This window comes from Gopherus flavomarginatus, chromosome 1, assembly GCF_025201925.1.
Source record: "Gopherus flavomarginatus isolate rGopFla2 chromosome 1, rGopFla2.mat.asm, whole genome shotgun sequence".
Lineage (NCBI taxonomy): Eukaryota > Metazoa > Chordata > Testudines > Testudinidae > Gopherus > Gopherus flavomarginatus.
The window spans coordinates 288221277-288293365 of NC_066617.1; the positions used below are offsets into that span (position 1 = coordinate 288221277).

The following is a 72089-nucleotide window of genomic DNA, read 5'->3' on the forward strand; positions in this document are numbered from 1 at the left end:
TAATCTGATGTCCCGCTCCTTTTTGGTCCTTGGTTTAAAGGACTTGCAGATTGAGCACTTAGCAGTTAAGTGCGACTCCCCTAGGCATTTTAAGCAGGAGTCATGAGGGTCTCCCACAGGCATAGGTTTGTGACAAGCCGAACAGGGCTTGAAACCGGATGAGCCGGGCATGGGCTCCGGCTCCCCGTGTGGGGGAGGGGGGGGTACCCCGATCCCCTCGCTGCCACTAAAAACTATACTAACAACACTAAATTACTGACTATTGATAACTATAAACTATCTATATACAATAACTAACTATGTACAACGAAAGCTAAATGAGTTGCTAGGGAGTGTGGAGGTCAGCGAAGCCGCGCTCCACAGTTCCAACGACCGACACGGGCGGTAAGAAGGAACTGAAGGGTGGCCGGGTCGGCTGGGATATATATTGGGCGCCATGGCGGCGCCACTCCAGGGGGCGCCCAGCCGACCCGACTGGGTTGCTAGGGTAAAAGTTTCTCCGACGAACGTGCACGCGGCGCGCGCACACCTAACTGGAATGCATATGAGCAATCACTCGAAGAACCCTAAGTCCAGACTGCAGGGAAGTGCCTACCTCTGCTAGCGACTCTCAGTCTGAACCCTTTCCTGGAGTTGGGCACCTGCTCTGTTTTAGCAAAAAGTTGAGAAGGAACTCCCTTATCACTTTTAGCCCCAGGGTTAGGGTAGTTGCCTGGGATGTGGGGGGCTCCACTGTTCAAGTCCCCTCTCCACTTAAAAGAACAGAGGGGTTTGAACAGGAATTTATCACCTCCAAGGTGAGTGCTTTATCCACTGGACTATGGGATAGCCTGAAAGGGGTGCTCTCAATCTCTCCTGTTGAAGCTGTTGCACTCTGGATAAACAGTTATAGCATCATTGGGCTAGAGCAAGAAAGAAAGAGGAGGTGAACACATATGACAATCAGTCTGTAGCCTGGTGGTTCGTACACTCTCCTAGGATGTGGGAAACTCTGACTTCAGTCCTCTTGCTCCAATCTGTAGTGTTGGGCCCAGTCCAGACAACTCATCCTATACCAGTTGTGGAGTTCTATAAGTTCTCTTAGCTACATAGTGCAGCAAAATTAGATTTACATATGTGAGAAAGAGTGTTTCTTTAAAGCATAGCAAGTCACTTTGTTTTAGAATAGTACCCCAGTGGTACACAGGAATAGGAAGAGAGGTTATTATTTTTGTCTTTGATAAGGACAGGTACGTACCTTTAAAGCGCTGGATCACATGGTATTAAGCATCAGTTTTGAAAGGGAAGGTGAAGTTAAGTGACAACTCTTAAGCCAGTATGAGTTATAAAAGAGCGGTGGAACAAATCCTTTGAAGGACTTTGGGATCTGTGGAAAGTTAGGGTGTAGTGAGGTAAGCTGAAAGTTTGAACTGTTGTTTTGTTTTTCTGGTTGTAAAAATGTGGGAGCGGGGTATTTATTTCCTATGATGATGCTGAATGGCCAAAAGGCAAATCTGGCTACATGAATGCAGCTGCCTGAGTTAAACATAGAATTTCAGTCTCTGGAGAATTTCTTAAATGCTGACACATGAGGAGCCCTTCACAATCCAACTAACCTAGCAGCAGGAAACAGATGCATAAGGGTGCAGAAAGACTGTAGTATGTCTGATTCCACAACAGTTACTTGCCTTCTACACTTTGGGCCTTATTTTCATTTAAACCCTTGACATTACTCCAGCAAGGTAACTACAAGGCCCAGAAAGTTGTTGTAAATGTAATTTACACATTTTCACACTGCCGGAGTGATGTAAGGCATAGGCTGTGGTGCTGGGGAGACAACCAGGCTATGGCCCAACCATGTTTAAGCAAGTGTATGGAAAACAGGGTTGCTATCTGGGTGGTTTTTGACCACCCTGGCCAGTTTTTCTACTCTCTTGACAATTGCCAGTCAAGAGACATAATTGTCCAGGCTTTTTGCTGCATGCATGTGTGTCTGCACACACAGTGATCCTGTAACTAGCAGTCACACACATCGTGGCTAGGAGTGCACTGCAGCCAGCTGCTGGGTCCTGCTCTGCATGCTGCATGCCAGGACCTCACCTGCCAGCTGTCAAAACTGCTGGGGCTCCTTTTGGTGTCAGGGACTGGCTAGGAAGCAGGACAAACTCATCACACAAGGATGAGGCTCGCCAGCCGGGAGAGAGAAATGGAAGGAGCAGGGCAGGGAAAGCAGGGGCTTCTGGGAAGTGACAGTAAGGGGGATCCCTTGAGGACTGAGGCTTCCCATATAAAGGAAGAGTAATAAGACTGGGACTTTTCCGCTTTAAAAAGAGATGACTAACGGGGGATATAATAGAAGTCTATAAAATCATGACTGGTGTGGAGAAAGTAAATAAGGAAGTGTTATTTACTCTCTCATAACACAAGAACTAGGGCTCACTAAAAGAAATCAATAGGCAGCAGCTTTAAAACAAACAAAAGAAAGTATATTTTTACCCAATGCACAGTCAACCTGTGGAACTCCTTGCCAGATGATGTTGTGAAGGCCTAGACTATAACAAGGTTCAAAAAAGAACTAGATAAATTAATGGAGAATAAGTCTGTTGGTGGCTATTAGCCAGGATGGGCAGGGATGGTGTCCCCAGCTTCTGTTTCCCAGAAGCTGGGAATGGGCAACAGGGGATGGATCACTTGATGATTGTCTGTTCTGTTCATTCCCTGTGGGGCACCTGGCATTGGCCACTATCAGAAAGCAAGATACTGGGCTTGATGGACCTTTGGTCTGACCCGATGTGGCCATTCTCATGTTCTGGGAGGGGGTAGATGTAGTGGGTCATGGACCAGGGTGTCAGATTCTGGAAGAAGCAGTGATGCCTGAGAGGGGAAGAGGATGGTCAGCTGGAGGGAGGGGAGGGCTGGGAGGGGGAGCCCTAAATAGGGCTCTACAGACCCTGATGTAAGGGGCATTAGTATAAATGGGATTTTGGCTCTTTATCTTTGGAGGTCAACCTGACAGTTTCACAGTTCCTACTGCACTGGGTGCTCCAGGGCCTCCCTCTGTGGCACTAACATAATATATACCACATATATCCATGATGTGAAAAAGTGTTACGGCTGCAAAGCCAAACCCTCAAAAGTTTGGGTTAAAAAAACAAACAAACAAAGAAGCTAAAATGAAGGTTGTCCATGAAATGTATAAAGCATTCACAAGAGTAGTCCTAGGCAATTACATTTAAATAGCCCTGACCTTGAAGAAATAATTAGCATGAGATACAAGCTTTTTTTTTTAAAGCTGATTATTTGTTCCAGACCCTGTGCCTGTCATCAGATTCAGTACAGTTCTGTGAGGGGATAGGGGCCTGCCCAAGCAGAATCAGCTGCAATGTTGGGGACTTGGAGTCTGAACTGTCAGTTTATAACATACAAAGGGAATTATTGTTAACTTGCCTACGCTGACAAGCAATACAAAAACTGTACACATTATATTTGTGTTTTTTGTCTTGCTGTAACTTACAAAGGGGAGTTGCAATTTCTTTGAAAGAAATTGCAAAACCTTGAAATAGCAGTGCTGTTCCTAACGAAGCATACAGAAGGCAGTTAATCATTAATTTGTCATGGTTCATAGCTGCTGTCTGGTTTGCTGTAGATAGTTTGATATAGTGCCTTCCAGTAGACTTAACGCTGTCATTAAGAGTCACAAGCTGGATCTTTATCTAAACTATTATCACAGTCCAGACGTAGCATTACAGCCTCTTTTTTTATAAGCCCAAGTTATGGAGTTCAGAAAGGCTTAAAACTTCATAAATACCGTGGTTTTTATGGTAATGGAACAGCTGCAGTGGCAGACTCAGTCATATACACGCCCTAACTGAGACGGCCTCAATGCAGTAAACAGGTGCACCTAAAGGCTGAAGCTGTTTTTTTTTTTTTTTTATAAATCCAGGACACTAATTTCATTGTCAACGTCTAGCTTTACAATTAAGTATGTGTTAGGATAACGTAAAGGAATTCAGACACATCTGGTGAGCTGACATTCCAGGCTCATTTTTTGTTAGGCTGAATTTTTGAACTGAAATTGCAGTTATCATTGTGGAGTTCATATAGCAGACGACTTGTGGAAAAAATACCTTTGTTATTTCTGGTGATAATATTCCATAGGATCTGGGGAGACTGCCATCAGAATAATAAATTACTAAAGAATGGTGTGAACTGGGGTGCCTGGCAATAAAATAAGTGATAAACCTATGTTTTTAAATCTGAAACATGGCCCGGGCCAGATTTATATCTGCCTTTGGAGGGGCTAGAGTTTTGCTACATTACAGTACAAGTGCGGTGGGGAAGGCACATTTGAAAACTTTGGCCTCAGTGTCTCGTCCAATATCATACAGCAAATCAATGTAAGAACCAATATTAGAAGAAAGGTCTCTCAGTCCTTGGGTCTATGCCTAATCCACTAATACATAGTAGATGCATTTCCCTCCTCTGCCTGCCACCACTATCCACTTGCCTACTTATCTCTTGGAACTTATATTTAAGTTAAATATCAACAGTAACTAACTGCATTGCATATTCCTATCAGCTTCCCTCCTTGTGAAGTTGATGCAATGGATTTAGTTTACATTCAATGAGTCACACAAACGCTTTCATCTCTCCTGTCTCTTTATACCACCTCAAAGTCATGCTAGGTGAATTTATCAACAGGGCCAGTTTTAAATGTGCTTTTCCATTGTCACATAGCCAAGTAGTGACAGGACATATAGCCACAATGCATATGCTAATAACTTCATAGGCTACACCTACAATACATGCTACTGGCTGCGGCATGTAGTGTACGTATAGCCTCACCCCACAGGCCCATCCTGAAAAGCAGGCTTCATCCGCGCTGCACTGTGTAGCTACATGTATCAGTGAAAGGGTCTGGCACAGGGGAAAGACTTCAGCAGCTCTACACTGCCGGTGTCTTTCATAGCAGCAAGACTCTGGCAGGGGAGCAGGAAATGGGGAAATGTTTCCTAGCTTCCAGAGTCTTCCCTTGCTGTGGGGAAAGGCTTCAGTAACAAAGACTTGCCCAAGCCTTTCCATGCTGCCTCCACCACCCACAGCCACCAGAGCCTCTGCCCACTGCTGGAGCCTTTCCCTGTGGTGGGGAAAGGCTCCAGCAGTGGGGAAGCAGTGGGACACTACACAGCTAAAAATAACAGTGTGGACGGGAAGGCACTGCTTGAGTGAGTAGAGAGAGTGTAGGATAGGTATTCATCTACCTACCAACACCTTTCAGATGTGTCTTTACTTGCCTAAGCCATGCCTCAGCAGCTATCCACTATTCATTCCTCCAGCAGGGTATGGGGGTATGTACTCTACATGCCACCAGAGAAACATGCACTGTAGCCATATCCATAGCGTGCTGCACCGGCCATAGAGCCCAGACTCTTCCCTATAGAACAGTTGCACTGAGAGGTGTTACATTGCCTCAGTAACCCTGGAGAGCATCAGTCTGGCCACTTTCTGCCCTCAGCCCTGTCTGTTCTAGTTTTCACAGCAATCGGACAAGTGTTGTAATGCCGTTTGATGGGAATGGGGCCACTGCTCAGTATGGATTACACACTGCACATTTTCTGATGTTAAAGATGGCAGAGTAGTTTTTTGTGCATCTCTCACAAAATTAGATCTGTTCAAATTCACATGCATTTTATGGTTCTTCACACTTTGAAATAAAATAAGAAAATGTATTTATTGTATGTTCTGTACTTGCTGTTGCAACTCTGTCCATGCTAATGCATTGTATTATACTGCCCACTCGCATCTCCCTTGCACGCATACTGTCTGCTCTCACACGCTTGGAAAGGAACATACAGAGTTGCTATCTCTTAGTCGTGTTACTGAACACTTCTGCTTCATATTTTTTTCCATTTAACCTTTCACAACATTAAACTTCTAACTAAACTTTTCAGCTTAGACCTCTCTTTCTTGACATCATCATAGATCTGTATGTATTAAGACAAAGTTCATTTTCTTCAGTGAGACTTTCTATTACTTAATAGTAACTCCGAGGAACCTTGTCAAAGCGCATGACTCCATTGTGCAAACAGGTAAAAGACAACAAAGGAACCATAGAATGCACTGAACTTTTAAATGTACCTAGTGCTTTTGAAGAAACTGAGGGCCAGATTCTCAGCTGGTGTAAATGTGTATAACTTCATTGATGTAAACAGAGCTACACCCATTTGCATCAGCTGAGAATCTGCCCTGAGCCTTTCACTTCTCTCTTTCCTTCATAATTAATTATAGCAATGGGATAATCACAATGAGGTGAAGCATGATCTTCAAATTGGGAGTCTCCAGTTATCTGTCTTCCTTCATATCTATCAGTAGGGCCTTCCTTGCCCTTATGGAAAAGTCCTGTAGTATGTAATAGGGATGAAACCAACAGCATTGTACAATAGGGATCTATAGAATTTAACAAATAATGAGCTCCTTTCTATAAATCTGTAAACCAACCAATAGTATTTAATACAGAATTGCATCCCTGCTTTAGAATTCTATAGGTTGATATATAAATTCTATAGAAGGGTTAATATTCTCTCAACGCCTGTAGGACTTTCCCGTAAGAGTTGGATTCCTTTGTAGGAAGTAGAGTTCAAAAGAATCATGTTGTTTTGGACTTTGTGAATATTTCAACAAGTAAATGAGCCCTTACTTTCCAAAGAGGACTTTGTCACCCTTCCCGTCCCTTATAATGTATTTCTTGGCTTTAACATTGGTAATTGTGACCTGATTGCTTATGGAGATGTCACAGTCCATCTTGCTCTGCTTGATTTCTGGAAAAGTTATCTTTACGTGCCTCTGAAAGATTAAATACTCTAGACATTTTCCCATAGCAGGATAAGGCATGGCCCTGTAATGTCTCAGAACTGATTTAGAGATTTTTTTAATAGAATTCCATTTATGATCTTCAGTGTAAGTTGTTTTGCATAAAGCACAGAGCCATTACATTGGACGGTGGCCAATAGGGTGTGATCTTCCATGTGTTTAAATCCCTAAAGTTCCACATATTTCAAAAACTAGACCATTGAACAGTGGTCTACTGTCAGTTTTGATAAAAGTTGCAATACCACATGTGCACAATAAATGATTCCAAACAGGAAGCACAGCATCCGATGGAGCAGATGAAAAAATGCCAACAACGGATATCTGGAATATGCATCCATCACAATGAAAAAATATTTTGCCATTGTGCAGTGGTTCATAAAAATCTACTGCACTTGTCTCCTTTCAGACTGATGCTCTGTAATTCAGATCTTTGAATTGCTTTAAGAGTTATTTTCCCTGAAAATCAATGAAAAAAATTGACAGTGATTAACCTGTTCTTCTGCCAGTATATTAATGAATGAAAACCATATTTCCCTCTTAAAACGTATTTGATTTTCATGAGAGATTCCTGAACTTAAAAAGGGTTGGAATTTAGGTTCACTTCAGACAAGTATCCAGAACACTCAAGCTTATCTCATCTTTAAGTTTCCTGTCCCTAACCATACAGCCCTCTCTCCTCATACACAGCTCCCCTGCTCAACAAGCTCAGGTGCTCCTTCAACCTAGGCTGACAACTGGAATGGGCAAGGCCCAATATCCTTCTACCCTTCTTTCATCCAAACTGCATTTCCCTAGTTTGCTTATGAGAATGTCATGTGGGAATGCATCAAAAGCCCTACTAAAACCAAGTGATATCACATCTACCGCTTCCCCTTACCCGCTTCCCCTTACCTGTTCAAAAAAGAAATAAGGTTGGTTTGGCATTGTTTGTTCTTGACAATTCCAAGCTTATTCTCTCTCTCTTTCTCTTTCTTTCTCCTTTCCTCCCTGCATTCCAGTTACTGTCTTCCTTACTCCCACCTGTATTCCACTTCCTGCTCAAGCTTCCCTCATCTAGTATTCTCTTTCTCCATCCATTCATCCATAATACCATTACATTCTTTACAAATTATTTGAACTAATGGCCATAGCAGTCAGGTAAGATAGGTAAAAAAGTCCCAAAAATAAGAGGGGAAAGGAAAGAGATGCCCAGCTTCAGGATTTGTAGCCTAGAAAGGCCAGTTCTGATGGCTTTCTGAAGACAGTGTTCATCCACTCCTGGGCTGGCCAGAAAGCATAGCTTTGTAGTGCTAATGGAGCCCTGTGTCCTGAGAAGAAGTGGTTAGGGCCAGAACTGTGGCCAAGCTCAGTTCCTTCCTTTATGCTATCTACTCCAGTGCATTGATGTTCCTCCACTTTACTCATCTTTTAGCCCAATATTGCATTTCCATTGGTATGGACCAGTTGCTGACTTTCTCTGTCACTTCTGTTGATCGTTGTAATTCTTTCATTTTGTCACTGTGTTTCTTTATAATTTTTTCCTGGAACTTGTATATGCAAGCAGACTAGTTATATAGACACAGATGGCACCACCATCATAAGAACATGTTCATTACATAACTATATTTCCCACCAGTAACACAAATTTGACTGTTCAGTTACATGGACAATACAGTTCTGATGGTGCCACCTTAAGTAGAGCGTTACTAACTTTTCTGTTGATGAAGCCAGCATAAACCAGATCTAAATTAGAACCACTAGCCACGCTAATGAAATTGCCAGAACTCTCCTCCCATGCTAATGAGGAGGGCGAGTGCACATGACCCATCTCCCTTAAAGATCAAGGCATGAGTCACAAGTGCTGGAGTCGCTGAAATGGCAGCATCATGGTGTGACCAAGAAAAAATATGAGGAAGAAAAAAGCAAAATCCTCACCCAAAAGAAGCAGATTAATTTTAGACAGTCATTTTAAAAAACTCCTCCAGCTTTTGTGGGAAGACTGTCTGGCTGCAAGATGAAGAGAAAAATAAGAAAGTTGAAAGTAATTAACAAGAACTATCAAAATTTATGCAAAAGTTCCCGTCAATCCATGATCTCTTTTTTTCATCCTAATTTATGAAGTCAAGTAGACATTGCTCAGAGATTAAGCTCTAAATGAATACACCAGAAACAGAGAGCATTTGAAACAAACTGAACAGCTGTCTGTATCATCTAGACTACAAAAAAAAGATTGCATTTCATTAAAGAAACACAACGAATGAAGTAGTTTCTAATGAATGAAGTAGTTTCTAGGGCTATGACAGGAGGCTATTGGGAGCATTTCCTTTTGCAGTCTGTTGGATTCCCCAGAGCTTTCAATACACCTGCTCCAAGAAGTTTCTGGGACTGATGGGTTAAAGGTGGATTCCCTTTTAAAAAGCAAGCAACGGGGTCAATGATGGGCTGAGGGTGAGGCCCAAAGTTAATATATGCAAACGGCCAAGAGGAGGAGGAAAATTTTTGTTTTTAAATATAAGAGAAATTTCAGCCAAATATTACAGACATGTGACCTGCCAGCACTGGTCTTGCAAATTTTCTGTACTTTCTGCTCATCATGTAATTTCATTTTTTGTGACTAACCTCTGCTTTACTCTTATAGAGGAGGAATGGTAACTAACTCAAAAAGATTTCCCCTCTAACATTCAGATACACAGTGTCTGTATGTTCTGATTCCCATAGTGCATTAAGTCACATGGGTCATGTCATAATGATGCTTAGGCTAATGAAAACACCTGTTCACTGTGACATAAAATAATGCCATAGAGCATTTAGTTTTGCTACATAATACAGATGAATTATGACATAATTTTAATTAAAATGCAGCCTCACGTACTTAATGTAGCAGGTCAAAATGTATGTTTCACCTATGCTCTAGGTATAGCTTTCTATCTTCTTCTGAGGGCAATTCACAGTATTGGTTTCAATCTATACAGCCGTATATAATTTGGAACAAGGCTATTTGGGAGATCACCATTCTCTTTGTGCTCCATCACAGCACCTGAGATCAGGAGAGTTATTTTACTGACAATCCCTGGACTTTCATGACTGGGGACTAGAAGGGGGTCTTTCTTAATTGAGGGATACTAACTGGTGACCATTTTCCTGTTGTAGTATGACTAGGGTGACCAGATAGCAACTGTGAAAAATGGGATGGAGTGGTGGGTAATAGGCACCTATATAAGAAAAAGGCCCAAAAACCGGGACTGTCTCTTTAAAAACAGGACATCTGGTCACCCTAAGTTTGACTAGCCCCTAATTTCTCTGTTGTTCAGTTTTGCCATCTGGAAAATAGGCATAAAATACTTTCTTAAATGATTTCAGACTCTCCCTCCAGTGGAAATTGTTGTAAAAGTGGTCTAGTGATGGAAGAAAAAATTATAATGAATTTACAGTAAAAATGCCAAAAGCCATCAGGCAAAGGGGAAGGGACACATCATTTTAATTAAAATAACTTGTTTTGTTTTTTTCAATAAAAACTCTTTCAACTAATTTAATACCATTTCATTAAGCGTTTAAAATAGCTACAGTGCTAACAGACTGCCTGCTGCCAGATGCGCCCCACAGCTGCACTAGTGAAGGAAGGAGGACAGCACAATTATTTATGGGTTTCTGTTCTCTTAGCCTTCCAAACAACCCTAGTTTTATCTGGCCCATCTCAAGGATCTCTATAAAACTGGTTCATCTGTTGCCATCACATCCACCTAACTACTGCACACAAAAATTCCTGAGATGTGGGTTGAAATCTGAGACGCCCTTACAGTGACCGATCAGGGTTTAGGCCCTGATCCTGTAAGCTCTTCCAGGTGGGCAGGCCACAGCAGCTGTAGATCCACCAATTGCTGCCCCAGTTTCAAACTCTAGCTGATTTCTTAACTCCATAGAGAACAGGATCAGAACCTCAGCCATATGTTCCCAATGACATTAATGAGGAAACTTCATCTATCATTGATGAGAGTAGGATTAGGACACAAGTTTGGTCTTTCTCCCTTTGACTCACTTTCTTCATCTCTCCATCACCTGCCCTCATAAATTTACTCCCAAAGCAATGAAGATCTGGATAGGTAATTAAAAGGTGTTTCTCAAAGCAACTTAGTATGCTCTACAATATATTAGATCAGCTGATCAGTAGACTTAACTGCTAACTGACAGACTGAACCTATAAAATAGATCTCTTCTCTCCTAAGAACTTGTTCCAAGACTGCAGGACCCAGAGTAGAAAAGAACATCTGCAACAGTTAGTGGAAACCCTAAGAATTCTTGTGAATAAACAGATTGGAAACTAAGTTGGAAATTTTAAAAAATGAAATCCAGTTGAGCTACCCAGTTTCCCTGGGAGAATTCAAGTCCAGCCAACTCAAGTATAAATACATGTGGTAGTGATCAATGTATGCTGTTTCCAGTTTACCATCAAAAACAATCATAGCTAAATTACTGTCAATGAAATTCAGCTTTTAATGAAGAAATGTTACAATTTTCAACGTGAGTTTGACTACATCTTCTTTACAATTAAAACATTAGAAAGAGGGAACAAACCTTTTTTTTTAAAGAACTTTGTATACATATTTTGTCTACCTTTACCAAATGTAACCAGAATCCTAGATAAACATTAATAAATTAAAGATGCCATTAATAGTTGTTGATGAACAATACAGACATCCTTTAAGTTTTGTGTGAGCCAAGTATTGCACCAGTTTGCTTTTATACAGGTTAGTAGAGGAAACCAATAGCTAATCAGACTCAATTAAAAAAATATTTTCAAAAGCTGAGGTCTCTTATTCTATTGATTTTCACTTCTATTCACACTGTTTTCTTGAATGTGCCTTCTTCATTTTAGTGGTATAATTGCTCTCTCAGCTTAAGTTAGCATAGCCCTCTGGAGACTGTCTTCAGTTTTCTCTGATGGTTCCTACTGAATGACAAAACAAACATATTGGGTTATATGGCTTGTAAGTTAACAGTTACAAGTTTGCAGCTTCGTGGGAAATACTTCACTCATATAAAAAGGCCAATATTATTTGGCTTGATTTAGCATAGCTTTGGTACATACTATAAATCAATTACAGCTGACTTACCCCTGCACATACTCCATGGGGGAGGAACACATGCAAGTTATCAATTCATTATTTGTGCTGCAGTTACTTACCACTCATGTGCTGTACAGCGACATCACTGTCTACCCTTGATCTGGGAGTATAACGTTAATGCCAATAGATATCAAGCTGTTGGGAAGAATGCAAGTGCTAGACTGTGGTTGGATTACATTTGATTGTCTAAACAGAACAGCTTTGAAAGCATGGGAAAATTTGCCTACTGAGTAAGCTAGATTTAAAAAAAAATACTAATAACAAAATAAAAACAAAAAAAAATTAAGCCTTCCAAGCTCCCAAACTCAAGAGAGAGGGGGAAAAAGCTAGTGAAGAACTTTAATTAAAGTAAATGGAGAAATCTCCCCCCCCCCCCATCTTTCCAAAAGGGACTTAAATATGCTGTTTTAGCTCTCAGCAAATAGTGGTGGTTTTTTTTTTTCAGAATAATAAAAAAACAAAAATGAAATCTTCAGAAGTGTTTTCAATCCATACTTCCTTTCCTTCCCTACTAAGCTCAAGGGAGGGGAAAGCACTTTAAAGCAGAGACTGGCCCAAAACGTTTAGCAAGATCTGGTGTTTTTCATAGCTACACAGATGCACCAGGTGTTTATACAGTTTAATCGATCTTTGAAGAAATGTAATGATTGTGTGTCTGAGTACCCCTTGCTCCTTGCTGGCTGGAATCAGATCTATTCAAGTGACTGTGCTAATGCTGCCCTCTATTGGTTGGTGAGAAAAGAGGATACAAGTCTAAATATTGGAGCTCCAGAGGATCTCTCTTTGCTAGCTCAGGTGACGGAGGCCTGCTTTCTTTTGCAGCAGAAAGTTGTGAGGTTTCTTTTTCATTCTACATTTTGTAGGAATTTCTGCTAGTGGTGATGTCAATGTGTAATCATTTGTGGCTATGGATTATTCAAGTACCAACATCTTAAATATTGCTACTCCTAAAGTAGCACAGCATAGGAAACTTCTGACAGATGTTACCATGGTAGCTACTTTTGGTTTCAATTATGTAAAGTATTAGGGACTTACTTGTAGGCACCAAGGCATATGAGCTACATTATGCTGCATTCATCTCTACTCTGAAGAGTCCTTTTGGGGCACAACACAAACTCTTGCTCTTCCTTTCTACATCACTCTGTCCCTCTGAAGCAGTGGTGGGCAACCTGCGGCCCGCGGACCACACGCAGCCCATCAGGGTAATCTGCTGGTGGGCTGCGAGACAGTTTGTTTACATTGTTCATCCACAGGCACAGCCGCCCGCAACTCCCATTAGCCAGGAACGGCTAACTGCAGCCACTGGGAGCTGCGGGTGGCCATGCCTGAGGATGGTCAGTGTAAACAAACAGTCTCGCAGCCTACCAGTAGATTGCCCTTATGGACTGTGTATGGCCCGCAGGCTGCAGGTTGTCCCCCCACCGGCTCTGAAGCCTTGGCTTCCACCGAGACAACAAAATATGAACCAAGTTAAAATTCAATGTGCTCGTGAAGCATTGATCTTGTTCTCAACATTAGTTTATGTTTACAGTACCTTCAGCAGGCTGAAATATTCCATTGCAGCCTCATAAGATCTAGTTTAAATTTTCATCCTTAATCACTGTAAAAATCATTCTTCTCCCTCTCTGTCATTTTCTCAAAAGTCTCTCCTTAGTCTTCTGTTCCTTAAACTGTACATTTTACATTCCCTCAATCTTTCTTTAGATCCCATGACATCTAATCCACTTAGTAGATGAATATAATATATTGATTTTTTATATATATTTGGAGGTGTCAAGAACTGTGTACAGTATCCCAAGACCTCCCAGAGATGTACAAAAAGAAAAAGACTGGATTCTTTTAGCCATTAGTGTCAGTTGGGACTGCAGCTGTGCCCAAATGTCCTTGCATGCTGCTACCCAAGGACAGAAAGGGCTCAACCATCCCTCAGTTCCTTCATGAATACAGAATCCCAGATGATTAGGACACAGTAGTAGAAGAGAACAAGGGCTGGTCACGGAATCCATGTGGACAATAGATTTAGAAGAGCCTCAGTTACTTAGGATAAGTAACCATTATTTCTTCTTCAAAAGACTGTCCATATAGATTCAACTTTTGGTGACTAAAAAGTAGTTTTCTCACTTTTGGAGGTGGGATCTTGGATTCCTGCTTAAGTAATGACTGCAGACAGCCCTACCAAAATGGGCATTTGATCTGGAAACCTCTGCTAAAGAACAATGTCTTGGAAACGTGTGACCAGAGCTCCACACTGCTGCCCTACAAATTTCAAGTATAGGGATATTTTTCGAACTGGCAGCAGAGGCTGCCTGAGCACTAGTGGAATATGGCTAGGTGGATTAAACCTGGCTAGCTCAGCCCATGTTCTTATGCACATGAAGACCCATTTTGATAATCTATATGAGACTATTGCCTGACCTTAACTCTATCAGCAAAGGCCATAAACAGTCTAGGTGTGTCCCTGAATAATTTTGTCCTGTCCAAGTAATGAGACAGTACTCTCACTATATCAAGTGTGTGAAGTTTAGCTTCTCCACAGGTTGAGTGAGGTGTGGGCAAGAAAACTGGGAGATTAATAAATTGGTTCATACAGAACTCAAGCAACTTAGGCCAGGAACTTGGGGTGAGGCCTGAGGGAAATCCTGTCCTATGAAACACTGCATAAGGGGGACCTGAATTTCCCCTATCCTTCAGGCTGATGTAATGGCTATTAAAAAGACAATCTACACTGATACATGATATAGAGAACAGGTTACTAAGTGCTCAAATGGGGGACCCATCAATCCTGTTAATGTATGAGGTCCCAAAAAGGGAGAGGACTCCCAAATTGGGGCGTAAAAATGAGTTAGGCCCTTAAGGAACTTGCCACTGTAGGCTGGGAAAGTACAGTGTGGTCCTGGTTAAGAGGGTGATGTACACATACTGCTACTAGATGAACTTTTATGTAACTTATCAAAAGTCAAGATTGTTTCAGAGCCAGTAATAGTCCAATATGGCTGAAACAGGTGATGTCAAGGGAGATAGCTGATGCTGAGATGGCCAAAATAGAAAATGTTTCCACTCAGCTTTATAAGTCAGTCTAGCTGAGACTTTCCTGTTTAAGAGTAGAACGTTCTGAACTTTAGCTGAACAGCTTCTTTTGGTGGACATTATCCAGTCAGCAGCCAAGTTTTTAGATGTAAGGATGCTTGATTTGTGTGTAGGATCTGGCCATTGTTCTGTGAGACTCTGTCAGGCAGATCGAACAAAGTGATCAGGGGCTGAATTGAGAGGTTCACTGGATCCAAATACCTGAACTCCCTGGTTCATGCTGGGGCTGTCATAATCATCAATGTAGCATCTTGCCTCTGTTTATTCAGGGCCCTGAGTATCTTGGGGAACAGAGAGAATAGCATACCTCAGTCCTGGTGTCTAAGGCATGAGAAAGGCATCTGACAGGGAGCCTTCACAAAGCACTCTCTGGAGTAAAACACTGAGCATTTCTTGTTCTCAACTCTAAAGGCACCACCTCCTCCACTGCTCCAGGTTGTGCAAGTGGTCATGAGTCACCATCCTGATCTTGAGATGATGGATGAATTTACTGAGATATCAAAGGTCCAGAAAGGGAAGCCTATGCCCTTTTTTCTATGCGATGAAAAAATAGTGGGAATAAAAACTCACTGTCACTGAACTTTAAGGGCACTTCCTCTATTCCTCCAAATTGTAAAAGGGAGTTAACTTCTTGTTTCAACAATATCTCACTAGAGGGGTCTCTGAAAAAGCAATGGGGAAGGTGAGAAGGGACTGCAATAGGGTAGAATATCCTTTTTCGACATTTCCCAGAACCCATTAATCTGAGGTGATTCAAGTTCAGGCTTCCCAGAAGTAAAAGAGGTTGTTGCCAGAGAGTTTGTGGTAGAAAGAAAGGATGTCACAAGAAATTCTGTCAGGCTCATGACACTGTCATCAAACCTCCTGACTGGTGGAAGACAGAAATCATACAATAGCAGAAGATGTGGAGGGTCACCATTGCTTCTCTTTTGACAGCTCCAAGATTATCTGAGGCTCATAATAGTACTGGCCAGCTGCCTGAAGGGATATTGTGGTCTCATTTGCATACTTCTTGTGGCTGAGAAAGAGATCCAAAGAATGCAGAGTTGCCCTGGAGTCCTTTAACAAATGGAGGGCCTCATTTAAAAGTTAATTGCCTTCAAAGGAAAGGACCTCATTTGTAGTTAAGACCTCCCTGAAATCCCTGAGAACTGGAGCCAGGAAGATCTTCCTGTCACCACAGATGTGACTGTAGTGCTTGCCACTGTATCGGACGCATCCTGCTCAGCTTGTAGGAAAGTGAGAGCTATCAGTTATCTCTTGGTCATGTTTGCTTCCACAGATCCACACCTCAGGGTAGCCTGTTAAGTGGATATCACCTGAGTCCAGGACCCCAGGGCTTCCGGGGTCCACAGCTCTGGGGCAGTCAACCAGAAGCAATATTTGAGCCAGGATTCCATTCTCTTTCAGACAGAATTTTGAAATTTGGATGTGGGGGCATTACAATCCAAACCAGAGCACAACCATATTTCAAAATATCAAAATCCTCCTTGAAAAGGACAGCTCTACAAATAAGAACCTCAGTAAGAAGACACCTTTGTGCCCTCTCATCCTTCTTGAAAATAAGGAAATCAAAAGATGCACAAATATTAGTAAGTAACTAGGCAATAGCTTTATTTTTTCCTCTGGCAGATCAACTATTGTAAAGTATATACATTTTTCTCAACACATAAGAGTATATTTATGATCTTTCAGATTATACAGAATGTTTTATAAATGTATTATAAGCCCCAATCCCACAAAGAGTTAAACACAGGCATAACTCAGTGGGACTCATCATGTGCATAGAGTTAAGCATATCTGTACCTTTAATATCCATAGTTCTGATTAATTACTAATATTTTTCTTTGTCTCTCCAAAAGTACTGAAAAAGCCCTCATTTTCAAATAACCTTTTCAAAACTCACCTGTTTTATCAAAAATTCGTTCATTGACTTATTTTACATTCATATGTATTTTGGAGATGGAGTTTTTCTATTTTAAAGCATCTTCACTTCAGTGCATTCTCCCAAGATGTTATTCTGTGGACGGACACCATGAGATAACTTCTTGAATTGCCATAATAGCTGAGAGTGCTTCAGAACTGTTGTTTCTCTTTTTCTGGCAGATAACAGTTTTTATAACATTGCACCACAAAAATCTGTGTTATCATTTATTTTTTTGTGTGCTGTGAAAGTATCCTGCCTAAACCGAACTTGTAATTCCAGAGAATTCCTTGGTTGCTAACCACAGCATGTGTTACATTTTATCTATTGATTGAGAACATTCATCCTGCAAATTACAAATCACAACTCCTCCTCCCTTTTTCTGAGTTAGCACAAAAACATGTCAGCAAAACAACTTCAGTTAAATACAATGTGATATTTAAGTGAATTGGACAACAAGGTTTTTCTCTGGAAAATGGAAATATGGTCTTCTGGCTAAGGCAGTAGAATGGCAGGAGACCTGGGCTCTATTCCTGGCTCTCATACAGACTCCCTGTGTGACAATGGACAACTCATAAAATGACAGATTTTGTTCCTCCCCTATACTCTTCCCCTTGTCCAGGCCCCTACACACCACTGGTAATGTGCCATGGGAAGACCACGGGAGAACTCCTTTGGCACAGGGTAGGACCATTTATGGTGGTGTGGAGGGAATGCTGGGCTGTGGCTGAGGGCTAGGAATAGGAGAGCCAGTGGAGCATGATCTAAGAGGTTTCTAGGCAGCAGTGTAGCCCATATACAGCTTGATGTATGTGTCAGATATTACAGCAGCCCTTATCTGCTCCATCTTAACATGGTGGCCATTTTGACCTCACAGAGGAGCAATCTGAAGGATGCAATGGTAGCTACCTTCACCTCCCCTATGCCTGAGCTGTACCATCTGTGCTGCCCTCACTGGAGGTACTGTACAGGATCGGACCCAGACTCTCTCTGTGTCTGTGGATAACACTTAAATGTACCCCAGAAAGGCAATGGGAGGGTAAATCTTTTTGAGATGCTCAGACAACAGGTTGGTGCCAGCCATGGAAACATCTCTAAATAAATAAAACAAATCTTTTCAAAGGTAACATTTTATAAAGGGGAAAAAACATATTATTTTATCTCTGAAAGGGGTATAAAGAGTTGTAGCAGGTCTAGTTCTCTAAGAACTAACTTCCATCCTCCACTGTGTCTTCACCTCCCTGCATTCAGCATCCCTCCCTTCTCATGCCCTCTGTTATACTGCCACAAGCACCCTTGTGCTGATGAGAATGGTCAGTCAGTGCTTTCATATGGCACACCATCTGGTTTTGCAACCCAATACCTCAACTGCTGCCCCTTTTTCATTGGTGCATACACCTGATAGTGCTGTGTCCAGAAGTCACTTCTAAATGAGATACTATGGCTGAGATTTCAAGTGCAGAATCAAGAACACCTCTTTGTGGGAACTCTGAGGTGAATCTATAGTTCGATTGTCCCCATTTGTCCCCCAAGACCATGATTATCTCCTTTAAACAACATTTAGGGACTGTTCCTGCACAGTGGAGGTATGGAGTGTTGGATGTAGACAAGTCAGATAGGGCCAGGTAGGAAGGGCAAAGGAATCCTATCCTGATGTGGTGGTGAATGAATAATGACTGTGAGGAGGCATATTAGAGATTGGAAGGTAATACTGTGGAGGGTAATTTAGAAATGAGAACAGGAGGAAGACGGAAACTGGGAAGATGCAGAAGACAAACCTGATGGAAGAGGTTAGGATGCAAAGAGGAAGCGGCAAAGACTGAAGAGAAGAAGGGATTCTCACGAAAGACCCTGGGGAAGAGTGAGAACACAAATGAGGGAAGAACGAAAAACTAAGGTAGAAAGAAAGGAAAAGAGAAAAGGAAATGAAAAATTAATTTAAAATGGTGTTTGGTAAAGTGAAATGTTAGTTGAAGGTGTGCCAACAAATGAAAGCCCCCAGAAATGTTTGCTTTTATGTACAGATTCACCATCCTATCTTTGAATATTCACAGAATTAGATGAAATCACCAGGTAAGTGAGTAAGCCTCCCCCCAACATACATTTTAAAGAACAATATGCATAATAGTAAATGTGTGGTATTTTGAGCAGCTCACAACACTTAACTAACTCCTCTCAGTTTAATCATTGGCTGTGTATAATATGTACACAGATGGCTCTGAGATGTGGGCAAGTGTTCAGCTTGAATCATAGATTATTAGGGTTGGAAGGGACCTCAAGAGATCATCTAGTCCAACCCTCTGCTTGAGTCAAACTGTGGGGGTAGAAAGGATGCCTGTGGCAGGGCAGGGGTATAAACCCCTTGAATGCCCTGCTAAAGGGGTGGCTTCCCCCCCGTTTCTCAGCAGGGCAGCCAGGTGCAGAAGCCCAGAGACTCTGCAAGGAGTTCAGCTGCAGACCCTAACAAGGGCAGGCTCAGGGGAATCAACTGAGACAAGTGGAGCCTGCTGGGCTGGTGACTGGGAGGAGATATAAGCCCAGAGAAAGGCTCAGTGGAAGGCTAGCCAGGAGAGAAGACAGAGGGACTGCAGCGCTCTCTCTACCGACTACAGGAAGTCTCAGGGGCTGAGAGACCCAGGGATTGATGTTGGGGAAATTGGGGCTGCACTGAGCACTGTAAATAAAAAGACACAGGTGAAACAACTGAGAGAGGCTTTGAGACCCCTTGTTTGAGCAGCCTGAGCACAGGGATGAGAGGGAGAGAACCTGTGCAGACCCTGTGTCAATGCCCCATGTAGATCCATCCATTATTTCCCCCCCACCCTCTTTTCCAGTTCACTTGTTCACTGACCTTTATTCTTATGTCTACCCCTCTTTGCCCCTGAGTTTTCACCAGCACCTGCAACAAATACAAATGGCAATCTTAGCAATTCCAAGGAACCTGTTAACTCCATTCCCTTTGGGTAGTTTGACGATGATGGGGGCTGGTTTACACTGGTCTTTCATGGTATGGAGATTTGTAGCTCTGAGCCTAGGCTTTGCACGTTAATTTATTCCTCCTAGATGTGGGGGAAGAATTCTTAAAAAGGAGAAAAAAGACTTTTATTTAACTTGATATCATAAGGGAGCAGAAGAAACATTACAATTCCCTATTTCTCTAAAACACTGATCAGAAGAAAAAGTCATGACTTGTTGAAGCTTTTCAAAACACAGCTGCCTAAGTCCACCTCTAACAATTAACCTTTTTTTTACCTGCCAGAGAACTTGCTAGCAATCATTCTTGGAGATGACACTTGTCATTTGAAACATCTTACTTTTTGTTACTCAGTCTCTCAAAAGATGCCTGTCTCATCTATAACAGAAAAATGAAATAAGCCTAAGAATAAGTTACATTTTAGTTCCTATTTTCTCTTAAAAGTTTTTTCATGACTGTCAAAGAGACTTTTGTCAGATTCATGTCCTGAATGCCACCGCAACATTCAGAGACTTGGTTTCAGCCCTGAATGTTGTAATCTGTGTGACATCTGCTGTTCGCATCTGCTTATCACTTAACACAGCAGAAAAAAATATAATGCACAATCTTGTGTGTTAACAAATGGATTCTTCCAAGGCACCCCATTGGGTTAATCCACCTGTTGTGGTTTGGCGTAAATTAAAAGATTTATTCTAACAGCTCAGTAGTGGCTTGGAATAGTTCCTCCCTGTCTGCGTCGGAGGGAGGCCACTACACCTCACTATGCCACCTAATGGTTGAGAGCCGATCAACAGGGGATTGGCATTGTAACTCAGTAAAGAGTCTGTAGCCAGCCCTCTGGCTCTGGTGGGCCGCAAACACAATCAGGCTCAGCCGCTGGGTGGGGTCAGCAGTCAGGCTCAAGCCCTCTGGCTGGGACAGAGCAAAGGCAGTCTTTTGCCCGGCTCCCTGGCTGGATCCAACAGCAAACAGTCTATGGCCCAGCTCCCTAGCTAGGAATGAGCAAAGCAGTTGGTGGCCCAGCTCCCTGGTGTGAGCAGACAGCAAACAAATGCAGCAAAGAATCCTGTGGCACCTTATAGACTAACAGACGTTTTGGAGCATGAGCTTTCGTGGGTGAATACCCACTTCCTCAGATGCAAGATGCATCTGAGGAAGTGGGTATTCACCCACGAAAGCTCATGCTCCAAAACGTCTGTTAGTCTATAAGGTGCCACAGGATTCTTTGCTGCTTTTACAGATCCAGACTAACACGGCTATCCTCTGATACCAAACAAATGCAGGCTGTCTGGCCTAAGGTAGGTAGGCTGCAATCCCAGGGGTGGGGTTGGCAGCAGGGGGTAAGGGGACCCGAGCCCACTCTACTCCACTATGTCCCACCCCAGGGCCCTAACAGTGGTGGGGAATCCTCCAACTGGGTCAGCAGGGATCCTGCTGAAACACGCTGACCATGACTTCAGCAAACACAACTGGACTAATGTCCAGTTTCCCTGGCTACTTCCTACCCCTACCTGGTAGTAGGGCTTTGTTGCTAATGAGCCTTCAGGCTCTTCAGGGTACTCTGCAGCCAACAGTTCCAGCAGCTCCTCAGGGTATTCACAGGGTAGCAGCTCCTCCAGATATTCGCCAGGTGGCAACTCCTGTATATTCCTCCAGAGGCAGGGGTTGATACAGCTCAGTCCCTGTTTCAGGGGCCATAAGAATGGCCATACTGGGTCAGACCAAAGGTCCATCTAGCCCAGTATCCTGTCTTCTGACAGTGGCCAATGCCAGGTGCTTCAGAGAATATGAACAGAACAGATAATCATCAAGTGATCCATCCCCTGTCACCCATTCCCAGCTTCTGGTTCTAGCCCCTGCTCTTGGTTGCTAAATCCTGTTGGCTCTTCCTCTGTACGATCTCCATATTTCATACTTCCTATCCCTACCACCAAATTTTGGTCCATCCCCTTGGTCATTTCTCACCTTGATTACTACAAACTTCCCTTCTCTGGTCACACCGATTCCTGCACTGTACCTCACAAGTCTATCTTCCCCATCAACTTCTTCTACCATGTCACCTCCTTCCCCACAATATGAACCTCTGCATTGGATTCCAGACTCTCCTCTTGTTATTATAATAGTGAGTTATGCTTCATTGCTGGGGTAACTATTTCAGTGTTAGCTCAAAGAAAAGAGTTATATAGAACCTGATTATCTTGCAAGTGTAAATGAGAGCAGAATCAGGCCTGCAGTTTTTAAAATCTTTGTGATGGTAGGTACTATAAGGCTGTAATGTACACCACTATGTGCGGCTTCTTTAAACAACCTTTTTATAAATGCAGGGGAGAATTGACTCCTTTGTCCAATATTTTCATCTGAATTTGTAAATACTGAAGCATAGGACTTCTAGTGGTCAGGAATTACTTGGCTGAATAGGTATATTTGCCCAGATTTTGTCTTTTTAACTCTAGATGTAAAAAGTGTTTAGTGAAAGTAGTCAAAAAATCCATTCTAGGGTTAATTCTTGAGAAAGTAGCACAAATACATTAAAAGCAAGTGAGACAAACAGAAATCTACGTTTACATAACCCTACAATGCATCATAATGAAGTTTTTATTTCCATACCTTAGAGTCTACTTTAGCAAATATCTATTAAGGAAACAGGGCTATCCAAAGAACAAGTGTTCTGTACAACAAATCTGCCAAATCATACATAGAGTAACAACATAATGTAGCTATCTTAAAAGATTACCTATTAAAGGAATAAAGTCCTCAACCACTGCACACCTCTTTCCCTGCTAAGGAAATTGCAATAATAATTAGCTGAGTTGATAAGAGAAAGGAGTTTGTAGTGAGGTCCCTCTGATGCAGACAGGGAGGAACCATTCCCCGCCCCAGGTGGGCAAAGCCAGGGCAGGCCTGCCCCTTGTGACGGAAGCAGAGAGGCAGAACAGGAAATATAAGAGATGGAGTCTCCAGCTTAATTGAGGAAGAACCTGGGAAGAGGTCAGACACTGCTGCCTTGCTGCTGGCTATATGCTATAGCTAAGGTCTCCGTGGCAGTTGGAGGTAAATATCTACATGTCAGTGGAATTCTCCCTGGCTGATCATTTCAAAGGATGGTTGACATCATTCTACCATGTTTGTGTGGGCTCTGTTGCACAGAAAATTTTTTGATTATTGGCAATTTTACTTACAATCTATATGCAACTGGGGTAGATATAAGATAAAAATACCAATTTTTTATCTATATTGCCCTCAACACTGCATTAACTGAGCCTCACTCTTCTCTGCAAAAGTCCGACATGTATATCATGAAGTAAGCAAGCCCACTTGCTCAGACACTGAGGGAGGCCAAGGCCTGGCCCTGCAATTGAATCCACATGGACAGATCTTTGTACTTGCATGAAGCCCAATTGGCTCTGCATGGGCTGAGGGGTCCACCCACATGTATCCAGTCATAACAGCCAGGCCTTAGAGAGCTTTTCTAGTCAATAAAAACATGCTTTACGATAAATAGAAAATAGAGCAGTTGTTTCCATCAATTGTCAAATTATTCAAATAATTTCCCTCCCATTGTTCATCCTGCAACATCACTGAGCAAACAATATTAATCAAATCATTCCCAAATGTTTCTCTGTAAATCTGCAAACAGTTAATTCATGAATGAGTCTTTCCATTATTTTAGTACTTAATGTGAGCTGAACTATTCCTTCTTTAGTTGGATCTTCAATACAGTCCTACCTGAAACCTATGCACTAGCCCAGGGTATAGTAGACATGGGTGGACTAGAACTTTCACCGCTCTTTCTCTATATTTATTATGTCACATTGTTTACATGCATATCTGAACATCAAGTGGAAGGGGTGTGTGGTATAAGTAGGCTGGTTCAGTTCTCACCACTTCTGCAAAACACAGCAGTTGTTTTGACTATCTCCACAGCCTATCAGTAGAGGAGAAAGAAAGCATTGATTCAAGAAATTATAAATGGGTATTTCATCTCTGTCAAACATGACAAACGCTACACCTGAACTCAGTTGATACAGAGCTGGCATAATTTGCCAGTGAAATGGGGCGGGAGATGGAGGAGGGTGAAGCTCATTCTAGTTCCTGACATCTGGTGACACCTCATTGAAGACTAAAGATAAGGAACAAGAGACATTATGTGAGCTTTCTTTATCCCGTATAGTCAGAAGGATGTTTACTTCCACTTACCTGGTGGCTACATATCAGGAGTTCCTCAATATCTGACCTGAAGCAAACAGACCTTTTTATGATGTTTTTGTCACCTCATTTCAGCTTTACATGCAGTCTCCATGGAGTCTGAGAAGCAGGCGGATGTGAATGGTTTTGACCAACAGGTGATCTAAAATGCCCAGGGCAGGAAGATAGCATTCCTCCTTGTATAAACATACTTTTACTGAGTAATGTAGTGGCAGAGGGAGAGGAAATGAAGACTATGATGGAGAGTAACAACTGGTTAAAGCTAAAGTGGCTTTAACAAAGGGCATGGGAGAGACTGAGAATGAGAAGAATGCATAAAGAACTATATCATAGAGATTAAACAGCCAAGATTACTCTTGTTTTATATGACTGGGCAGACAAACAAGGCCTCTTTAAGCCAAAGGAACGTTAAGCAGCAATTTAAAATTTAATAAAAAAGGTAGAACAAACAGTAACAGCATTTATTTTAGCAGAGCTCCTTCAACCTCACTATAGTCTAGTTCAAAAATTTCTGACCTTCTACTGAACCACTGACAGCAGGGTGTGCTGCCTCTGTAGAACCATCTGCGATAGGCCAAAATAAACAGAATGTGCTTGGTGTGGAGATGTTGCCTTCCCATTGTTAATTCTGGTCTCTTCTTCTTCTATGCTCAGCAGCAAAATCCTGGAATATATATTTCACTTTTTTCTCGCAGCTTAGAAGCTGGAGATATTCTCCTTTAGCCCCAGATAGTCTGAAGGCCAACATTTTCAAAACTGGATGCCTGAACTGAGGCACCTAAATCCATATTTAGGCATTTAAGTATGTGGCCTGATATTCCTCTCCCCTCCCCCCCATGAGCTAATCACTAGCTGCTCTTCAACACCTTAAGCACAGCACCTCTGAACAGCAGTTCACTTACTCAAATGCCTAATTGTGGCTTTAGATGCCCATCTTTGGGCACCTAAGTTTGAAAATTTGGGCCTAAAGCAATTAACTGTAATTTAGTCTGGCATTGCCCATTGTGGTTAGGAGAGTTTTATTGTTTTTTTTCACATAATCATTAACCAATGATCATTTCAAAGTCAGACATTTTACACCATGATGTAATTCCTTGTTAATATCTCAAAACTAGACAGCTTCATTCAGCTTATTTGACACATTTTAGTGCTGCTGCAATACTTGATAAGGAGAGGGTGGGGAGGAAGAGGTGTGAGGGAATGAGCTGTGAGTGTTTGCACAACCCTTTTTTTTCCCAGCTCAAGTATGTAAAGTGAGATAAATGGTCAAACTGCAGACATACTGTACTCAGCAGGAGCCAAAAGCTGCTCTCTGGATTGGCAGTTCCAAAAGCCATCAGCACCGGATCCTTTCAGTAATTTCCAGCTCGGAAATGTCCTTCCTTTGCTTGTGACAGACATAAACCAGCTGTGCTTCGAGAAAGGGAGAATAGAGAGAAGAAGAGACAGACCGGCTGGACATGAACAGTAACAAACACTGGAACCAGCTGCAGCCTGCAGGTCACACTTCCACGTCAACATAAAATGTTATTTAATATTTGCCAAACACTGAAGTAATTCATCACAAGATATAAGTGGATCTATAGTATCTGAAATTGCCTGTTGAAGATTAACTGAACGTATCATTTCCAAATTGATGACTTAAATGAGAATTAAAATAGTATGAGCTTTGTAGGAAAGGCACTTATTCAATCTGCAGTAGCAAAATTCTCATGCTGGTCAGTCTCAACAGCGCAATTTAGAAAATTCAAATGCTAGAATATTTGTATTCATAAAGAAGAGGGGGCTGTAAAATACAATGGCAGCCTGATGGAATTCAGCTGAGTCTGATCAAATATATGCAGCTGCTACTGACCAATCTAAAGAATGTATAAGACAAAACTACTGTAGAACCACAGGGTGAAAGAGGAAGATGATTATTTTAAACATGGTGATGAACTGGTTTTGAACCACTCATTGCTGGCCTCTAAAAATATCTGGTTTGCCCAGGGACATTCCTCAAATGAACATCATGGTCCAGTTCAGGGCCAATCAGAGTGGCGGGCCAGGAGGGCTTTTTATCTTGGGCCTCAAGCTCAAAGGGGGCCTCAAATTTAGACACTTGTTAATTTTTTGGCATTTGATAAGTTTCGCAACTTGTTTTTATGTGTATCCCTATTGGCCCAAAATGTGACACACTCTCAGCTTAGAGCTGCAAATTTAAGCAAATCAGTGATGTGATTTGGTAAAAGACATATTTTTGTTGGTAATTGATAGAGATTTTGTCATATTAAAGAGTAAAAAATGTTCATAAATATTAATAAAATATATTGATTCTGATGGCTCAAGATTAGACCATGTGTCGTCTTTTTTTTTTTTAATTATGCCCTTAAAAGCTGGAAGTGGTCCAGGCCTCTCTGGACCTTTGAGAGGGTCTGGTCCAGTCTTTGCAAGATGGCTCTTCTAAGGATAATATTGGAGCACATTACTGTAATGCCCTGGTGTTGTTTCATCATCACTCAGCACTACTGCAACAGCATGGAAGAAATTAAAAAACAACACGAGACCATAAGAAAGAGAAGGGAACATACAAGAGATTTAATAAGAGAGAAAAAAAAATAAAGCATGATATCTCTTAGCTGAGCTGAAAAGGAGGAGAGAGATGGGCTTGAGACTCTTTGTTAATTATAAGTATTTATTATTTCTGCCTCCCAAGAGAGAAAAAGCATTAACTCTGTCCCGAGGAGTTCATAAATTAAGGGTCAGATTCTGCCTCCTTTTTAGTAGTATCTTACTTTATATATAATCAATGGGACTAATGGCAGAATGAGGTACTATACCACCCAAATAAAAGATAGAAGAATCTGACCCTAAATTAGACATGATATAACAAGGGGGAAACAAGACAGTAAGGAGAAGATGATGGAAGAAAGATTGAGGAGAGGGGACAATTTCAACAAAACGCAATTTTTTGCAAAAATCACCTGCTTGCACAGAAAATTTTGATTTTTCATTGAATATCCAAACACCTGAAAACCAAATAGTTTTCTGTTTTTGGCTGGAAACTGAAAAAATTCAGTTCAGAAATGCTGCCACAGTGCATCATAGGAGCTGTAATTTGGGTGCTTCATATCCCTATTATCCTCTGTGGACTGGGTCCCCCAGCTTTATTACATCTCCATCATCCATTACAGCCATGGACTCCTATAATGCATGCAGTGGCTCTTGCAAGAGGGGAGCTTATGCTGCATCATGGGATATATAGTCTGGCACAGGAGCCCACTCTACAGAGGAAGACGTGAAATTCCCAAACTATAATTCCCACGAGGCATCACAGTATTTCCAAATCAAATTTTTCTCTTTTAAACCAACAGTTTTCAACCAACCTTTCTTAATTTTTCATTGAAACATTGAATGTTTCTATGACGGGAAAAACATTTTCTGACTTTCTCCACTGTTGCCTAGTTTTATGCAGATGTTGTAGCAAAAGTGAAATTTTCTGAGGAACTTAAATGCAGAGAGGGAAGGAACCTTGCAAAACTGTTCAGGAAGGGTGCTCCAGCCATAAGGGGCATGTGATTGGGCAGTTTGTCACTGAAGACAAGGAAAAGGTCTTGGGAGAAGAAGCCTGCATTTGTTAACAAACTTGTTTTTTGTTCCTGTTATTTGTTTGTTAGATCCCCAGCAGCTACTTTGAGAGAGAAGGTTTCCAGTTTTAGACAGAGAGACCTGAGAGCAGGGTTCCAATATAAATTTACCCTCATACCTGTAAGTAGGATCTTAGGGCTTGCGGAGCAGAGTAGGCTGGCTCTTCAGGACAATGGATGAGAAGTTTAGCCATGTAGGGTATACTTGAGTTACTCCAATAGCGGGGAAGGGGAAAAGGCCTGGCTGTCTTTCAGATTACTGTAAACTACTGAGCAATCTGACTTCAACAAGAGATAAAGTTGTTCGGCATCATACATAGTCACAGGAAGCTAGCAAGTATCCACAATAGTCATTATACTATAACTAACCCATATAATGGTTCTCTAATACAGTATTTCACAGGATTTCCTCAATAATTGCATAAGGGCCAACATAGGAGTGTTGTGTAAAAACCTTAACTATTCCTCTAGAGAACTGGATGATTAAAAAAGGTTTTAAACAGCGCAATTAAGGATTTAAAATAATGAAACATGTCAAGGTCACACGATGAAGAAAATTTACAGCATGCAGTGTTTTTTCATATGCCTCTCTATTTTTACTGGAATCGAATTGTATTCATTATGTAGGCTTCACAAAGGAATGTTCTACACACCCTAATGAAGGAAAGAAAAGTTCAACCTTCTCTTTCTGGGAAAGTTCTTAAAGCATATGCCCATTGCTGTAGTTCCTATGCCTGACTCAGGCTAAGGGCTCACCTCCGGCCTTCGTATAGTGCATTTAGTAAAACATTGCAAGGTCTGTTTCTCATCCGAGGTAAAGTATTCCTTTACCTCCTCTACCACTTTATATATACCTTCCTTCCCCTGCTGCTCTCTGCCCCATCCTCCTATATGCCCCTTCCATTAAAAAAAACTATGTATATAGGATGTTACTCTGTCTCTCCTCTCCAAAAAGAGGGGGCAAAGGTTGCTTATATCCCAGTTTTGCTTTCCACTTCTGCAGCTCATAGCCCATTTCACAAGCCCATTTTGCATAAAAGTGACTTTTTAACTTGAACAATAGCCACTGCCCTTAAATATCACAAAACATGCAGAATGCCAGGAGGCATGAAAATCCTGTTTAGGAAGAGACATTTTTCACTAAAAGTACCCATCCTGTCACACAGTTCCAATTAAAGTATAACAAACACAAACCATCCCATTTTACAAACAGAGCTAGTATAATGTAAAAGGGTCCCATCCTCCACCCCTCACTCAATCTTTCCTCTGGCAATTCTCCTGTTCTCCAAGACCAATAGCACTTTTACTTGAAGAAGTGAGTAATGACCTCAAGCCTGTCCTATCTGAAAATTTGGATGATACCTATAATTCCTTTAACTTTGTACTGGCCGGCTTTCCTTCTTTCTGCTAGTAAGAGATCTGATATGACAAAATACTTAAGTGTAAAAGTAAGTGCCCCTTTATGACATTAAGATCATGCATTGCTATTGATCTGTGCACAGAACCTTGTTGGTGGACATAGCACGCACAAAACAAGACTAGAACAAGACCCTTAGTTTCTCCCTGGACCACCAGATCTGATTCACTGCAGGAAGAGTTGATAGCCACTAAAAATGGTTTTCATAGATAGATGCAACAGAGAGTACATAACTAATGGCTCAAAGAGAGGTTTCATAAGACCATTAAGGACCAAGTTCAGATCCTGTTTAGGGAAATGAAAGGCTGTAATAGCCACCAAGTGAATTCTGACCGAACTCATAGAAAGACCTGACTTCTTTAATTCCAGTTGGTAATCAAAAACAGGTGAGGGGGTAAATGAACAGGTGAAAACTGATGCTGAAAACAGCAATGGTGAAATCCCTTCCATTTCTGAAGGTGAATATTTTAATAGAGATCTTTCTGCTGTTTAATAAGGTTTGTTTTACTTCTGATGAACAGGAATCCTCTATTCCCAAGAACCATCAAAAAGCCATGCTCAGAGTCAGAGGATGGCCATGGTAGGGTGGAGAGACAAACTGGAATCCTGGGACAGCAGATGGGCAATGGGCAGGAGCTGCTTTGCTGGACAAGCAGTGAGGTGAATCAGGTAAGGGTACCAGACCTGCCTCAGCCAAGTTGGCACCACTAGAATGACCTTGGCTCCTAATTATTTGATCTTGTTCAAAACAAAATCAGTGATGTCAGAGGATATGCATACAGATGCTTCCGGTCCAAGGGATGAGAAAGGCATCTCCCAAGGATTGAGGACCCAGACCTCCTCTCAAACAGAACCCTTTGCTTTTCCTGTTGATGGCAGTAATGGAAAGGTCCATTTATGGAAACCCCCACATCAGGAATATCTGCCTGAGGATTTAAAGGTTCAGTTCCACTTGTCCAGAGAGCTGTCCAGATAATGTCTGCTCAGATCATAGGTCATGATATTCTGTATGCCTGGAAGTGAAGAGGCTGAAATGAGAATGTGATTTACTACACACCAGTTCCACAGCTTTACTACTTTGGCACACAGGAAAGGGAATTTTGGCCCTCTCTGATGATTTATTTAAAACTTGCAGACCCTTGTTGTCTGTCATGATTTTGATGGATTGTCCCTGATTAATGGAATGAAATGAATGCAGGCATTTAGGAGTGTTCACAACTATAGGAGACTGATATGAAAGAGTGATTCTTGAGGCAGACATTTGCCTTGAACAGCATGTAATCCCAGATGAGCTCCCTACCCCACTAATGATATGTCTAAAGACAAGTTATAGTAATCGTAGGTGCAGGCTGGGTGAAAAGGACTCCGGCACAGACTTTGGATGGATCCTAACTCCACTGAAAGAATCTAACATCTGACAAGGGACAAATATGAGCTTGTCTAATCCATGTTTATTTGGGATCTAAACTGTTCTGAGTCAATCCAGAAGTCAGTGTAGATGTAGTCAGGAAGGTTGTGTTATGAAAGTACTAGCTGTCAGGTGACCCAGCAGCTGGAGACAATTGTTTGCTGTAGTTTGGGGACTTATTTGAATCCTGGTAATAAGATTTGTTAGTGTTGTAAATCTGTCCACAGAAAGGTAAGCTCTGGGTGTTGTGTAGTCCAAAGAAGTCCCAATAAAGTCTATCTGTTGAACTAGAGTTAGAACAAACTTTTCAATATTGAGTTGAAGTCCTAAATTGTGAAAATATTCAAAATAGTTAAGTCCAAAGCTGACTTTGAAGAGTTTCAGGGGGATCTCACAAGATTGAGTAACTGGGCAACAAAATGGTAGATGAAATTCAACACTCATAAGTGTGCAAAGTAATGCATATTGACAAAAATAATGCCAACTATGCATACACAATGATGGGTTCTAAGTTAGCTGTTATCACTCAAGAAATATCTTGGAATCACCATGTATCATCCTCTGAAAACTTCATCTCAATGCGCAGCAGTGGTCAAAAAAGGTTAACAGAATTTTTAGGAACGGGATAGAAAATAAAATAGAAAATATCATAATACCATTTTCTAAATTCATGGTGCACCCAGACCTTAAATACAGTGTCCAGTTTTGGTCACCCCATCTCAGAAAGAACATAGTGGAACTGGAAAAAGTTTAGATAAGGGCAACTAAGATGATTAAGGGTATGGAAGAGCTTCCATACAAGGAGAGTCTAAAAAGATTAGGGCTGTCCAGTTTGGAAAAGAGATGACTAATGGGAGAGATGATAGAGGTCTATGAAATCAGGACTGGTGTGGAAAAAATGAATGAGGAAGTGTTATTTATACTTTTACACAGTACAAAAACCAGGAGTCAGCCAATTAAATTAATAGATGACAGGTTTAATACAACAAGAGGAAGTACTTCTTCACACAGTGCATAACTAACCTGAGGAACCCTTTGCCGGGGAAGTTCTGATGGTCAAAAATATAACTGGGTTCAAAAAAGAACTAGATAAGTTCATGGCGATAGCTCCATAAATAGCTAGTATCCAAGATGATCAGCAATGCAACCCCATGTTCATGGCAACCATAAATCTCTAACCGTCAGAAGTTAGGAAGGGCAGACAGCGTGTATCATTCTAATTCCCCTGTTCTGTACACAACCCCTGAAGTTTTGGTACTGGCCCCTGTCAGAGACAAGATATTGGTCTGGTGAGCCTTTGTTCTGACCCTGTATGGCCATTCTTATTTTCTTTCCAGGAACACGATCATCCGTATTGCACCAAAGACTTCTATGTACAATCTGCTCTTGGACAGTCAGTCATCAAGATATGGTAAGACAATTGATACACATGAGCAGCTACTGTGGCAAAGACTTAGGATAATATCCTTGGTGAAAGATGTGAGGTCGAAGGAAAGCACTCGATACCGGAATTGACCCTGACCAACTACAAAATGAAGAAACCCCTTTTAGGAGTGTTGAAAGGAAATATGCTACCTCAAGACTGTGTGCCGTGAACAAGTCCCCAGAATCCAGTGATGGAATTATAGCTGCAAGGGTTACCAACTTGAATTTTTGTGACTTCGTGAAGGAGTTTGGGAGTCTTAGATTTAATATTATTCTCCATCCCCTGTTCCTTTTGGAACCAGAAAATATTTGGAATAAAATCCTTTCCCTCTCTACTGGACTGGAACTGGTTCTAGGGCCCCTATGCATAGAAAGGATATGGTTTCCTGTCTCAGCAAATGCTTGAGAAAGGGGTCCTTTAAAGGGGAATGGAGAATATGGGTGGGAAAGGTGGAGGGAGACAAAATGGGTGGAGTAACCTGATGTTATGACCTCCAAAACTCATTTGTCTGATGTAATTTGATCTCATAGAGGTTGAAAATGGGAGAAGTGGTCTCCAAAGACAGAGAGGTAATTAGCACCTGAAATTTCCAATGGGAATGTTCTTAACCATTGACCAGACAATCAAAATTGACTCTTTGATAATGAGGAGAGCTGGTGGGTAGTGGTCATAGCAAGAGACATCTTCTTCTGATACCTCAGCCTTTTTTTAAGTGGATCAGCTGGTCTATGAGAACTGAAGAATTGAATTGATGGGATCTCTACCATATGAGACTGACTTTCTCTTACTTGCAAGTGTTTAAAGACCTGAGAGTGGCCCTTGATTCCTTTAACATGCGTAAGGATTCATCAGCAGATTCATTAAAAAGTTTCAGAGTATCAAAACATAGGTCCTCTACAGTATTTTGGACTTCTCCTGGAAAACCCAACAGCTGCAACCAAGATGTTCAGCACACAATGACCAGAGTAGAGATAGACTGAGTTGGCTGCATCTAGGGGGGCCTGCAATGTTGTCCTAACCAAGAGTTGACCCTTCAGTTATGATGGCTTGAAATTGCTCTCAATATTCCAGGGAAGAGGTTCAATGAAAGTGTTTAACTTGTTGTACTTTGTGTGATTATATTTCTCCTTTAAAGTATGATAATTCGCTATTCTGAACTGGAAGGTTGCAGAAGAGTAGCTTTTGTGTCCAAAATGGTTGAGGAGCTTTTGGTCTTTATCACCAAGGGTAGACATGATGTGGTATTGTCTACAGCTATGAAACTGAACAGCTCCAGACTCTCCAAAAATACAATCAAGTTAAATGACGATAAATGAAAACACTAAATTTCAAAACCAGAACTTGAAGCTATAGCTACTAAGCAGAAGGCAGACACTGCCAAAAGTTCTGTCTCAGGTTGTAGAGGAGTTGAGAAGGAACTGAGGGGTGTTCATCTGCACAGCCCTATACATCCTTGCTATGGCTTATGAGGAGTAGGGCGCATGCATGGGCCAAAAGGACACTGCTACCAAGAATCTCCAATCAGTGGCACATGGGGGACATGCGCACTTGACGTGGAGCACCCATGTGGACACTAGTCAAAGAAGAAGAAACAGTTCCTGCCCCCAAAGAGTTTATAACCTAAAGGAAAACAGCAACACAGAGCAATGACATGACATGCTCATGGCCAATGGCAGAGTGAGGAAAAGAATCAGATTCTCTTGATACCTAGCAATCCAGCCACTAGACCATGCTGACATTAATCCCAGAAATCCACTAGGCCAGTGGTCCCCAAACTGTGGGGTGTGCCCCCAAAGCAGGGCATGGAGGAACATTGGGGGGGGGATACGGTGGGGCCCAGGCCACACACAGCCAAAGCCACAGCACTGCCCCCCAGCCCCGCTCCTGGCCCCAGACCTGCCCACAGCTGCAGCCCTGGCCTCAGCCCTAGCTCCCAGCCCGGCCGCAGCTCTGGCCCCAGCCTCAGCCCCTGGCCCTGGCCCTGGCCCCAGACACACTCCCAACTGCAGCCCCAGCCCCAACCATGGCCCTGACTCCCAACCACAGCTCCAGATGTGGGAGTGTAGAGAGCAGTAATAGGGGGTGCATGGTAAAAAATTTGGGGACCACTTCAGTAGGTCATTCTGCTTCTCTATGCATTATATGGCATAGTCCGGTAGCTAAAGCAGCAACTGACACAGAGGACAGTTTATGTCTGATTCTGGTCACTTCCTTACTAAACATACAGATTTGATCAGCATAGAAAGGTTAATTTGCATTAGAGGCTAAAACGTTAAAGCTTAACATATGATAAAAATAGAGGGAAATGTGAAGTTATCAGAATTCACTTTTATTCACAATTAAAAAAAAAACCTCAAAAATATTTTACTATATCCATGTTTAATAGAGGGGAGGGGGGCGGAAAGACAAAGTCTTCAGGCCTGTGGGAGGCCTTTCTTTCCCTGCTGTGCAGGTTCAGCTAAGGGCAAGTAGGCTTCCTTGTCCCACTATATTTGTCATCTCTCGATTGCTTTTTTAAAAATCCACAATTAAAACCACTGTTTTCTCTCTTTAATCTAGATCACTCTTCCAATGAGCATGGAGCCTAACCCCAAGTGAAAGCAGCTGGGTTCAAAATTAGCTTAGTCATTGAATTCAATGTTTAACCCTAAATGTAGCTGTTTCCTAATTTTAAAATCCTTTACTAGCGCAACAAATATTGGTTCATCAGAATGGTCTCTAGAGGGAATAATTCACACAGATTTAATCAACAGCTGAATTGACTTTATTTAGGTCCTAATAGTCTGTTTCAAGATTGCATACATAGTAGGCATCATTAAATAACAGTACTTCTGTAGCAACGCCTACTCAGCAGCCCATATGATTACAGTTGTTATTGACCTATTTCCGATTATTTTCCTAACAATGACACAAAACCCTTCTAGAGTCCGCCAGAAACAGTAAAAGCTTTGCTACAGCAATACTCCATAGCTTAGTCCATCGAGAGTCCCACTACATTGGTGTAATTTCAGCTGTTGGGGTTAGTGTGTGGGTTGCTTGTGGGGTGTTGGTGGCATGTGATATGCAAGTCAGACAGGATGATCTTATGGCCTTAAATTCTGTTCATTTATAAGAACAGTCATTAATGACATGCAAGGTGAGTCCCAAGAGCCCTTTCTCAGAGTTCAGTTTGTGTATTAGCTCATTTGGGGCTCACCTGTTGGTGAGTTTACCACAGTAGTGACAGGTTCCCTAGATTTATAAATCAACCATATTTAAAATAAAAACTTAACGTCTTCTAACTTTAATGTCTGGAATAGAGAGGAAGGATGGTCCAAGGGTTAGGTTAGTGGCCAAGGCCTGGGTTTCTGATCTGACACAAACTTCCCGTGTGAATTTGGGCAAGTCACTTTGCCCCTCTGTATCTCAGCTCCCCAGCTGTAAAAAGAGGAGAATAGTATGTCCTTATCTCACAAGAGGGGTGTGAGGTTAGATACATTAAAGATGTGAGACTCTCAGAGAACATGGCACTGCCCTCTAAGCACCTAAGATGGAACTTTGCTACTGGGCAGCAATTAGGAAATGAGTACTATTTTTCAATTTGTCTGAGTATTGTGTTTTCAAAAAGTCAGCCTCTGCTTCACATATCATTTGAAAGAGCAATGCCAAATCTTTTCTTAAAACAACCTCTCCACCCGCCCCCCCTTTTGTTCCATGTTCTATGTTGCAGAGGGACATCTTTGACTGTATTGTCCTTTAAAGGGACAGATCTTCCATTATTTCAAGGTTTTGAACATTTCCCCAAAACACAAGCTGTTCTCTATCCTATAACCTGCACACTTATATCCAAAATGTCCTGCATGCGCCTAAAGAAAGTTCTGTGTTACAATTACCATAGCAACTGCTGTCCAAGAGCTGCCTTGGTATTTGGTCTCCCACGGCTTTTAAAATCCTTTTTCTTTTTTGCCAAAGAAAGCTTCTCTCGGTGACCCTATTTTTTAGAATATATTTTTCACTCCCTTAAAAAATAAAGAATCAAAAGTAGGGATGACGGTGGTAATCAGAAATGTATTTGTTAGCTGGTTTTATGGTTCGCTTCAGCTTTATGCATTTTAAAGCTTTTCTGGGGCACTAGGTTGTTTGGCAGTCATGTCCTTTTCGTAGACTGAGGGATATACTCTGCTGCATGCAGCTGCCATAATGTGCTAAGGGTCAAATTCAGCCACCAGGCACAGTGGCAGTCCTTCCACCTCCACATGGGATGCGACAGCAGCAGCCACTGGGAGGTGCCTTCAGTGACTCCTGGAATCTTCATTCACTCAGCTCTGGCTGCATTGCTCTCATTTACTTCATTGCCCTAGGCTGCTGTTTGCCTTCCACAGCAATGGCTCTGCCTCACTCTCTCTGCTGTCCTTTCTACCTCCCTTCCCTTCAGCTTCCCTCCCTCTTTGCCCACTATCTTATTTCAGCCATGACTTTACTGAGCAGGCCAGAGGGTAGAGTGATGAATTTGCTAAGTAGTGAATCTGTGGCTCTTCTCTCTCCTGCACTATCTAGGTGGGCTGCAAACTCTCCAGGGCAGTCTGAAGAAACTTGCCTTTAAGGAGCCCATCAGACTGTTGGTACTGTACAAATAACAAACAATGATAAAAGCCACTTTCCAGATGGACAGCTGGTTTTGAAGCACTGAACTACTGAGACACCCTTATGATTTGTAATTAGAGTCAATGCCTCTTAAACAAGACACACTTATGTAGGTGTTAGTTTAAATGAAAGACATGGCCAAGAATTCACATCCTGAAATTTATTTAATAAGGATTAATCTCCACTTTATTGGGATATTTCCAATATCTCAAACTGGATAACAGAAATGGCTGGAGAAGGATTAGCAGTTTATCACCACATAGTGCAATCTGGGGTTTAGAGCAGAGCTCAGATTCAGCTAATCAGCATTGATACAATTTCTATCCGGAACATTTCTGCTGGTGCCTCCAAGCAGAATGAACTTTCATTCCTTAAAAAGCAACCAAGAGTCCTGTGGTACCTTATAGACTAACAGACTTATTGGAGCATAAGCTTTCGTGGGTGAATACCCACTTCGTCGGATCTATTCACTCACGAAAGCTTATGCTCCAATAAGTCTATTAGTCTATAAGGTGCTACAGGACTCTCTGCTGCTTTTTACAGATCCAGACTAACATGGCTACCACTCTGATACTTGCATTTCTTAGTTTACTCATAACATATGTGAAAAATGTTTAGGAGCTTGAAAAGTCAAGCGGATTGAATCAGCCCTAACAATGACAAAATCATAGCATCATCTGCATCTGACTCTAACCCGCCAGCCAAAGTAACTGTGTGAGAGGAGCAAGCACTAGGCGAAAGATGCCCTCCCCATCTGTCACCTGCATGAAGGATCAGACTGTTTGGACTTACGCTTAGACGCATCATCAATGAACTTGGTAAGCAGTTACAAGAGGGCACAAGTAGTTTCAAATTGACAGGTAGCTGGTTATCATGTGCATAGGCAATCAAGGCTGGAACTGGAATCAATGGGGTATCACAAGTGTAACAGGAGAACTGGGCTAAATGTGTTTTCACATGACATGTACAAAGTCTAGCCTGATAGCCATGAAAATCAGTAAGTCCATAACTGTGATATGATCAACGGCATCAAACCCACAACCAAAATCACAGAATACACCAGGCCTTAGGGAAAAAAATGCTTGTCATCTGCTGGCTGTTTACTGGCTTCTGTGAAATAAATTGAGAATTTATGTACAGATCCTACTGAATAGGGCATTACTTATTACTTGGGTCACATTACAATCTCATATTTAAACACTGTACCTGCCCCAAAGAGCTTGCTATTTAAATTGAACTGGAACAAAATGAAAGTTTGAAAAAAAGTGCATGGAAATGGGAGCAGGTCAGTGGAAGGCTTGATGCCACAGGGACCTGATTCTGATCTGATTTACACCAGCCTAAATCAGGAGTGGAGCTGCTGGGATCACTGGAGTTACAACGGTGAAAAACCGATGTGAGAGCAGAATCAGCTCACAGGTGTTCCCATCAGTAAACTACTACTGTCACATTGGATACTGATTGGCATCTTTGCTAGTATTTTCAGCAGAGGACCCGAGGACTGAACGGATATGGAGACTGACATACTTCCTTTCCCCCCACAGGTTGTCGTTTCTGAAGAAGGTTGATATGCAATAGCAATAGCAGAGCAGAATGATGAAGTGTTTATTGACCTTGCCAATGCTGTACCTGTTCTGTAAATAAATAGTGGAATTCGGTCATCATGGCCATCAAGCTAATTTCTTTCCAGAGCATTACATTCACTAATTAGGCCTAAATTTTATGACGTGACTAATGATTTTGGGCACTGCCATTTTGGGGTATCTAGCTGTGACACTTTATAGGGGGCTGATTTTCAGACATCAGGTGTTCAGCACTTTCTACAAATCAGGAAATTGTAAGGTGTCTCAAGTTTGGTACCCAAAAATTGAGGCACCCAAAATCATTAAACTCTTTTGAAAATACAGGCTTAAAATGTAAGAAATATCCATGTATGGCCCCTTCCTGCTCCGTTTGTAATCCACTGGAGTTTTGCCATTGACAATAATGGAAGCAGGCCTGACTCCACAGGCACAAATACAATGTTAGAAATCTCCCCTAATAAATTAAATTTTCCTGATTCTTTGTCCTTCTCTAAAATGTTTGGAGCATGTAGAAGATTTTCAGTAAGGTCCCTGATAGCCAAAACAATTGGCAGGAAAAGCCTGAAAGCCGTTACTGCAGCATTCGAACATTAGCCCTACATGCCAGTATCTCAGATACTCTTGCTTTTATTGTATTTCTGGCTGTGGTAGCTTTTTATCCTACATCATCAAAGTGTGGCTTAAACAACATTCACTTTGCCAGTGCCAGATTCATAGATTCATAGACTCTAGAACTGGAAGGGACCTTGAGAGGTCATCGAGTCCAGTCCCCTGCCCTCATGGCAGGACCAAATACTGTCTAGACCATCCCAGAGAGACATTTATCTAACCTACTCTTAAATATCTCCAGAGATGGAGATTCCACAATCTCCCTAGGCAATTTATTCCAGTGTTTAACCACCCTGACACTTAGGAACTTTTTCCTAATGTCCAACCTTAATCTCCCTTGCTGCAGTTTAAGCCCATTGCTTCTTGTTCTATCATTAGAGGCTAAGGTGAACAAGTTTTCTCCCTCCTCCTGATGACACCCTTTTAGATACCTGAAAACTGCTATCATGTCCCCTCTCAGTCTTCTCTTTTCCAAACTAAACAAACCCAATTCTTTCAGCCTTCCTTTGTAGGTCATGTTCTCAAGACCTTTAATCATTCTTGTTGCTCTTCTCTGGACCCTCTCCAATTTCTCCACATCTTTCTTGAAATGCGGTACCCAGAACTGGACACAATACTCCAGTTGAGGCCTAACCAGTGCAGAGTACAGCGGAAGAATGACTTCTCGTGTCTTGTTTACAACACACCTGTTAATGCATCCCAGAATCACGTTTGCTTTTTTTGCAACAGTATCACATTGTTGACTCATATTTAGCTTGTGGTCCACTATGACTCCTAGATTTTTTTCTGCCATACTCCTTCCTAGACAGTCTCTTCCCATTCTGTATGTGTGAAACTGAGTGTTCCTTCCTAAGTGGAGCACTTTGCATTTGTCTTTATTAAACTTCATCCAGTTTACCTCAGACCATTTCTCCAATTTGTCCAGATCATTTTGAATTTTCACCCTGTCCTCTAAAGCAGTTGCAATCCCTCCCAGTTTGGTATCGTCCGCAAACTTAATAAGCGTACTTTCTATGCCAACATCTAAATCGTTGATGAAGATATTGAACAGAGCTGGTCCCAAAACAGACCCCTGCGAAATTCCACTTGTTAAACCTTTCCAGCAGGATTGGGAGCCATTAATAACTACTCTCTGAGTACGGTTATCCAGCCAGTTATGCACCCACCTTGTAGTAGCCCCATCTAAATTGTATTTGCCTAGTTTATCGATAAGGATATCATGCGAGACCATATCAAATGCCTTACTAAAGTCTAGGTATACCACATCCACCGCTTCTCCTTTATCCACAAGACTCGTTATCCTATCAAAGAAAGCTATCAGATTGGTTTGACACGATTTGTTCTTTACAAATCCATGCTGGCTATTCCCTATCACCTTACCACCTTCCAAGTGTTTGCAGATGATTTCTTTAATTACTTGCTCCATTATCTTCCCTGGCACAGAAGTTAAACTAACTGGTCTGTAGTTTCCTGGGTTGTTTTTATTTCCCTTTTTATAGATGGGCACTATATTTGCTCTTTTCCAGTCTTCTGGAATCTCTCCCGTCTCCCATGACTTTCCAAAGATAATAGCTAGAGGCTCAGATACCTCCTCTATTCACTCCTTGAGTATTCTAGGATGCGTTTCATCAGATATCTCACTTGCCTCTGTTCAGATTAACTTCTTTGAGAAATCCAAAACATTCTGGCACAAACGTTTACTACTGCTTACAAAAATGCACTACAGCCCCTTTCTACACATTCATTCGACCTAAGTTTGTGTGCTTGTCACATGACAAAAAATGGGAACCACTTTTTATTGCAATATAAATGAAATTAATTGGACTTTTCTCATAATAGCCATGATATACAACCCAACATTAATTCAAATACTGGGCTAGATGCTCAGCTGAAACCATTCAATGCTTGACACAGTTGAAATGGGGAGATGGTTACAGCTACCTGATTCTGGGGGCCACTTCTATGCCAGCCCTGGCCATGGTGTAAACTAGAGCAGCCTAAGGACGGCTGTAAAGTACCACAGTTAGCTAGTGGAGGAGCAGTTGAAATGTGGTAGCACTGCAGTCATACATACCCTCCATAACTCAACACATCTCTTGCACCAAGGGGCTGCAGGAGGAGATGGTACAGACAACTAGCAGCCAGATCGGGACTCCTCATCACCCAGGGAAATCCAATGGCCTTCCATCTCCTTTCCTGTGCTTCAACAGCACAAAGAACATCATATTTTTCTGTTTTTTTCCCTAGCAGCCAACCACTCTTGATTACATCCAATTCTTTGGCTCTCATCATCTTGGTGAGCAATAGGATACATGCCAAGAAAATCAAAACTCCCACAAAACACAAGTTAACGTATGCTTCTAGATTAAAGTGGCTATTGATTTTTAAAAGATGTGACTAATATACACTAATTGACTGTGTGCACAGCTAGAAATGGGCCACAGGAAATCCACCTGAAAGCTAATGACGCAGAATTGTTAATGTGGCTCTGCAAGAGGGTTGAGAGTTGTAAGGAATAAACACAGTTAATGATCATTTTCTAGGAACAGACAGCTATTAATAGTGCATACACAAAAAGAGTTTTTCCACTTTGTTTAAAGAATCATTGTGGTTTCAAGTACCCTTTTTGTCAACAGAAGTAAGGGCTGTATAATGCAAAGAAACCAACTCTATAGAAAATGCTAACTGGGAGTAAGAAAGGGCTTTGTTATTTAGAGCTGTATTTTTAAATTTTATGCACTTATGTTTTGTGTTTATTATTGTTTTAAAATTAACAATTTAGCACCATGCACACTCTTCTGTAGCAGTCATTACTATATTCAAAGACAATCATGTATTAAAAGTATCAATGGTTTATTTTGGGGGTTAAAGATTCTGCTAATCTGATTTCCCAGTGTCTGTACAAATGCATAAAAATAGGGAGACTAAACAAATGTTTGTTGTTTTTTTAAAAAAAAATTGAACTATTGCACATAAATTTGCTTTCAAGCCACAAATGTCTGCAGTACTGGGCCTGATTCTCCTCTCAGTTAGATTGGTGTAAATCAAGAGTAGTTCTGTTGAACTTAGTGGAGTTTTACCAGTGTGAGTGAAAGGAGAATAAAGCTCTTTGTGCTTTTGATTTTGTTTAATGTAAACTAGAGGGGAGAAAATTGTTTTTAGCCTTGTTCCTTTTTTCTCATATGTGGCATTGGCGAAGTTTCATCCCTTGGAGAATTGGTGAATGTAGGAATACTGTCTCTAATACAAAACACTTGGCCTGTTTTCAGTTCCTAACACATACTCCAGAGTTCATGTTATGGTTATCAGAAAGAATCTATGAAAAACGAAGCTGCACACAACTGCAGATCATCAGCACGGCTTAACCTTGTCAAGTGGGGATGAAACAGGAAGTGCTTTGTGACACTGACTGGCAGAAATACAAACTGATGAAGAAAACACACTGCAGGAAAGAGGATCTCAGACAGTGAGTTAAAGCACAGGATGTTAACTAGAGCAATATTCTACCGTGGCCAAGATCAGAGAAAGTTGACATACTTGTTAGATGTTTCAGCAAAAGAATCAGTTCCAGCAACTTTTTCTAATCTTTCTTACAACACAATTTACCAAAAGGTGGCAGAGGGCAACAGGGGTTGCCCTGAGTGATAAGATTTTTAATTGTACAAATGCCATTCTTGATGTCATAATCCAAAGGTCAATGCAGCTGCAGGCCCTGAACAGATGTGCCCTACATCTGCTAAGTAATATGGAGAAGTGATTGTATGGTCCAAGTAAGGGTAAAAACATTGGAAGATCAGTGGTGCCACTCATGTGGTATTTGCCTCCTTCCCTTCCAATGTCTTCCATGTATTTCTATCCTTCATTAAGAAACCATAGCAAAAACAAACAAAAAAGCCCATATGCACAGTTTATTGCTGAACAAGGGCCAACGTCCAGATGAAGTCATTGTGTGAAGAAAAGTATTCCATGTCTTCAAACTAAGGGCAAAATCTTGCCCTTCTTTGCAGTGGCTGTAAAAGTGACTGGGAGCAGAATGGGTACCAATCACTCAAATGGTCCCTGAGCTTCAAAACACCTTCGAATTTGAACAGTAGTACTGCATCATCGTATTATCAAAAAATGCTGAGAAGTCCTGTTAAAATTTAAATCCAATTGCTAGATCTGTTTGCATAAGTCATATTTCCACATGCAAACACGAAGAAGAATTTGTGGTAGGTCAAGTGGTTTTCAGCTTTTCTTGCAATCACCGCATTCTTTTTTGAGTAAGAAGAAACATTCTCTTAGGAAATTTCACAGCAATAGGTGCAAAGAGTAAAGTCACCTTCAGCTTTAAATAGAATACTGTTTTATTCTATGTGCTAAACCACTCTTCATACAGAGTGTTCAAAATGACTATTACCTTACTTACTCTTTTCCTGTTTGTCTGATAATGATGCTGTGAGATTTAACAAAATGATAAAAGTATACTAAATTGCTGACCACAAAAACATTAGCCGCATGGTTATACTTTGTATTAAAGAATGTTTTCAGGTATTTCTTGTTTCCTAAGTTGACATAATTGTTTCAAATATCAATGTGGCTTCATCTGCAAAGGAGTCTGTGGTCATGATACACATTGGTGCCAAAGACACAGGGAGGCAAAAAAGAGAGGTCATGGAAGCGACACTTAGATTATTAGTAGAAAGGCTTAAGTCCAGAATCTCTTCAGTCCTTCCAGATCCCCATGCAGAACCAACTGGACATTGGAACTTCAGGGTCTCGGGCCTCGTCTACATTAGAAAGGGTTTGCTGATATCGCTGTACTGACAAACCCTTCTTGTGGAGACATGGCTTACCCTGGGAATTTTGTTTATTTGCTGATATAGCTCATGTCAGTTCCCTGAATGCAGCAAGTTATACTGTCAAAAGGACTTGTTTTGCTAGTATAACTGTGTCGACTCTGGGGCTCTTGGCAGTGCAGAAAGGTCGCCAAAAAATCACTCCCCACAACCAACATTGTCATACCAGCAAAAACCTCTAATGTAGACTTGGCGCTAGTGTGTGGATAGGAAGACATTGTAAAGAGAAGGGGGTTAAGTGCATTGAAGAATTTTCTGGGAAGCAAAAAGCTCATACAAAAGGGATGGTTCTAAACAGTGGAGCCAGGCTGCTGGTCCAGAAAACTGACACCTTTTAGGGGGAATACTAAGACTAGGACCTGGCGAAAAGCTGCCAGGTGCTGAGGAGCACACAGGTCAGACAAAGACATCTGCTGGAGATGTTGATAATACAAAGGTAACTCTGTATCTGGTAGTAAAGGGTATGATAGAAATGACAACTGAACAGAAGGAAGGAAAGACAGATTACAGAGGTGCATTCCAGAAAAGTAGCAGGGAGGAAAGCACAAATAGGCAAATGGAGAAAAAATAAAAACTACGCATGTCTGTAACATACTGTGGGAAGCATAAAGCAAACCACCGGGGTATTATAATGCCTGGCAATGGAAGAGAATGGTGACATAATCAACACTTCTGAAACACAGTGGAATGGTTAAGATTAAAGTAATAGTGTACTGCTTTTAAACAGTGTCAGTCAAGCCTGGATGTTTTGCTAAAAGATGGTCTAGCTCACTTAGAGACTATGGGCCTGGTGCAAGAATCACTTGGTGATGTTCTATGGCCTGTGTTACACAGTCAGTCCGCAGAAAGGATCATAGTCTTCTGAAAAAAATCTTTGAATGACCCAGGTATAAATCACCATGAAAGAACAGATTTACTCATACAGATGAGGAATTAGCCATTTACCTAAAAGATTCCACAGAATCTAATGCTTTACCAAATTTTCCTGTCAGTTTATTCAACTTTTATTATAACATATTGCAACACCACCTAGTGTTAATTTACTTATATGAGCAACTCAGAAAATATTAGAATAAGTAAAAAACACACTAGAGTCTTTGTGCAATATATTTTTGCTCTAATACAACATGTACAGAACCCTTCCAGTTAATTGTATGTTTGATCATCAATTTCCTGTCTTTCGCAAGTAAATACTCCCACACAGGAAACACAAATATAGTACTTTTGAGTATAGAAGCTTTCAACCGCTTTTGGTTTATTTTGTGGTCATTCTACATGCTTGTGTTAGTCTCTCCTCTCATAACAGGACCTTAAACCAATCATCTTAATGAGCTTTAATAAAAGGCAATAAACAGTGCTAACAATATAAATTGAAAGTAAACACATAATACAAGATTTATAATACTGTTCACCACTCTATCAAGAGCAACAATTGATTAGATGTCTGTTTAAAAACTATCAATGCCTACTGTACATGTGAGTGCATAGTACATTACCAAATTTCCAGATTTCGACAGAAGTGGCTCAGGCCTATTCCATAGTGTTCTGCAAAGAAATCTTAGTATGCTACTGAGTGAGGGTCTGATCCAACTCCAATACAATTCAATAGAAAAACTCCCATTGACTTCAGTGGTGAAGGATTGAGCTCCTGAAGATGAGTTAGATACTTAATAGAGGCTCCCCCCCACCTCAAAAGTGTTAGAAATCTCCTGCTTAAGCGGTTTTGTCAGAACCCATCTTAAATGGATTCAATAAAAAATGGACAATAACATGGACATAACAGAATCTCAGATATGTAGATCTTAAGCAGGAAATTTCTGTATCTGTCTATCTATATATATGATTGGATGTTTAATTTCAGGTATTTTTGCTCACAATAATATGGTAGAATAAAATAAAATCTGGGAACAGTAAGAAATTTCCCCCTGCTTGTCTCAGGTCAGATTGGGAGGGATTTTGGCTTCACCTGTATCACTATGACCAGGTAGGTATAAAATCAGATAATTACTGTGACTGCAGAGGCACTGGGGAAGCTCAAACCTACCCATGTACTACATGTTCCAAATCAATGTTACATAAGACTCTCCAGTCACAAACAATGAATACGGGCCATCTCAAGAACCTGTGCAATTTGGAGCCAAGCACTGACAACATTTGAAGTCAAGGACAAAAATACAGCCAGTGTCCAGCATGCCACAATCACAGATGGTTGTATGGGGCTCAGTAGCAGGGCTACAGGTGTGTGAGCACGCGCACACACACATACACACACACACACACACAGAAATACAATCCTTTGGTTTCATGGAAATAGCAGCTAATCCACTTCAGCTCATTTCCTCTAATTTCTTATAGACCATTTAGAAAGCATGTAAAAAAAAATTATATTATAGAGCTGGCACCAAGAAATGCTACAGTTTGCACCTCAAAGGGCCTGGCTCATCAATGCATTACTCCAGTTTTATGCCAGAGGGTTTCTCCGTTGAATAATAAGTAAAACAGTGGTGATTCAGACTTCTATTATAACCCCTCATTTGCACTCACTCCATTTTGTGAAGAATTCTCTTTTGGGGATTAGTTTGTGACCTCTGCCTACAAATGAATTTTTTTTCCCAAGAGTTTGAAGATAATCTAGTCAGCCATTTCTGAGGGGCATGCAAAGTCTTCTGGGATTTTCAGTTCCAGTAAGTGTCACAAACAGTGGGAAGCAGATTATGCTGTCATCCCCATGGCCCATAAGTAAGGCTCCGTGTTTGCCATGGAGATCACGGAAAGTCACGGATTCCATGACTTTCAGTGACCGCCGAGACTTCTTCAGCAGCCTATGGGACTGCCCCGGGAGCCTCCTGAGCAGCTCGGACAGTCCCGGAACCAGTCACACTGGCTGCTGCAGTGGCAGTCTCAGGCCCTCCCCATCCCCCAAACAGCAGGAGTTTGGGTATGGTGGGGCTCAGGGCTGAGACTGGGGTGTGGGGCGGAGCTTACCTGGGTGGGGGATCCCTGGAAGAGCGACAGGAACTCCCCTCCCTCAGCTCCTAACTCCTTGTGCTGCGTCTGCCTGCAGGCATTGCTCCTGCAGCTTCCATTGGATGCAGTTCCCAGCCAATGGGAGCTGCAGAACCGGGGCTTGGGGTGGAGCGGAGGCAGCACAAGGAGATAGGAGCTGGAGGTTGCCGTTTCCCAGGAACCGGATAGGGAACTTGCCCTGACCCTGCCACACACACCCCAACATCTATGGCACTCCCCAGGCAACCCCTCAGCACCTGCAGCATCCCCAAGCCACCACCGCCATGTTTTAGTCAAGGATATATAGCAAAAGTCATGAATAGGTTACAGGCCGTGAACTTTTGTTTATGGCCTGTGATCTGTCCATAGCTTCTACTAAAAATACCCGTGACTAAAACATAGTCCTACCCATAAGTGCATGCTGGACTTACTATCACCTGTGAAAGCCCTTTGAATTAGGAGATGGGAAGGTCTGAATGGAAGGTCCAACTGAACTACCAGTTGGAAAGGGTACCTCTCGAGATACCCAGATGGTTGATGGATGGTTGTGGACCTGACCCTCAAAGACAACAAAGGTTGGGATGAGGGAACAAGGGATAGGAAGGGTGCTGAGGGAAAGCAGAAATAAGGGAGATCTCATAAGAAAAATGTGTTCTCATTAATTTTTCACCGTTTGGCTTCACATGCTAGGCCTGCATTTGAATCTGGCTCACTGTCAGGATTCAGATAAAAATTCACCCTCCTTATTTTGGTAGCATCTGGTTCCAGACATCAGCCTATCTCTGCTCTTTCAACTGAACAAAAAGGATGGGGTTTTCAAGAGTGCTTAGAATTGACCTACCTTTATTCCTCTTGAACTCAATGAGAGCTAAACCATTCACTTCTAAAGGACCAGAGTTAGGCCAGAGCCAAGTGAAAACCCTGCCCAAAGGCTTCTATCATATTCCCTTCTAATACATGTCTTGCAGATCCACATACTGTCACATGCAGTTATATTTATTCTTGCTTTCTGTAATAATGTTGCTGAATATATTGTAAACAATCCATTCTAAGTACCCTGGAGCAAATTTTGGGAAAATACTTACATTAATACTCCTAGACTAGAATCCCCTGTAGGTTCTTAACATTTAACAATACTATAAACCAAAGTATACATCTTTTCTTTTGGACACAGAGAATGCCAAGGAATGACCAATCAACTGAATTACACAAACTTTGCTGTTTGGAAAAGCAGTGTCCTAAAATGAGTATCATAAACTAGATTGTCCTTCTGGGATGGGATGTGCATTTGCATTTTTTTCTTACAATTTTCTTTGTTTAAAACTATTCAAGAAAGATGAATATGTTGGTTGTTTTAAAATATATTGGCATGAGGGGGTTCACAATTGTGGTGATATACAGATCTTTACGTTTTAGTGCACAAACTGTGTTTAGTTTTTGAAGGAATCCTGTGGTATCGATAGTTTTGATGATGATGAATCTTTTGGGGAAATGTTGCAAGCCAGCAAGATAGTTTGCTCTCTGCTTTTCTCTCTCTAACAAGACTCAGTTCTTGGGGCAGAGTTGCTTCCTGGGAACCAGGCATTGGTATTTGGCTGTGAGTTATGAAAGGGAGGATTTGCCTGCATTCCCTTTTGGGACCACCTCTGTTCCAGGACTGTTGTATATGTGTAAATAAAACTACTTATGCTAACCAAAGAACCAGATTCTGTATCCCTGATTGCTTCTTGAATGAGAAGCCAACTTGCAGGGCCTTGCTATCACTCAGCAGATGGGTGACAATATTAATAAGTTCTCTTAATGCTGTCTTTTTTCCTATTTGTGTTCTTAACTTGGGCAAAACTAGAGCTGTTTGACTTAGCCTCATATCAATGGCTACACATTTTATGTGCCTACCTTGCAGAGACTTTTGAGGCTTAATTAATGCTTTTGCATTGCTTTGAAATGTAAGATACTATGTCAGTGCTAAGTATTATAATTAGGACCTGAGTTCACTCTAACTACAAGACGATGAACAGTTTTGCAAGAATTTTTCATATTGAGCCACTAGTTCAACCAAGACATATACAGGCTTTAAAGGGCCTGATCCCAAACCCATTGGTCAAGGCTAAAGTGAATTGAGTTATGGTGGGTCACAAACTTAGGAAACATTTGTCCAATCTGAGGCAAGGCTTAAAAGGAAGTGCATGCTGCACTTAGGAGAGGAGGGGGAGAGTAGCAGAACTCCCCCAGGGCCCCAGGGGCATGGTGATTGAGTCAATCAGCATATTTCTTGGGGCTCCTTCTGCAGAGTAGTCCCTTCTGTATTCCCTTAACTTAACTTACTGAAGAGCTGTGCCTTAAAGGAATAGGCCAGCCCGGAGGAAGGATTTGAGGGTCTGGCTCTGCGGAAATATGAGGAAAGTTAAAAAAAAAATGGAGCCAAAATAAAAAGACACAAACGCATGATTAAAAATATAAATAAACATAAAATGAACAAAGAACTGATCTTCTAAGAAACTTGAAGCACAAAGAAATGAAATCAGCAGAGTCTTTCACAGGGGAAGTCCTTCACTTCCCCAATAAGTTGGAACATGCACAGAAAGCAAAACAATTCCACAAGGCCTACGTATATGCGTTTCTAATCCAGTGAAAGTAATACATGCTCTGTTTTCAAATCCAGAGTCAACAGTGTTTTCCCTTAACAGACACAGCACAGTTAAACTATTTGTCTAACACTGATAAGGTTATCACCCAGGAGTTTTTTTCAGAAAGGGTCATGTTTCCTTTGCAGAATTAAAAAGCATGTTTAAAAAGAAAAATAGTATTTTTAATTGGGCTCTCTTTCTTTCAACTTAATTTACAGGATACAGTGTAGATGACACAAAGTTAATATGCTGGCAGCCCTGAGGGACAACAAATATGATGATTCTAAATTGTATCAAAAATCCTATCTGCTTTGGAATCATTGGTCACAGCAAGCCATGCACTGTAAATTACCAGAACTAAGACAACAGGACATTTGCAGAACTTCTCTTATTCACTGCAGTGAAATACTAGCAGGATCTGTATTAATTGCTAGGTACAGTTCTTGTTTTTCAGCCAATCTCTTACAAAACAAGATATATGGGATCAGACTTTCTGGGTTGTCATAATTCTTCTAACAGCTCCAACCTCTTAGAAAGTATGTGGGAAATAAAAATTAATGGGCCGTTGATCTTGAGCCAGAGGGCCCAGAAAAATAAATAAATAAAGCAGAAAGCTGATCTTCCCAGTTGTTATAACTTCAGGTCAAGAATGAAATGATACCTGCCTAGAACCAATTTTACATTTTTTTGACGCAGGAGCATACCTGTTTTTGACAGCTGCAAATGCAGGCATATGCTGAAGCAGAGAAAAGAAAGGAGACAAACTATGATTCCCAATTGTACCAAAGCTGATTTTACAGCAATTGCTTTAGAGAAGGGTGTCAAGTTCATTCAGTGAAAGGAGTGGAGTTCCATTTTTAATTATGGTCGGTGGCCAGTATACACGCAGGATTGCATAGTATCTTCGATGCAAAGCTGAGCCCCCACTGGCAACAATGGGAGGTTTGCACAAATATTAAGGGTCAAATCTGGCCTTTAACTAAATGTTCAATTTGTATTGTTTATCCTGTACTTTATTGTCATATGATATCTTGCTGAGAGATATGCCAACCTTTAGGACAAGCACTACTTTTGCTCTTTTTTTCTGTTCCTTCCCCATCCTTCTTTGTCTGTTTCTGTCCAATTCCATGCTATTCAGCACAGTCCCCTCTCAGTCCTCATTCAGCAGCTCCTGCCAACCGTAGTGGTCAGTGATTATTCAGTGCTTAACGTGCTTGCAAGAGATCTGCTTTACTCTGCCTCTCGTTTCAAGTTGCTGGCTGGGCATAAAAAGTGCTTCACAGCATCCTGCCCAAACTCACAATCTGGGAAGCTCTGTCCTTAAAGGCACACTCCCCAATATCAGGCCCAGAAGTAGGTTTGTCTGTCTACCTAGTTATAGTAAGAGCAATCACACTGGAATCTCAGCACTGTTATGCTACCTAGGCCAACTCCTCTCCATCTGAGCATCCAAGAAGAAAGCCACTGATCCCATCTGGCCTTCTTTCCCCCATTCTGTCCCCCACCCTCCACAAGTGACTCCTGAGGCCCTGCTAGCATCCTCCAGAGCCTGGACCTTCTCCTGAAGCAGCAGCAGTGGAGAGACCCTGTGAAGGTCACCAAATTATTATCTCATGAGTCAGACTGGAGTGAGAGCTGCTTCACATTCTATGTGCAGGGTAGAGAGTTTTGCCTGTGGTGGACATAAGGATAGCATGCTAGAATGGGAGAGGGTGAAAGCTTAAGAGTTTGGAGAATAATTCACACCCTCAACGTAGGTGGAAAACAATAAACACAAACATGCCAGAGTTTGTAATTTGCCCCATGAGCCACATGAGAAATGATACCTATGACATTCTCTCCCACCCCACACACATACACCTCACTCTACATTTTACCATCTGGCATAATATACTATCCCAAAAACTACAGGAAGAAAACTCAACAAGTATTCTTTTCTGCAGAAAGGATGTGAATATTTCTTTAAATGGAAAAAGAAAAAAGGATCTAAGTCTTTTTTCCCCACAGTTAGCTTCTGAAGGGTTAACATCAATGCTTAAAAAAACAAAACCTAAAATAAAAGCTCTCAGCTCCCAAGATATTATCAGACTGCTAAACATAGGTAAGAATATGAGAGGGAAAGAGAAAGGAACAGATATATATGTAAGGAAAATTAAAACTCAGCATGTTGGGTGTGGGGGGAATGTGCTTTGAAGTACAAAAGATCCATTGTTAATGTGGGACAAAACCTCCCCAGTATGGGACAGAGATAAAAAGGAGGGAGTTTCAAGCAGATCAAGGTCAACCAAGATATATGAATAACATAAATGCTATTAATCTCGTGCAGCATGAATCAGAGAATTGCAACAGGGTAGAGTTGTGTGGTGGGGTTCATGGCATGAGTGTTCTATGCCACTTTGTATTCGATAATGAATGTATTCATCATAGACTCCTACATACCATCCAAACTGGCAGAGAAGTAGCTTTAAGGAGCTTGAGAGAACAAATCAAAGAGCTGGCTCGAAAGCTCAGGAAGGTAATAGGGATGTTCAAATGCTGCCCCAGGTTTAGATATTTGCGGCCATCCATACAATCTCACTCTGCAGGAAATAGCGTGAGAAAGGAGTTCTGAGTTGGACAGCTTGCAGCTTATTATGTCTGATGCCGCCTCTGTCATTATAGCTATTTTAACCATTAGAAAGGATGCAGAGTAATGCATGAAAAGATCGTACACTGGAAAATTTCACTTTTTTCTTCTCGTGACTAATTCAAAGTACAAAATGAACCTTTGCAGAGGGCTAAATCTAAACACCGCAGAGCAGCAAGAGACTGAGTCACATGTGACTCAAAAGGTTCATAACCAAATGTAATACTGAAATCCCAGCTTCAACTAATTCCTTCCCTCTAAAATTTCCAAGGGTTTCTCAAAGTGAACCTAGATTTGTATTCAGATCTGTATTTCAGTGCTGTGCAATTAGTGGAATAGGGCAATCTCCACAATGGGCTAAACTCCCCAGCTAGGAGTACATCCACATTTTTAAATTCAGGATGTTTCAATCTCTAGATCTTTCAGCCTGGGCTCATCTCTAAATTATTTTTTATTATTTGTATTACAGTAGCACCTAGAGGCTATGACAAATGTGAGGTTGCTCTGAAAGAGTCTGTGAATACCTCCTATTGACCTGGTTATAGGGCTATTTTGCTATATGAATATATAGATTGAGTTTGGGGGAGGGTACTCAAGAAAAACAAGCAGGAAAGAAATAATGGCTCAAAATAAGCCACTCTCAGCAAACACTTGAGGCAGTGGTTCCCAATCTTTTCATCTGGTGGGCGCCAGACGAAGGACCGTGGCGGCAGTGCAGCATCCGCCAAAATGCCACCGAATTTCTGAGCCATTTCGGCGGTGATGCCTCTCGATGACATTGCTTGTCGGCGGCAAGTGGCGTCATCGAGAGGCATCACCACCGAATTTCTGCGGCGTTTCAGTGGCGATGCCTCTCAATGACTCCACTTGCCACCGACAGAAATTCGACGCAGAAATTCAGCGGCATTTCGGTGGATGGTCCACCACTGGCCAAGACACGGGCACATTTAGATGGCACCCACGGGCATCGCGTTGGGGACCCCTGCCTTGAGGGGTGTTAAGGATCAATACCAGGACTACTAACTTAGGAGATTTTACCTCCTGTGCAGCTCACCTACAAAACTGGTTTGAACCAGGACATGAAGAGGGCCACACTCACAGGAAATTTTAAAAAACCAAGGCAGGTTTAAAAAGAAACTTTCACTCAAGGGGCAGGGGGCGAGGGGAGTGTTTGGGGAAAAATAGACAGACACAGAAACCTGACAAGGGTGACCGAAGAAGTTGGGATTGCCAAGGTTATATTTGCCAACTTCAAGATCAAAAATCATGAGCTGAACCCAAAATCATGAGATTAATAAAAACATGATTTTTTGGCCAAAGACTATACTTTTTATTATAATGTTTGAACTCCTCCATGCATGTGTGTATGAGAGAGAGAGAAAGAGACTTATGCCCACTCTCCCAAATATATTAGGTAGGGTTATTTTGGCCCCCTGCTGAAGGAGTTCTCAACCCCGCACATCTACTCATCCATTGCTCAGCAATTAATTCTGCCTCCATCCAACCCCTGCCTCCTTCATTTGGCCCCTCATCAATTTAGCCCTCCAGTAGCCCCAATTCCACCTCAACACAGCATCCATCAGTTCAGCCCCCGAGTCTCCCTTCTGCTCCTGCCTGGGTGCTTCAGTAAGGTGACCAGACAGCAAATGTAAAAAAATTGGGATGGGGTGGGGTGGGGGTAATAGGAGCCTATACAAGAAAAAGATCCACAAATCAGGACTGTCCCTATAAAATCGGGACATCTAGTCACCTTATTCTTCAGCCTCCTTTCAAGCCCGGAGTGGCTACAGCAGGATCTTTTCTCCTCCTCCCCAGACTGGAGGAGGCATCTCCAAGGACTCTTTGCACCCAGCTTTGCCCCTTCCCAAGACTGGATGCTGCAGGGAGTAGGGGAAGAGCAGAATCATCATGTCCCCATTGATCCCATGAAGGAAAGGGAAGAGAAGGGAAGGAAGGAGTGGAAACATCCTAAGCTGACGTGTGTCTAACTTTGCCCTCGTCCACACTACGAGTTTAGGTTGAATTTAACAGCATTAGATTGATTTAACCCTGCACCCCTCCACACGACGAAGCTGTTATTTTCAACTTAAAGGGCTGTTAAAATTGATTTCAGTACTCCTCTCCCGACAAGGGGACTAGTGCTGAAATCAACATTGCCAGGTCAAATTTGGGGTAGTATGGTCGCAATTTGACCTGGCAAGGTCACTCCATTGTGAGAGCTCTGGACAGTGCTCCCAACTCCGATGCACTGGCCAGGTAGATAGAAAAAGGCCCGCAAACTCTTGAATCTCATTTCCTTTTTGGCCAGCATGGTAAACTGCAGGTGAGTGCAGATCTCATCAGTACAGGTGACCACGATGAAGTCCCAGAATCGCAAAAGAGCTCCAGCATGGACCGAAAGGGAGATATGGGATCTGATTGCTGTATGAGAAGATGAATCCATGCTATTGGAACTCTGTTCCAAAAGACGAAATGCCCAAACATCTGAAAAAATCTCAAAGGGCATGAAGGACAGAGGCTATAACAGGGACCCACAGCAGTGCCACGTCAAACTTAAGGAGTTGAGGCAAGCCTACCAAAAAAACAGAGGCAAACGGCCACTCCGAATCAGAGCCCCAGACATGCAGCTTCTATGATGAGCTGCATGCCATTCTAAATGGTACAGCCACCACTACCTCATCCCTGTGCTTTGACTCCGTCAATGGCGTAGCACGCAACAGAGATGTGGGTTTTGGGGACGAGGAAGATAAGGAGGAGGCTGAAGATAGCTCACAGCAAGGTAGCAGAGAAACCATTTTCCCTGACAGCCAGGAACTGTTTCTCACCCTGGACCTGGAGCGAGTACCGCCCAAACCCACCCAAGACTGCCTCCCAGACCTGCCAGGCAGAGAAGGGACCTCTGGTGGGTGTACCTTTGTAAATATTATACACGGTTTAAAAGCAAGCATGGTTAATGATTAATTTGCCCTGGCATTCGCGACCAGTACAGCTACTGGAAAAGTCTATTAACGTGTCTGGGGATGGAGCGGAAATCCTCCAGAGTCATCTCCATAAAGCTCTGCTGGATGTACTCCCAAAGCCTTTGCAAAATGTTTCTGGGGAGGGCAGCCTTATTCCATCCTCCATGGTAGGACATTTTACAACATCAGGCCAGTAGCACGTAGTCTGGAACCATTGCATAATGAAGCATGGCAGCATATGGTCCTAGTGTTTGCTGGCATTCAAACAGCATCCATTCTTTAGCTCTCTGTGTTATTCTCAAGAGAGTGATATTATTCCTGGTCACCTGGTTAGAATCATAGAATATCAGGGTTGGAAGGGACCTCAGGAGGTCATCTAGTCCAACCCCCTGCTCAAAGCAGGACCAATCCCCGGCTTTTTTTTTGTGCCCCCAGATCCCTAAATGGTCCCCTCAAGGATTGAACTCACAACCCTGGGTTTAGCAGACCAATGCTCAAAACACTGAGCTATCCCTCCCCCCACATTGCCTATTCCTGCTGGGCTGTTTGCCTGTGGCTGAACAGAAATGTTCCCCTCTGTTAGCCACATGGATGGGCGAGGGGGTGAAGCGATCATCCCAGAAAATTGGGGGGGGAGGCGGGAGGGGGTTAGTCGTGTTTGTGCTGCATGTTAACCTGAAAACCGCAGCCCCGCCTCCTTTTATATGGCCAACCCATTTTAAATGGCCAACCCAACGGCTGCTTGGTATGGGAAATGAGGGCGCTGCTGTTTGAAACCATTCCCACATGTTATGAAAGTTAAAGAAGCCAAAAGACTGTCTTACCATGGCTACCTACAAGCCAAATTCTGTTGCCCGGCCCTGCGTGAAAAATCTCTCACACCAAACCGGCATACCCTCAATAAGAGGCAAAATGAGACCTTGTACCAAAAGCACATGTGCTATGTAATGTTAACAGCGAGGTTTACCGGGAAAGACAGTCTAGCCATTGTTCTCTAAAATGTGTCTTTTTAACTACCACTATCCCTTTTTTTCCATCCATCAGCTGCAAATGTTTCAGTGCTCACACTATCTTCTCCTTCCCAAAGGCTAGCAAAGATTAGAAGGTAAAAAAACCACATTCACAATAAAATGCTCTCTGAGCTCATGCAGTCCTTCCACACTGAAAGAGCCCAGAAGAATGCGCGGAGGCAGACAATGTCAGAGTCCAGTAAAACACAATATGAACACAAGGACAAGTGGCGAGCTGAAGATAATAAGTGGCAGGCTGAAGATGACAGGTGGCATCAGGTTGGTGACAGAAGGCAAGAGGCAATGCTGAGGCTACTGGAGGAACAAATTGATATGCTCTGGCGTATGGTTGAGGTTCAGGAAAGGCAGCTTGCGCACAGACTGCCATTACAGCCCCTGTGTAACCAACCGCCCTCCTCCCCAAGTTCCATAGCTGCCTCTTGCAGACACCCAAGAACTCGCTTGAGGGGCCTCCGGAAACCCAACCACTCCACCCCAGAGAACTGCCCAAGCAACAGAAAGCTGGCATTCAATAAGTTTTAAAGTGCAACGTGGCCTTGTCCATCTCTCCTCCCCCACCCCTCCCAGGCTACCTTGGCAGTTATCCCCCTATCTGTGTGATGAATTAATAAAGAATGCATGAATGTGAAGCAACAATGACTCTATTGCCGCTGCAAGCGGTGATCGAAGGGGGGAGGGAAGGGTGGTTAGCTTACAAGGAAGTAGAGTGAACGAAAGGCGGGAGGGGATTCATCAAGGAGAAACACAGAACTTTCACACTGTAGCCTGGCCAGTCATGAAACTAGTTTTCAAAACTTCTCTGATGTGCACCGCACCCTCCTGTACTCTGCTAACTGCCCTGGTGTCTGGCTGTGCATAATCAGCGGCCAGGCGATTTGCCTTAACCTTCTACCCTGCCATAAACATCTCCCCCTTACTCTCACAGATATTGGGGAGCACACAGCAAGCGGTAATAACAATGTGAATATTGGTTTTGGTGAGGTCTATCCAAGTCAGTAAACTTTGCCAGCATGCTTTAAACATCCAAATGCACATTCTATCACCATCTGCACTTGCTCAGCCTAGAGTTGCGCAGCTCCTGACTGCTGTCCAGGCTGCCTGTGTATGGCTTCATGAGCCATGGCATTAAGGGGTAGGCTGGGTCCCCAAGGATAACTATAGGCATTTTAACATCCCCAATGGTTATTTTCTGGTCTGGGAAGAAAGTCCCTTGTTGCAGCTTTTGAAAACAGACCAGAGTTCCTGTAGATGCAAGTGTCATGTACTTTTCCCAACCATCTCACATTGATGTTGGTGAAACATCCTTTGTGATCCACCAGTGCTTGCAGCACCTTTGAAAAGAACCACTTTCGGTTTATGTACTCGTTGGTTTGGTATTCCGGTGCCAAGATAGGGATATGGGTTCCATCTATCGCCTCACCACAGTTAGGGAATCCCATTGCACCAAAGCCATCCACTATGACCTGCACATTTCCCAGAGTTACTACCCTTGATATCAGCTGCTCTTTGATTGCGTTGGCTACTTGGATCACAGCAGCCCCCACAATAGATTTGCCCATTCCAAATTGATGCCCGACTGACCAGCAGCTGTATGGTGTTGCAAGCTTCCACAGGGCTATTGCCACTCGTTTGTGAACTGTGAGGGCTGCTCTCATCTTGGTATTCTGGCACTTCAGGGCAGGGGAAAGCAAGTCAAAGTTCCATGAAAGTGCCCTTACGCATACAAACATTTTGCAGCCACTGGGAATCATCCCAGACATGCAACACTATGTGGTCCCACCAGTCTGTGCTTTTTCCTGGGCCCAGAATTGGCGTTCCATGTCATGAACCTGCCCCATTAACACCATGATGTCCAAATTGCCAGGGCCTGTACTTTGAGAGAAGTCTATGTCCATGTCCTCATCACTCTCATCACCGCGCTGCTGTCGCCTCCTCGCCTGGTTTTGCTTTTGCAGGTTCTGGTTCCGTATATACTGCAGGATAATCCATGTGGTGTTTATAGTGCTCATAATTGCAGCAGTGATCTGAGCGGGCTCCATGCTTGCCGTGCTATGGCGTCTGCGCTGAAAAAGGGCAAGAAATGATTATCCGCTGTTGCTCTGACGGAGGGAAGCGTGACTGACAACATGGCTTACAGGGTTGTCACACAGAATGGCCCCCTCAAGGATTAAACTCACAACCCTGGGTTTAGTAGACCAGTGCTCAAATCACTGAGCTATCACTCCCCCTACTATTCATAGAGGGAGGAAAGGAGGGGGGAACAAATGAATACAGAACAAATCTGAACTCTTTATTGTTTTGATCCACTCCATCTCTCTTATACATCTTAGGCTCACAGCAGATGATGCAGGACGACTGCTAGCCATTGTCGTCTCCTGGCTGCTCGCCAGAATACAGTGCCGTACTACTGCTAGCCATCGTCTTCTCCCATTTATGTCCAGGAACCCCCAGCCGACATCACCGAGGCAAGTCAGGAGCACACGTATCTGCCCAGGTGCCCCCAACCGACCTCACCGAGGTTGGCTAAAAGAACACTCAAGAGATGACAATGATGGCTACCAATCGTAATGCACCGTCTGCTGCCAAAAGGCAATGAGCTGCTGCTGTGTAGCAATGCAGTACCACATCTGGCAGCACCCAGGAGACATACGGTGACGGTGAACTGAGTGGGCTCCAGGCTTGCCGTGGTATGTTGTCTGCACGGGTAACCCAGGAAAAAAGGTGAGAAATGATTTATTGCCGCTGCTTTCATGGAGGGGGAGGGAAGCCTGACAACATTTACCCAGAACCACCCGCAACAATGTTTTTGCCTCATCAGGCATTGGGAGCTCAACCCAGAATTCCAATGGACAGCAGAGACTGCGGAAACTGTGAGATAGCTACCCACAGCTACACACAGTGCAATGCCCCGGAAGTCGACGCTAGCCTTGGTACTATGGACACACTCCGCCGAGTTAATGGTCTGAATGGTCTTAAGTGGGGACACACACAATCAACTGTATAAAATCGATTTCTAAAAAAATCGATGTCTATAAATTTGACCTAATTTCATAGTATAGACATACCCTAACTCTCTCCTTCCCTCCTGTGAGAATGACTTCAGGTCACTTGCTGAGAGGCGGAAAAGAGAGTCTTGTCTCTAAGCAGCTCTGATTGGTTGCTCAGCCCTAGGAGACTGCTTAATGGGGCAGACAGCCATTCACTCGAGGGCTAGAGCTTCTCAGGTCAGCCTAAGGCTTGGCTCAGCCAAAATCTTGTCACTTGTGAAAACAATATTGGAGCTGTCAACATTCAAGTTATCAGCAGGGAAGGACAAACCTTTAGTTCAGACAGATGTGTATTGACTGTTTTAAAATCCTCTCTCTCAAAATGCTTTGATCCTACTGTTAAATAAACAATATTTTGGTTTGAGAAGGCTGTCTGGTCACTATACACCCCACTGGCCATACTCCACAAAAGGGAAGAGATGCAGGTACCTGCACTCAGTCCGATCTGCTGGGTAAGGAAGATTGATATACTTAAAGGATATTGTAGTCCAGGGATTGGTCTAGGAGTGGGAGAATTCCACATCAGGAGAGGTAAAAGCACGAGGTCTGACACCTGAGGGGATCCATTCAAAGAGACCACACAGAAAACGTAGGCACAGCTGCCTTGTAACTGTGACAGAGGGCAAAGGGCTCAACCAAGATCTGGGTACCATTGTTCTATATAAGCCTAGCAAAAGGCACACCTTGCCTCAAATTACTCACAATCTAAATAGACAGGACAGAAAAAGAAAAAGAGGAAGTGACTTGCCCATGATCAGACAGCAGGTTAGTGGCAGAACCAGAAATAAAACCCAGGTGTTCTCACTCCCAGGTGCCTTACCCAGTGGTCCACACAGCCTCTCCCCAGATGAAAAGTAAAATATTAATGATATCCTAAATATAGAAAATCATGTTACATATCCATCTGAGGGCTGCAAAATGAATTATTTAGGTTCATGTGTTCCTGTGGTTCATGTGCAGCTTATTTCTAAATTATGCTCAATGTTTCCATACTTGTACCTTAATATGGGCCCCCAAATCAAACCTAGAGATAATGCCACTATAGACTATCTGAAAAAACAAAATCTAATGGAGGTGTGGCCTACAGGAAAGAGGAAGGCATGATGGGAAAACACAAATACTATGCAACATTTGATACCCTATATGAAACCGACCATAATATACTATATTACAAGTTCACAAATTAGGCTCACCTTAGGCTACCAATGTAAAGTCAAGGGTGGCCCCCATAACAGTACTACCTCCCCACAGAAAAGTTAAGAATAGAAAAGATTGTGTTTCTTACCTCGCTATGCTGCAAAGAACCAGTTCAACCTATTGCTATGGGCCTTTTCTGAGTTACTTCTTAGGCATAGGGTATTGGGTTAATAGGTACCTCCAAGAATGCTTTACTTGATGGTGTGGAATCCTGGGGACAATGTAGGCAGAGACTCCACAGAATAGGCTGAAGTTCTCCTCTGTATGTTTTGACCTCAGTTTACCTTCTTTCTGACTCATTCTGGGAACATCTATTTTCAGATGCAATGGAGACAGAATACGCTTCTGAACAAAGCAGAGAAAGCACTGTAGAAAACAAGGGTGAGCAGGGAGATCTTACAGCCCTTAAGACCAAACTATTGGTTGCATCCTTGTGCCTTTCACGTGATGACGGCAAACACCACCTGTCAGTAACCTAGTCCCAGATTTGGACCTTAGCGTCCAAAATATGGGGGTTAGCATGAAAACCTCCAAGCTTAGTTACCAGCTTGGACCTGGTACTGCTGCCACCACCCAAAAAATTAGAGTGTTTTGGGGCACTCTGGTCCTCCCAAAAACCTTCCCTGGGGACCCCAAGACCCAAATCCCTTGAGTCTCACAACAAAGGGAAATAAACCTTTTCCCTTCCCCCCCCCCTCCAGGTGTTCCTGGAGAGATACACAGAAGCAAGCTCCGTGAATCTAAACTGAGGGATTCCACCCTCCCCGTTCCCAGCCTGGAGAACAGAATTACCGAGAGTTATCTCTCTTCCCCCCTCACCCAGAGTGAATGCAAAGTCAGGCTAGTACGTCTAACACACACAGGTTTTCCCCTGACTTCTTCCTCCCACCAATTCCCTGGTGAGCTGCAGACCCAATTCCCTGGAGTTCCTCACTAAAGAAAAACTCCAACAGGTCTTAAAAGAAAGCTTTATATAAAAAAGAAAGAAAAATACATACAAATGGTCTCTCTGTATTAAGGTGACAAATACAGGGTCAATTGCTTAAAAGAAATATGAATAAACAGCCTTATTCAAAAGAATACAATTTAAAGCACTCCAGCAACTATAGACATGTAAATACAAAAGAAAAAAAAAACCATATAACTCACTATTTGATCTCTTTGTACTTACAACTGGGAAGCAGAAGATTAGAAAAGCAGGAAATAGAAAAATCCTTCTCTGGTTGAGAGAGATTCAGGCAGAAGACAAAGAACTCAGACACAAACTTCCCTCCACCCAGAGTTGAAAAAAATCCTGTTTCCTGATTGGTCCTCTGGTCAGGTGCTTCAGGTTACTTTTTTTTCAGGTGAAAGAGACATTAACCCTTAGCTATCTGTTTATGACACCACCTCTACCCTGATATAACGCTGTCCTCGGGAGCCAAAAAAATCTTACTGCTTTTATAGGTGAAACCGTGTTATATCGAACTTGCTTTGATCCGCCAGAGTGCGCAGCCCCAACCCTCTCCCTGCTCCGGAGCACTGCTTTACCACTTTATATCCGAATTCATGTTATATCAGGTGATGTTATATCGGGGTAGAGGTGTATGTGGTCAAATAGCTCTGGGTAAAACAGAAGAGAAAAGATCCCAGAAGCTCTATAGGAGCAGGTGAAAGGAAAATATCTGTACTATCCATCTCACTAATACCTTCACAGAGTTAGATTACTGTTCACTGCTGGATTCCCAACATTCATTACTCATTAAAGAAGAAGAGAGAGTACAGAGAGAAATACTCACTCTTGCTCTGACCCCTTTATACTGAGTAGAAGGGCCATGTTTTTAAACTTCAGCAACAGAATTCAAAGAGAACAGCTTTCCAGCAGAGTACAGCAGACAGTAGCTTCCAGTGATTAAGACACTGCTCTAGTAAGACTTGGGATAAAATTTTCGAAAGCACCTTCAAAAGTGTTACTCTCACATCTCAGTCTCTATAACATTCTTTTTTCTGGGCTTGACAAATGCAGTTTTGACCCACTTATATCCATTCAGAATAACGCTGCAAAGATCATCTTCCAAACCCGTCACTTTGATCACATCACCCTCTCTTTGCATCCTTCCAAACATAAGCTAATTTTCTTCATGGTCATACTGGGTCAAACCAAAGGACCATCTAGCCCAGTATCCTGTTTTCTGACAGTGGCCAATGCCAGGAGCCCCAGAGGGAATGAACAGAACAGCTAATCACCAAGTGATCCATCCCCTGTTTCCCATTGCCAGCTTCTGGCAAACAGAAGTTTCATGACCTATCATCTCCCATTCAGTATTGAAAGGTCAGCTCCTGCCTCCAATCAGCCCATGATATCAGATTAGATTGTCCACTTGATACATTTTCAAATAAACACCTTCCTGCTTTATTCTACGCTGCCCCTCACACCTGGGACAAGCTCCTCACAAAACTAACTCATTATCGACCTTCTAAACCCTGCTTTGCCATGAAACCTACAAAAACACTGACAATGGCTAAGCTGCTGGTATGCTGAGACCACAGCCTATCATGCTCACCACGTTGTCCATTTCCCCCCTGGTACTACCTTGTTTGTCTACATCCATATGTTGTCTCTTATCTTATACTTAGGTTGGAAGCTCTTTGAGGCAAGCACAGCACCCAGCATAATGGAGTATTCGTCCACAGCTAGAGGTCTTATATGCTATGCAAATAATAATAAAAAAAATAGTAATATCCATTTGTAGTTCACTATAACCAAACTATATACGGTCAGATGAGCTTCTTCATTACTGCAAAGTCACTGCAGCTCTGCGTCAGCCACAGGTCTGCTCCTACCCTGAATAATTACATTCAGAGCTATGCAGAGAATGGAAGTTCTGTTTTATGAAGGATTGTGAAACAGATTTCAAAATTTGGCTTCATTCTGAATTGGATCAAAACCATAACATTTCTAAGTTCTCTGAAAAAAATTTCATTTTGACTTTATTTTGTGTTTTAATACAAAATTTAAAAAACTCAAAAACAGTCATATCAAAAGAAAAAATTATAATGTGAGACATTGTCAGAGCTTTCCCCCCTTCACCACCAACCCCCCAAGTTTTCTTCTGAAATGAAATTCCAGCAAAATCATCCTGTTTTGATTTTAACAGACCCAGGCATTCCAATGGAATATGAATCCACTGAAGTTTCTCCAATAAGCGTTACTTACAGTAATAAAACTCTCCTTTCCCCACTATAAGAAACCACGAAGACCAAACTCCAGACAAAATATGACATTCCTACTTATAGATAACTAAAGTAATACAGTACAGGAAATAGTGTCTCAGTCTTTGCTTCAGACAGGTACAATCCTTGCAATATTTCTATAAATCTGGATTCCCCTTTCCCTAAGTGTGGTACACAGTCTCACATTCCAGCAAGTGTTAAGTTTACAAAGAAGTCTGAGGAGAATGGGATAGTCATACAGACAATTGAAACTCAAGGGGCTGTCCTTCATGAATGACACCCAAAGACTAATGATTGATTTTGAAGATGTAAAAACATCCATTTGGGATACACACAAATAGCCCTCCAAGCCGAAAAAAAAAAGAGAAGGAAAAAAGAAAAAGAATTTTCTTCCAGCTGGTAGCTGACCCTCCATGAAACATCTGCACCTACTGCAGGTGTATCTGTGGTTCCAGGATTGGACTCCTGAGTCATCTCAGGGTCCATATGTAAACCGGTGATAGAGATCATCCTCAAAATCGAGGGACTTTCTGAATAAGCTTCCCAGACCTGAAAAAGACCTCTGTGTAACTCAAAATTTTGTCTCTCTCACTAACAGAAGTTGGTCCTCACCCACCTTCTCTCTCTAATATTCAAAAGAACGCTTTTTGGTGCAACCTCCCATTCTAGTCTGGCACTGAGAGCAGTAATGCCCCTGGACATAGCCATATCCAAAAGCTGAGGCTGAAGTCATTCCAGCATGCTTATTTGACCTCTCAACAGGCAGCACAGATCACTTTCTGATAGCATAAGGAGCTAAAATATAAGGGTATGCATTGTGTAGATCCAAAATTAATTCTAAAACTCTGCTGTTCAGTTTCAGCACAATGCAACTGGTAACGTTCTTTAAACATAAGGCAATAAACACCCCCGATAAAAACAAAACAACAATAAAGGAAAGAGCTGCAGGAGTAAAAAAAAAGTATGCAGGCAGAAGTTCAGCAAGCGAGTGGGCGCTATCCAGTTTATTGTGCTGAATGCAGCATGTATGATTACCTGACTTATGGATGGGTGGCATGTGTGCGCATTCAGTGCAAGGAGATCTTGGCTCTCAGACTGCACACGGACTTTGGAGACCAGAGTGGCTGAACTGGAAGATCTAACAGTGACAGAGAGATAAATAGATAAGACTTTCCAGGACACAGCAGAATGGTCCCACCCATCCTCACCCCCACCTGACAGCTTCTGTGCTGTTGAGGAGGATGAAATTCTCAGGGAAGGAGAACATCAGACTGGAGCAGAGGGAAACGATCTCATAATTGGGACCCTCCTTCCAGATGATGTCATGGTATCCTCTCGCACGGAGGATACGTCTCTGGGGGAGGGAACTCCAGTTATTGGGAAGAGACAGGTAATAGTAATGGTGGATTTGATCATTAGAAACATAGATAGCTGGGGCTGCAATGACCAGGAGAACCACATGGTGACTTACCTGCCGGGTGCGAAGGTTGCATATACCTTGAGCCATCTAGACAGACTTTTGTCGTGCTTGGGAGGAGCCAGTGGTCATAGTACATGTAGGTTTATTAGGAACTGGGAAACCTTTTGGGAAAGGGGGAGCCAACATAGGAAGGATGGGCTCTACTTACACCAAAATGGAACAGTATTGCTATCACGTAAAATTAAAATGATCATAGAGCAGTTTTTAAATGAAGGGTTGGGGAAAAGCTGACAGGTGCAGAAGAACACATGCTCCTGACAGAGACATCCCTTAGGGGGGATCTATTAATGAAGTTTCTCTATATTGTAGTAAGGAGGAGAGGATGGAAGATGATAAAATACAAGTAGGATCTGATGAGAAAGTCAAATGAAAGTGTTCCATTCAATTACATCACATAATGGCAGACAACTAAAAAATGACATTTTAAGTGTTTATATACAAATGTTTAACTCTAAATACTAAGATGGGTGAACTAAAGCAGTGATTCTCAAACTAGGGCTATCGCTTGTTCAGGGAAAGCCCCTGGCAGACCGAGACAGTTTGTTTACCTGCCATGTCCGCAGGTTCGGCCGATAGCGGTTCCCACTGGCTGCAGTTTGCCACTCCAGCCCAATGGGGGCTGCGGGAAGTGGAACAGGCCAAGGGATGTGCTGGCTGCCCTTCCTACAGCCTCCATTGGCCTGGAGTGGTGAACTACGGCCAGTGGGAGCCGCTATCGGCCGAACCTGCAGATGCGGCAGGTAAACAAATTGTCCCAATCCACATGGGGCTTTCCCTGAACAAGTGGCAGCCCTAGTTTTAGAACCACTGAACTAAAGTTCCTTGTATTAAATGAGGATATTCATATAAAAGGCATCACAGAAACTCAATGGAATGAGGATAATCAATGGGACACAGTAATACCAGGGTACAACATATATCCGAAGGACAGAATGAGACATATTGGCGGCAGGGGGTTGGGCAAGGGGGGGAGTGGCACTATATGTGAAAGAAAGCATAGAGTCAACTGAAGTAAAAATCTTAAATAAACCATGCTGTACTATAGAATATCTATGCATAGTAATTCCATGCTTGAATAAGAATATAGCAGCAGAGAGATACTGCCGATCACCTGACCAGGTTGATGATAGTAACTGTGAAATGCTCAGGGAGATTAGAGAGGCTATAAAAATAAACAAATAATAATGGGAGATTTCAACTATCCCCATACTGACTGGGTACATGTCACCTCAGAACAGGATTCAGAGACAAAGTTTCTTGACACCTTAAATGACTGCTTCTTGGAGCAGCTAGCCTGGAACCCTCAAGAGGAGAGGCAATTCTTGATTTAGTACTAAGTAGAGCACAGGATCTGGTCCAAGAGGTGAATATAGCTGAACCACTTGGTAATAGTGATCATAACATAATAAAATTTAACATCCCGAGGGGGTGTGGGGGGGGGGAAGGGACGGAAGACACCAAAGCAGCCCACCAGAGTAACATTTATTTTCAGAAAGGGGAACTACACAAAAATGAGGAAGTTAGATAAACAGAAATTAAAAGGTGCAGTGCCAAAAGTGAAATCTCTGAAAGCTACATGGAAACTTTTTAAAGGCACCACAATAGAGACTCAATTTAAATGCATATACCAAATTAAAAAACATAGTAAGAAAACCAAAAAAGAGCCATCATGGCTAAACAAAGTAAAAGAAGCAGTTACAGGCAAAAAGGCATCCTTTAAAAATGGAAGTTAAATCCTAGTGAGGAAAATAGAAGGGAGCATAAACTCCAGCAAGTGAAGTGCTAAAATGTAATTATGAAGGTCAAAAAAGAATTTGAAGAACAGCTACCCAAAGACACAAAAAGTAACTTTTTTTTTTAAGTACATCAGAACCAGGAAGCCTGCTACACCACCAGTGCAACGGATGATTGAGATACTAAAGGAGCCCTCAAAGACAATAAGGCCATTGCGGAGAAAATAAATTAATTCTTTGTATCAGTCTTCATACCCGAGCATGAGAGGGAGATTTCCAAACCTGAGCCATTCTTTTTAGGTGACAAATCTGAGGAACTGTCCCAGACTGAGGTGTGATTAGAGGAAGTTTTGGAACAAATTGATAAATTAAAGAGTAATAAGTCACCAGATCAGATGGTATTTACTGTAGAATTCTGAAGGAACTCAAATGTGAATTTGCAGAACTAAGAACTGTGGTATTATTTAAATCAGCTTCTGTACCAGATAACTGGAGGATAACTTATGTGATGCCAATTTTTTTTTTAAAAAGCCTCTAGAAGTGATCACAGCAATTACAGGCTGGTAAGCCTAACTTAAGTACCAGTCAAATTGGTTGAAACTATAATAAAGAACAGAATTTTCAGACACATAGATGAACATGATTTGTTGGGGAAGAATCAATATGGTTTTCGTAAAGGAAAATCATACCTCACCAAAATACTAGAATTCTTTGAGGAGGTCAACAAGCATGTGGACAAGGGTGATCCAATGGATACAGTATACTTGGATTTTCAGAAAGCTTTTGACAAGGTCCCTCACCAAAGGCTCTTAAGCAAGGTAAGCTGTCATGGGATAAGAAGGAAGGTCCTCTCATGGATCAGTAACTGGTTAAAAGATAGGAAACAAAGGGTAGGAATAAATGGCTAGTTTTCAAAACAGAAAGAGGTAAATAGTGATGTCCCCCAGGGATCTGTACCGGGACCAGTACTGTTCAGCATATTCAAAAATGATCTGAAAAAAGGGGTAAACAGTGAAATAGTAACATTTGCAGATGATACAAAACTACTCAATAGTTAAGTTCAAAGCAGACTGTGAAGAGTTACAAATGGATCTCACACAACAGGGTGAGTGGGCAACAAAATGGCAGATTAAATTCAATGTTGATAAATGCAAAGTAACGCACATTGGAAAACACAATCCCAACTATATATATAAAATAATGGGGTCTAAATTAGCCGTTACCACTCAGGACAGATCTTGGAGTCACTGCGCATAGTTCTCTGAAAACATCCATTCGATGTGCAGCAGCAGTCAAAAAAGCTAACAGAACATTGGGAATCATTAGGAAGGGGATAGATAAGAAGACAGAAAATATCATATTGCCTCTATATAAATCCACTGCATGCCCATGCATGCAGATCTGATCATCCAACCTCAAAAAAGATTTATTGGAACTGGAAAAAGGTACAGAGAAGGGCGGCAACAATAACAACAAATAAAAAAATTGGGGTCTGGAACAGCTTCCATATGAGGAAAGATTAATAAGTCTGGCACTTTTCAGGATGTAAGAGAGACAACTAAGGGGGGATATGATAGAGACCTATAAAATCATGACCGATGTGGAGAAATTAAATAAGGAAGTGTTATTTACCTCTTCTCATAACACAAGAACTAGGGGTCACCAAATGAAATTCATAGGCAGCAGATTTAAAACAAACAAAAGGAAGCATTTCTTCACACAACACACAGTTAATCTGTGGAACTCTTTGCAAGAGGATGTTGTGCAGGCAAAGACTATAACAGGGTTAAAAAAAGAACTACATAAGTTCATGGAGGATAAGTCCATCAATGGCTATTATCTAGGATGGACAGGGATGCAAAACCACTCTTTGAAGTGTCCCTAGCCTCTGCTTGCCAGACCCTGGGAATGGATAATAGAGGATGGATCACTTTCCTCAGATCATGGAAGATCATCATGTCTGCATGGTAAATTTTGATCTCCATCTTTAGACAAATATTATGCTTCATCCATGCTCATTTCTTTTGTCTGATGAAAGAAAGACTTTTTAGCATAAACAACCAACTTCCTGGCCAGTTGTTACATGACTGGATAACTTGTTCCTGAGAAGTTCAGATTTAAAAATTTTATTTAAGTAAATGTTTGAAATGAAATATACACAGGTTGAGAGGGAAGGTACTGTACATCTGGGGTCAGGCTTAGGTTATGGGGAGTTACAGATATCATTTGCAAGGATGAAAAGATACATACATATCACATAAACGGCATAGACCCAGAGTGGGGTGCAAGGGTTTTTAAAGTGTCCGTGAATAAGTGGGCTCAGGTACGCCACCCATGGAATGAATAAGGAGTCCAAGTCGATATCAGTGGAGCAGGTAAGTACATGGGTGGGGTTCGTCCCTTGGTCCATCAGGGAAGGAAGTGGGTTATTTCCCTGGTCGGCTGTCTCGGTTACTCAATGTGGTATTGGCGGTGTCCGGTGATGTGTTCAGTATAAATGTCTCTGAACCACCTAATGGTGTCGGATACCATGAGCTGTCTCATGAGCTGGGCGTAGTGTCGACCAACCCCACACGCTCTCAGAACCGGCTCGTTGCAGGAGTCCCACAAGCCCAAGGCTCCCACGATCAGGGCGTGTACCTGGACTTGGTAGTCCTGGGCTCTCAGGGTCTCGGCCAGTGGGGCTTACTTCGACTCCTTCCATGCTCGGGCCTCGTGGAAGGCTGGTGACTGGCTTTCGAAAGGCACTGTGACGTCTACCAGGAGAACTACCTTCTTTTCTGCGTCCGTCACGACAATGTTGGGTGGCAGTCACCTGTCTGTCCTGGGGATGGTGGAGTAGATGGTGATCTTCCCCAGGGACAGTGGGATGGGTTTCACTAGCCGGTTCTGGATGGTGTTGTGGCGGTGCCACCAGGCTCCGGAGTGCTGCTTGCATCCACACAGGACATGCAGCAGGGTCTCGTTCACGTAGCCGCACTTCCTGCAGCACTTGTCCCGGTTCCATGGCGAGGGGAATGTGGAGAGCCAAATAAAATTGTAAATTAGACAAATACACACTGGAATCATGAGTAAGTTTGTTTATAGTAATATTAAGTCCACTGGTGCTGGTTGATGCAACATTTCAGTCTTCCCCTCCAAGTCTGCATCATTTTGTTGAGGCTTCAAAGTGGTGTATGCTTACTAAACTTGTGCTAGATGTAGGCCAAATGAGAGCCCAGTTGTTGGCAAACAGGAGTTATACTCAAGGCTTTGTGTATTCTATGAGTCCCCAAAATTCACCCCTTGCTGTAGAACTATGCTCCAGAACCTCAGATTACATTGAAAACAACGCTGTTTTTCTAGCCTTTCTGGTGGCAAAGAGAAGCTTGAAAACATGAAGTTGGTGTAAAATTACTGCAGTGATGTCTGCTGTGCCTGCAGACATATGAACAATAGCTCAGACATATGAACTACTCCACTCAGCTCCTTCAGGGTCACATTGGGTATGTGATTCTACAACCTTGAAATTTGGTATTTTTCCAAGATCACAAGGAATTCACCAATTTGCTGCAGGCAGTTCACAATATTTAATTTTCAATCTCCCTTTCTCACGTGGAAATGCCTGCAGCTGCCTCTCACTCTCTAGCTTTTCCCACAAGTGATTACACTGTGTGCTCCCTGCATTGTTTCATGGAGCCAGGCAATAGGGGCCTGAGGAACCAAAGCTAGTCTCCAGCTTGTAGCCAGTGAGTGGAAGAAGCCAGAAGTATAGGCTGGCCAGCTGAGGCCCAGGGAGCTGGGGAGATGAGCTGCTGAAACCAACAACAAGCTTCCCCACATGAAGGGGAAGAGCATCTGAGCTGTTCTGTCTGGACAACATCACTGCTCCCTCCTGGGGAGCCTGAACCATTGGAGAACAGTGAGGGGGAAAAAAAAAAACACAGTAGAAAGCATTGTTGCAAATAAGACAACAAGGAATTTTATGTCCCATGAGTGTTTTTAGCTGTAAGCCATAGCTGTGACTGCTTCTGTGGGAGGGAAGATGGTTACAAAAAGTAGGTCAAGGTGATGAAATAATGGTGTTGTATAATTTAGTTCATGCAGCAGAATGTGGTCTCATCATGTCATGGAGTATACAGGCCTCTGCTCATGTAAATTTTGCTCTGACTTTGGGAGCTTGGAAAGTTGCCATCAGTTCTCATTTGACAAAAACTCATTTTAACTTTTTCATTTATTATAAGCTGTTTTCAAGTTGTGTCGGCTCAGAATGTGTACAGGAAGCAACAGTTAATTTCTCCAGCCAGCTAATACTGACAACATATGGAAGAAGGGTCTGCTGGGCCAGCTCTATAAATCTAGCTTTGTCCCCTTAGTTTTCTCACTGAGCCTCCACTCTATTACCTCATGTTGCTGCAGAGAACTTCACGAAGGCTTTTGACAGTAAAGTTCTAGAAGATCGTACCTGAATCCAAATACATGCACACAGCAGGACAGAAAGGGTCTGAAAAGGGTGAGTCTTTCCCCCTCTAATCCCCAGATTATCGATAAACTGCATCTTTCTTTGCAGTTTTATATAAACATTGACAAAGTTTTTGGGGTTTCCTTTATTTTTTTTTTATCTTTTATTTTTATTTGTGGGTGCAGACTTTCTTGTTCATGACAGTAAGGGACTGTTGGTACTGGCTAGAGCCAGGAATGCTGTGGGGAGGTATTGTGCAAGCTTCCTCACAGCTCTGCCAATTGACCTCAATTCTTGACCTGCAAAATCTCAGCTATTCATGACCTGTGCCAAATTATGCAGTGGTTTTGAGAGGCACACAACTAAACCAGCACACTCTTACTGACCTGTGACCAAACTAGTATTTGAACTCAAGTTTCAAGGTGACAGACAGCTACACAAAGCCCGGCATTACATAGCGACCAAAAAGTTGGCATTTTAGGGCCAAACTTTCACAAACTGAATCTAATTTTGTGCCTGAAGTCAACTGCTGAAGGAATATTCAGACACAATCAACTGTGCATGCAAATCATCATTTAATACACCCAGAGTAAATATTTTTATATCGTACTTCCTGAACTGCTGGTGTACACACAGGGCTGCTGACTGGAGGGAACTAGATACTAAGACTGTGTCTCACTGGATATTTAAAACAGGCACATGACTCTCATTGTGTAAGTAGAAGTAGGCAAGTCTGGATGTCTTCTTCTCTATTTCCTGTCCATGATATCAAAGCACTTGTGCAGTGATGCTCTTCTTGCAATATTTGATCGAGTGCCATAAGATATGTTGGCTGTTCCATTAGAAACTACTTCTACCATAGAGACTAACAAATTTATCTGGGCATAAGCCCATGAAAGCTTATGCTCAAATAAATTCGTTAGTCTCTAAGATGCCACAAGTACTCGTTCTTTTTGCTAACATGGCTACCACTCTGAAACCTACTTCTACCATATTTTCCTGCATAGCCTGAAACCAAGGCAACTCAACTATTTTTTTAAAAAAGTCACTTTTTAT

General features: G+C 42.3%; 1 long non-coding RNA gene across 2 annotated transcripts; it reads left to right on the forward strand.

Moving 5' to 3' along the window:
• Positions 1–21208: 21208 nt before the first annotated feature.
• On the forward strand, positions 21209–39599 carry LOC127050561 (uncharacterized). 2 transcript variants are annotated; one of them, XR_007774253.1, is made up of 4 exons: positions 21209–21234; positions 29707–29854; positions 31931–32004; positions 38187–39599. It is a non-coding gene; the product is annotated as an uncharacterized LOC127050561 (long non-coding RNA). The 2 variants fall into 2 exon arrangements; XR_007774252.1 differs by lacking the exon at positions 38187–39599 and having other exon boundaries at positions 31931–32903.
• Positions 39600–72089: the final 32490 nt, after the last annotated feature.